Here is a 72,089-nt window from a genome sequence, read left to right on the forward strand (position 1 = left end):
GTACCAGATTAGTATATTTTATTGATTATTTGCGGATCCTCTCCTCAATGAGGGTTGAGGAGTATTTATAGGCTTTCACCTTTTTGTCACGTAGTGGCCAAGTGGCCAAGTGGCGGAGCGGTGGAAAGATCGTCTACCCTCGGCCGAGGGACCCATGGCAGGCCGGCGGGCCCTGTTGTCTCCATGCCGAGGGGTTTTGGATGTGAGTACGCGGATGTGTGTCCCTACCGTGGCTAGTTGCATGGCCGAGACCCAGTGACAGCCGACAGTTGCGTCGGCTAGGTCAGTCATCCAAGGTGTTGACTTGCTTTGGATATCTTTGACCTTGCTCAATATGTTGACTCGGTCAACGGGTGCAGAATATGCCCCATCATATATATATATATATATATATATATATATATATATATATATATATATATATATATAGAGAGAGAGAGAGAGAGAGAGAGAAATAATAGATCATGTAAGTCCACCTTTTTTGGTTGAGTCCATAAGTTCTAATTTAAGCCTTTGGATGGGAAAAATGAACAGCTGAGATTAGATTAAAATGAAAGAATGAAGGGTTGCGATTAGATTAAAATATGTGGCTGACAATGAATTGAATATAAACCCTTATTCCTCTCATTTCTCTCATTTCACTGCCTCTCACAACACACCAACCTCTCACTTCTCTCTCTCTTCCTCCTCTCTCTAAACAAACCCTAAATCAACAACCACCACCACCTCCTCTCCTTTTGCCTACCACGACCACCATTGCCTCACTGTCTCTTTTCTCATCTTTCCGGCCACCACCACAACATCATTGCCACCATTATCGCTCACACCGCATCACCACTGCCGCCACCGTCCTTTTTTTTCCAGATCTGAAAAAAATCGTCCTCCGCCGCCTCCCTCGTCCGCCGTTGCTGCTCACCAACCCCTCTCCTCCACCACGCAAACGCCGCCTCCCTCCCCTTCTCCTTTCTCTTTTTTTTTCAGATCTGAAAAAAAAAAAAGTGGTGGTTGTTGTTGGTTGTTGATGGGTGAGTTGGTGTTGTCTTTTTGTTTGTTCTTGATTTTTTTGGATGGTGGTGCCGTGGTGGGGAATGAGAATGGGGATGGGGATGGTGTTGGTGGTGTTTGTTGTGCGTGGTAGTGTTCTGCCGCCTCCCTCTCTTCCTTTTTTTTCAGATCTGAGATTAAATTGGTTGGTGTTGTTGTTGGTTGTTGGTTGTTGCGGTTTGGAGGTGGTGATGTGCTGATTGGGGTAGGAGGTGGTAGGATGGTGGTGGCGGTTGATGAAAGAAGAGTTATTAGTATAAAGTTACACTTCCAAGTATTAAAGTTACATATTCAAGGACTAGAATTACACTCGTAATACAATAAAATTACATCTCTATTGACTAAACTTACCACCTCCAGACTAAAGTTACACTCTTGAAGGACAAAAGTTACACTTAAAAGGACTAAAGTTACAATAGTAAAGTATATTAATTTAAATTTTTACATACAAACCACTATACAACTAAAGTTACGACTCCAACGACTAAAGTTACACTTGAAAAGGGTAAAGTTACACTCGTAAAAGTATATAAATTAAAATCTATACATATAAACCATCATACGACTAAAGTTATACCTAAAACGACTAAAGTTACACTTGTAGGGCAGTAAAGTTACACTCCTAAAATTACATAAATTCAAATTTATTTATTTAAAATTACATTTTTATAACATAAATTAAAAATTTTTGTGAATAAAATGGCTTGAAAAGGTTGAAGTTATAATCTAAAAGTTAAAGTTACACTTAAAAGTCATTAAATGAATAAAGTTACACTCATAATGCAGTAGAGTTAAACTCAAAAAATATGTGGTTGAGAATAGGACTTAGAGACTCAACCAAAATGAAGGACTTATCTGAACCTATATTAAGTTAAATTGAGCCTCTCAAGAGTCCTAGTGAATTAGTTGGAGTTGGAAAAGTTGGGTTATAACTTATAAGAGATCCTTGGGGTGGATGATTCAAGTTGCCTTTATAACCCTCCGTAACAAAGGTGAAATATGTGTTGATATGGAGAAATGAAACCCTTTCTGACGTGTGCAAGTGAACGTATGATTTATTTAATCTTAGAGACTACCCTTAACTTTGGATTCTTCAGTATGCACGAAGAAGAGTGAGTAGGCTGGGAAACCGCCTTAATCTCACTCTTTAACTATATACACTAGCTAGTGGAGCAATTTAGACAACTTCGGATAACCTTAGTGTATGTAAGTAAGAATAAAGGGACTAACATTTAGCGTTCTACATAATAATGAGGATAATGAGCAATATGTACCTGTGTGATGGACTGATATTAATGTCGAACCTTATGGATGCAATAAACATGTAATAAGAGAGTTTTATACTCCGTATATCTTAGTTTTGAATACGCAACTTGAGTGTGAGTTTAAGTTGAGCTTGGCGGAATATAGAACGAAATGAGTACTATGGAGTAGACCTGGCAAAATGGTTCAGACCCGTATGACCCGACCTGAAAAGCCTGACCCGAGATCCGAAAATGACCCGAACTTGCTTGACCCGAATATCACCCGAAACCCAAATTAACCCGACCCGACCCAGACCCCACCCGAACATTTGACCCGACCCGAGGTGACCCAATCCGAAAAGACTCGACTCATAACTGACCTGATCCCAAATGGCTTGAAGTGACCAAAAATTACCCGAAACGACTAGTACTAACTCATATTAATACTATATATATCAAAATAAAGTTTTATTGGTTACAATAATCTCTAATAATAGTTAAATTTGCAAAATAGTACTTTATTTCTTAATCAAAATAGTATTAACTTAAGTGCTTAGCCATTAACTCAAAAGCAACCCGACCCAAAATGACCTATACCCGAAAATGACCCGACAACAGATCACTCGAAAAGACCCGAAACTCGAAAGTGACCCAACCCGACTCGAAATATGTGACAGACCCGAAATGACCCGGCCCAAACTGACCCGACCCGTACCCGACCCGGGAGACTCGTTTTGCCAGGTCTACTATGGAGTATAGGTTAAGCGAGGTGGAGCATGAGTACAAGCAATACGAATGAGGGGCAACAATGAATTTTGGTTATTAAACTTAAAGATTTAGAGTACCATGATGTTGTTAGGTCTGTTCGGTCAGTTGAGCTATTCATTTTTCATTTTAGTTGGTGGGTTTATTAAGACACTATTTCAAGTGTTATTGATGAATCCTGGAAAAAAAAAATTCTTGGAATCATTCTTCTATTTTGTGGTTAAGAAATATGTCAAGTTGATTTCTTTTAATAAAATGACATTGGATTCAGATCGTAACTCTTATTTCGTTTTGTGAGACAGGAATAATTTGCTTTTTAGTTTACGCATGTATAGCGCACATTTGGAGAAACCTGCTAAAGTAAGGACTTCCAAATTACTCCTTCCATTCAACTCCACACTACCATTTTGCTTTTTCACATTTGGCAACGTATGTTCTACGCGCTAAATATCGTTAGCTGCGTATTTGCAAAAAATATAAAAGATATATATTTTTAATGTACTTTTAAAGACGAATCAAATAAGATCACACATGAATATATTTTCAATTATGTATTGAGAGAAAATTAAAATTGAATGTTAAATTGTGAATAGTGTGCAAAATAGATAACGGTAGTGTGAGTTGAATGGAGCGAGTATAGTTTTGCTCGTTGGATGACCTCATTCACATGAATGATAGTGAATATTTTTTTTTTTTTTAAATCATTAATGGATTATGCATTATTTCATGTATTAAGTATTGTGGTGAGACCGAATGTAATACCGTAGTGACTATATGAAAAGTTCTGTGGTGAGACCGAATGTAATACCGTAGTGACTATATGAAAAGTTCTATTGCTCGTGGTATGAATTAAAGACGAGATAAAAGAGGAAATTTGTTTTTTTTTTTTTTGGGAAATTAGACCTACTGGAACAAGTTTGTGGTTAAAATATCTTGTTTAAAAAATGGGAAAGGGTGGGAGGGGGTATTGCAATTTGGATCCTATCCATTACTTTCTCTCCATTTTCTCTCTAATACACTCTTATTTTAATATATGTTCTCTCTCCATTCATTAAAACATTACTTTTATGAAATAATTACAACTATTAGATCGTCCCAAGATTTAATCCGGATCGTTTAAAAGTAATAGAGATCAATTTCTTTTTAAGTAATGGAGAGAATCCGGACCGGGTGTATTGTTCTTGATTGATTATGGATAGTTATAAACATGATTGGGGACCTTGTCTCAACAAGACTAATGTCAGACGGAGAGTAACTGAGTTGGAGCAAGGTGAGAAGTAATGAAGTATGTGTTAGATTTTCATAATTAATTCAGAAAAAATTATTAACTATAATATTAATTTTACTTTTATGAAAATTCTATTTTATGGCCCATGTAATCTGGCAGTCAAAATCATGAACAAAACTGCCATATTTTGTCTCCCAACATCCACAGTTGACCACTTACCACTCACTCCTCCATGTTTGCAACTGATTTTTGATGGCAAAAACAGTATAAATACAACACATTATCTGATTAATAAGGTCACCAAACCTACTCTATCTTAAGTACAATACACCACCTAAATCAGTGAGAAGGAGGGTTTGGAACCGAAATCAAAGTAAAAACAAGAGTCAGACGTGCACACATTTAGACGAGTTATCGGAAAGACTAAACGGGTTTATTTCTTTACTCGGGATTTAAAAATTGTTCAGGAATTCCGAAAAGCAATGGCTGGAGGTTTAATTCTCGATCTTTATTTATCGCTTCCGCTATTTAGTTTATTGTATGTTTATTTCAGTAATTAAACATGTATATAGAAGATTAAATATCTTACATTTGGTATCAGAGCGAGTATATCGCCTCTGTCTTGCTTGTTGATTTCCGACTTCAGTTTTCCGTCTTTGATACAATTAATCTGCTAATTTCGTTTTTTCATCGGAATCTGGGATTTCTTTTGACATTCGGTTTAATGGCTTGATTAGAATATGGTTCCATCTTTGTCTTTAAAATCTGGATTTTTTTTTGTGTTCATATCTGTTATGGGTTTTTTGTTTTAATGGAGGATGATGAAGGTAGGGGATGAAGTTTTTGCCCTTTTATGTCGTCTGATTTGTTTTGAAAAAGAGATTGCAGAACAAAGTTGGCTTCTGTTTTGGTGTATGGAAAGTCGTTGGTTTTATTGTCCTTGTGACAAGTTGCCTTTTATAGTTTTCTTTGCTTTTTGTTTGCTGGCATTCATATGGATGTATGATGCTTTTATCATATAAAATGAATACACGTTTTCCTAGGCTACTTTATAAAACTTCTCGTTTTATGTGTACTGCATATGTTCATATAGTTACATACGGAGTATTGTTTTTTGCTAGTGTGGTTTTGCTAGTACGGCGACCCACTGATAATGTTGGTTTTGCTATATGGTTTCTCTTTTGAGTTGTGTAATTGACCATTTGTCTTTTATGTGGTACATGTTTATTTATGAAGAGTATTGTTTTTGTTTGAGACTGATAGGAGTACTTGTACTTTTACTTTTTGGAGTGTATTATGTATTCCGTATATGTTTCATATGCTTTGCCGGTGAACATTATATATACATTAAGTTAGTATATAAAATTAAGTAAATGTCAAGTGATTTTAAATTTATTAGTTAGGGAGTAGCCACAGCATCTCTAATTGATTAAATTTTATTCGAAATCACATGTGGAGACTAGACATTTTATTGTAATTAATTATACGTAATATGACGAGACTTACCCCACAGGAATCTTATTATATTTGTGTGATTAATTAGGATCTTATATTGAATTAAGTTTCTTAATATACCCACAGGAGTTGAGAAATGAATATAATTTGATACTTTCATCATAAAGTTTAATTTTTATGCATCTAATTTGAGTAGATTTTAGACCACAGGCAAGTTTATGTCACTAGATTCATATGAGCATAATTTACATTTGTAAGTTGTGATAAAGTTAAGTCTCAAATTTTTGTTACTAAACATGTATATTTAAAATTTGCAGCATGTTTACCTGGAAGTTCCTTTGATATCAAAATTAACGTTCCTGAGTTAACTAGTGATAATTTTAAGGTGTGGAAAGAGAGGGTTCTATTGCATTTAGGATCCACGCGTTTCGATTATGCTATACAAAACGATGAACCGACTGAGATAAAGGAAACTAGCACACCAGATGAAGTAGATCATCGTGAAAAGTGGGAGAAATTAAACTATATTTGCACGATGTTCATATAGATAAAATTGTGTGCTAGTATTCGAGGTTCCGTCGAGCAGCATACTAAAGTTCGAGACCTTCTTAAAGCAATAGATGAGCAGTTCGAAACTTCTCATAAGGCTTTGGCGAGCACCTTAATAATGAAATTTACTTCTTTGAAGCTCAATGCCATTAAAGGAGTGCGTGATTTCATCATGCGCATGAGGGATATTGCAGCCCAACTTAAGGTATTGGAAGATACTATGTCTGACTCTTTCCCGGTACATTTAATTTTGTGTTCTCTCCCAGCACAATATGCCCCCTTTAAGATCTCTTACAATACACATAAGAATAAATGGTCTCTTAATGAATTAATAACCATGTGTGTTCAAGAGGAGGGGAGGTTGTTGTTGGAGGAGGGCGAAAAGGTGAACCTAACTACTAGTACTAATAAAGAATCATCTAGTACTAAGAAGGGTCACCATAAGGATAAGGGAAATGGTAAGATATTTGTTGAGCCGACCATTAAGAAGGAGTCTTCATGTTTATTCTATAAAAAGAAGGGACATATGAAGAAAGACTGCACAAAGTTCAAGGCTTGGCTTAAAAAGAAAGGTAATTTTCATGCGTTTGTTTGTTATGAATCTAATATGGTTAATGTTATTCATAATACTTGGTGGATTGATGCTGGTACTACAATCCATGTTTCAAATACCTTGCAGGGTATGACAAACCTGCGAAAACCAGCGGCAAGTGAAAGCTCTATCTGTTCCAGAAACCAGATAGGCTTGAACGTGGAGGCCGTAGGGACATGCATTTTAGTTTTGAGTAGTGGTTTTGTTTTGGTTTTGGATAAGACATTTTATGTTCCGAATTTTGCTCGGAATTTAATTTTAATTTCAAGGCTTGTACCGTTTGGATTTACCTTTAATTTTTCGAATTCTGGTTTCAGTATTTGCAGAAATTCTAAAGTTATTGGTTATGGTATTTTGTCTGATAATTTATATCGTCTTTATTTACAAAATGATACCGCTCAAAATACTATGCATATTAATACTGGTTTAAAAAGATGTATTATAAATGAGGAGTCCTCTATGTTATGGCACCGGAGATTGGGACGCATCTTCATTAAGAGGGTTAAGATATTGGTAAAGGAAGGGGTACTTGGTACTTTAGACTTTACCAATTTTGATACTTGTGTTAGTTGCATTAAGGGAAAGCAAACTAACAAATCTAAGAAAGGTGCTAAGAGGAGTTCTGACCTATTAGAGATGATACACACGGACATTTGTTGGCCGGACATGAATGCTAATGATCCTAAATACTTTATAACCTTTATTGATGATTATTCACGATATATGTACATCTACTTACTTCATTCCAAAGACGAAGCTTTTGACGCATTTAAATTGTTTAAGGCCGAAGTAGAGAAACAATGTGGTAAGCACATTAAAATTGTGAGATCAGATAGAGGTGGTGAGTATTATGGTAGATATACTGAGGATGGACAAGCACCTGGTCCTTTTGCTAAATTTCTTCAAGAGCATGGGATTGTTGCCCAATACACTATGCCCAGTTCTCCGGATCAGAATGGTGTAGCAGAACGAAGGAATCGGACGTTAATTGAAATGGTGCGTAGTATGAGAAGTAATATTAAACTTCCTTCATTTTTGTGGGTTCATGCACTAAAGACGGCAACGTATATATTAAATCGGGTTCCTACCAAGGCCGTCTCAAAGACGCCTTTTGAGTTATTCAAAGGTTGGAAACCGAGTTTGCAACATATACGCGTTTGGGGATGTCCGTCTGAGGTGAAAATTTAAAATCCACAAGAAAAGAAACTAGACCCAAGGACTATTAGTGGGCATTTCATTGGATATGCCGAAAAGTCCAAAGGCTATATGTTATATTGTCTGTCTCATAGTACCGGGATTGTGGAATCTAGAAATGCGAAATTTCTAGAGAATGACTTAATCAGTGGGAGTACTATAGAAGTTGAACCTGAAAAGGATCAACATGAAGCTTCACCCTCTGTTTTAAGTGACAGGTTGGTTATTGTTCACGGTCCTGAAGTTCGACCGCAGGTTCAATAACCAAATACAGAAATTCCACAAAATGTCGATCAAAATAGGGTGGATCATAATGAGGAAGAAGTTCACCGTGAGGTTGAAGAAATTCCATTAAGAAGATCTATTCGAGAAAGGAGATCGGCTATTCCTGACGACTATGAAGTATATCTACAAGAATCGGATTGCAATGTTGGAGCTGATAATGATCCTATGTCATTTTCACAAGCCATAAGTTCTACAGATTCAAACTTATGGATGGATGCTATGAAAGATGAGATGAACTTTATGGCGTCTAATCGAGTTTGGGATCTCGTCGAGTTGGCTGATGGTGTAAAAATCATCGGATGTAAGTGGGTATTTAAGACTAAAAGAGACTCACTTGGCAACATCGAGAGACATAAAGGAAGACTCGTTGCTAAAGGGTTCACTCAAAGGGAAGGGATCGACTACACGGAGACATTCTCTCCTGTATTAAAGAAAGATTCTCTTCGAGTGGTCATGGCATTAGTAGCTCATTTTGACTTCGAACTACATCAAATGGATGTGAAAACGGCATTTCTCAATGGCAATTTAGAGGAAGAGGTTTACATGAAACAACCTGGAGGATTCTCCTCTAAAGATGGTGAGCATTTGGTTTGTAAGGTAAATAAATTCATATACGGTTTGAAACAAGCCACCCGTCAATGGTATAAGAAGTTCCATGAAGTTATTTCTTCATTCGGTTTTGAAGAAAATATCATGGACCAATGCATATACCTTAAGGTCGGTGGGAGTAAGATGTGTTTCCTTGTGTTATACGTGGATGACATTTTACTAGCAACCAACGATAAGGGGTTGCTATATGAAGTGAAACAATTTCTTTCAAATAACTTTGATATGAAAGATATGGGCGAGGCATCTTACGTCATTGGCATTAAGTTCCATAGAGATAGATCCCGAGGCATTTTAGGCTTGTCTCAGGAGGCCTATATCAACAAAGTGCTTGAAAGGTTTAGAATGAAAGATTATTGTTCACCAAGTGTAGCACCTATTGTGAAAGGTGACCGATTCAGTTTAGACCAGTGTCATAGGAATGATTTAGAAAGGGAACAAATGAAAAATGTTCCATATGCTTCAGCTCTTGGTATCATTATGTATGCTCAAGTCTGTACCAGACATGACATTGCATATGCTGTTGGAGTATTAGGCAAATATCAGAATAACCCAGGCTCTGATCACTGGAAGGCTGCAAAGAAAGTGTTGAGGTACCTTCAGAGTACCAAACATTACATGCTTAAGTATAGACGGACTGATAGTCTTGAAGTGGTGGGGTACTCCGATTCAGACTTTACTGGCTGCATTGATTCACGAAAATCCACATCAGGATATGTGTTTATGCTAGCTGACGGAGCTGTATCCTGGAGGAGTACTAAGCAGACTTTGACAGCCACTTCTACTATGGAGGTCGAGTTCGTTTCTTGTTTTGAGGCTACCTCACATTGTGTATGGCTGAAAGGTTTCATATCTGGGCTAAGAGTCGTTGACTCCATTAATCGGCCAATTAGAATGTATTGTGATAATTCAGCTGCGGTATTTATCGCTAAGAATAATAGAAGTGAAAGTCGAAGTAAGCACATCGACATTAAGTATTTGGCCATAAAAGAGCGTGTTCAGGAAAAGAAAGTTATCATAGAACACATTAGCACTGAATTAATGATGGCTGATCCCTTGACTAAAGGCATGCCACCTAAAGGTTTCAAGGGTCATGTAGTGAATATGGGACTTGGTTCCATAATGTGATACATTTATTTATTGTATTGAAATTTTTCATTTAGTTGGATATTTTCTCATTTTGGATTATGTACGTACATTCTTTGGTTATTTATTTTATTGAGAAATATCATTATGTTTTGACCTAGAGTAAACATATGGGTTTATTCATTAAGTTAAGTGTGAGTGGTGAAAGACTAAGTGTATCGTAATACATGGAAGATTAATTATCGCTCTAGAGAATTCGTCGCTATGATTCGTACATGAAGTTTCTCTTGCTTAAATGGGCCAAGTGGGAGAATGTTAGATTTTCATAATTAATTCAGTAAATATTATTAACCATAATATTAATTTCAGTTTTATGAAAATCCTATTTTATTGCCCATTTAATCTGGCAGTCAAAACCATGAACAAAATTGCCCTATTTTGTCTCCCCACTTCCACAGTTGACCACCCCCCACTCACTCCTCCATGTTTGCAAGTGATTTTTGATGGCAAAATCAGTATAAATACAACACATTATCTGATTAATAAGGTCACCAAACTTACTCTCTCTTAAGTACAATACACCACATTATCTGATTAATGAGGTCATCAAACTTTCTCTTAAGTACAATACACCATCTAAATCAGTTAGAAGGAGGGTTTGGAACCGAAATCAGAGTAAAAATAAGAGTCAGACGTGCATACACAGACGAGTTATCGGAAAGACGGAAACGGGTTTATTTCTTTATTCGGGATTTAAAAGCTGTTCAGGAATTCCGAAAAGCAATGGCTGGAGGTTTAATTCTCGATCTTTATTTATCGCTTCCGCTATTTTGTTTATTGTATGTTTATTTCAATAATTAAACATGTATATAGAAGATTAAATATCTTACAGTATGTTTTGGAGTTAGAACATTCTTCAGACTGCAAAATGCATGCATCTAACTACAAAAAATATGGGTTATTACCACGGTTCTCTTATAACCCAACCGCGTCTAACAGATTCCTCCGACTGTTCATCAACTTTTGGCACTAAGCTGGAATCTGAACTCTTCTTTGTCGATTATCCTAGTCTTATATATCTTCGTTTATCCTTATAGATAAGTTCTTGTTCCCTTTATGCCTTACTTAATTATCCTTTTGATTTCTCTCATTTCACACATTCTTAAGTCATCACTCTTACAAAATCAAGTGTACCCATACAGGGCCGTCTGGGAGTTATTCGTGGCCCTGTGCGAATTACCAAAACGGGGCCCTAAAATTTATACATCAAGAAAAAAAATTACAAAGAAGAAGTTTTTCCATTCACAGCTCAAAAAATTATTCTCAATTAAATGGAGTCAAGTTCACAATTACAAAACATCACTTCTTAAACATAGAAGCTCTTCTTGCGCTCTTTGAAGCAAAATCATCGATTAGTTCCTCATAACAAAATTTGTCTAAAACTTTATTCTCAATAGCTATCATAGCTAATCCATTTAAGCGGTCTTGTGACATTGTCGAACGCAAATATGACTTCAATAACTTCAACTTTGAAAAACTTCTTTCGGCCGATGCAACGGTGATCGGAGTCGTCAATAAGATCCTATACGCTGTGACTGCATTAGGAAAACACCCGCCAACTTTTTTCATATGATTCAAAATTGCCAGAGGACCCATACATGTATCAGGCATTAATTCTTTAAAAAATTTCAAATCTAAGTACAATGCATTTCCGTCAATATCAGAATTCGCATTGTTTTTTAGTACATTCTCAAGATTAACACAACAAGACTCTAACATTAAATCATCTATTGAATTCAACTTAGTAGTAGAGAACATAAAGCCAAATATACTTTCAAATTCTTCGTATTGTTCGAACCTTGTTTTAAGTGAAGATATTGCTTGATCAATAAGGTATAAAAAATAATTAACTCTAAATGATTCCTCTTCAGATACACGTGATGAATCATCAGGACCCTTATCAAATTGTTTTTTTCTTCGTCTTTCTCGTCTTTTAGGAAAAGAAGGATCAATGTCCATGTCTTTAGCTATATGTTTAGCGGTTTCCATAGCTTTAGAGAAACCGGTATCTCTATACTTTTCAAAAGTTGAAATTAAAGCATTGATTTGTAAAATAGCCACATCAATAAGCATATTTTTCGATTGTAGATTTTTACTAACTTCATTAACAAAGTACAATATTTCATACCAAATGACTATTGACACGACGAACTCAAAACTACCAAGTTCATTCAATGCTAAGGATTTAGCTTGGCTTCTAATAATACCATCATTATCGACATCGGCAATTTCAAGCAAAGCTTCTTGAAATTCCACAAGTTGAAATCTTATAGCTTTTACACTATCAATACGACTTTCCCAACGTGTAGCTGACAACGGTTTAGGAGTTAAACCTGATACATTATCTTTCAAAATATTCCACCTCTTTGTCGAATGGGCAAATATAGTGTATACACGTTGTATGATTGCAAAAAAATCTTTACCTTGACCACATGAATTAGTTATGTCGCATAATGTGAGGTTTAAACTATGACAACCACAAGGTGTATAAAAGGCTCTAGGATTTATGTCCAACAATCTTTTTTGCAATCCTTGATGTTTTCCTTTTATATTAGACCCATTATCATAGCCTTGGCCTCTTATATTATCTATATCAAGATCAAGACATTTTAACTCATTTTGCAAAGCATTAAAAAGTCCTAAACCACTAGTATCATTCACATTCAAAAATCCCAAAAATGACTCTTCTACTTGAAACTCATCTAATAAAGAAGTATCCACATAACGTAATATTATAGACATTTGCTCTTTGTGGCTAATATCAGGCGTACAATCAAGTATCAAAGAAAAGTACTTTGCTTCCTTAATTTTCTTGATGATATCAGATTTAATGTTATGACCGAGCAAGCTTATCAACTCATTTTGGATATTGTGACCAAGATAATGGCAATTAGCATCGCTATTTGTTATGCGACTAACATGTTTTTGAATCACTGGATCAAACTCGGCCACCATCTCAACCAACCCCAAAAAATTTCCATTACTTGCCTGATACAATTTTTCATTAGTGCCACGAAAGGCTAAATTATGTTTTCCGAGGTACTTGACAATTGCAATTATTCTTACCATTACATTTTTCCAGTGTTCCTTCTCTTTATATACATTTTTTTGATTCAACTCGTCAATTGCTTTATTCTTACCTAGTCGTAAACGCAATTCATACCAAATAGTCATGTTCCTAACATGTTCCACACTCGTTTCATGCTCTTTAAGTCTTACACCAAGATGAATCCAATCATTAAAGCCACTGGATACTAATTCGCCTCTACCTTGAGATTTTCGAAATAATTTACAGCAAAAGCAAAACACTTTATCTAGATCTTTTGAATAGACAAGCCATTCTCTATCCCATTTTTCTCCGTTTGGCATAAATCTAGTGTAAAATTTTGACGAAAAGTATCTATTGCCTGAGTTTTTAGGACCCCTATCAATACTTAAATCCCTCATTAGACCTTTAACAGCTAATTCGTCTATTTGTTTAGCATTTAGTTTATCCCAGTTTCTAGGATCATAAATACCTTCTTCAAAATTAGCATCATCAGTATCATTAACCCCTTCTTCAACATTTTCAGAAGATGAATTAACATTTTCCATAGGCACATCCTCAAAATCATTATTTATTCCAGCAAGAAGACCGTCAACACGTAAAGACTCATCATTATTTATTTCGTCAATTAAGGGCACACTAACAGTAACATTATCAATATTTTCATTCTGAGTTTCGTTCAAACAACCACAATTATCAACATCTTTAACAACAAATTTATCAAGAGCACCTTTTTGAGAACGAGTTAGCTCTTCAATTCTCTTTTTTTTCTTACGTTTTTCACAACCCGACTCATGTTTTCTTGTTTTAGGATTCATTCTACTATTATTGTTCAGCAATCAGCAAGGGACAGCAACAAATAATAAGGAATAATAAAATTTTAAAGGCAGTAGAATGACTAAGAAAACACCTAGTACTCCCAATTATGAGACAAAGGCCATGAAACTCATCTTCAACCTTCAATTTTTCATCATTTACTCCCCAGTCCGGCAGACGGCAGTCCCCTGTAAAAAAAAAATGAATAAAAATCATCCCTTTGCCCTTTATAAGTTGTAACCAATATACATGAGACAAAAAAGATATTGAAAACAAAAATAAAACTTTACCTTCATCTTCATGAGAGAAATCACAAAATTATGATTAATAATTGAGAGAAATATTGTGGTAGAAGTAGTGTAGAACACTAGAACTAATTAATTATGGAAATTGGGGGAGGAATTGAGGATTTTAGTCTTTAGATGAATGAAATTTGGGAAAGTTCAACGTCTTTTTTTTGTGATTGACTGATAGACAATAGAAAAATAAGGAAACTGTTGTTTTGGAATATGTGATGAATGATAGAGCAGTGAAGCGTCAAGCGGTGACTTCCTTTCTTTTTTTTTTTTTTTTTTATAAAAAGAAGTTTGGACCGAGATTGGGCTCCAATTTTTTGGGGGCCCTGTACAATTGAACAGGTTGTACCTGTTGATAGCCGGCCCTGTACCCATATTTTTTGTAGTTAGATGCATGCATTTTGCAGTCTGAAGAATGTTCTAACTCCAAAACATACTGTAAGATATTTAATCTTCTATATACATGTTTAATTATTGAAATAAACATACAATAAACAAAATAGCGGAAGCGATAAATAAAGATCGAGAATTAAACCTCCAGCCATTGCTTTTCGGAATTCCTGAACAGCTTTTAAATCCCGAATAAAGAAATAAACCCGTTTCCGTCTTTCCGATAACTCGTCTGTGTACGCACGTCTGACTCTTATTTTTACTCTGATTTCGGTTCCAAACCCTCCTTCTAACTGATTTAGATGGTGTATTGTACTTAAGAGAAAGTTTGATGACCTCATTAATAAGATAATGTGGTGTATTGTACTTAAGAGAGAGTAAGTTTGGTGACCTTATTAATCAGATAATGTGTTGTATTTATACTGATTTTGCCATCAAAAATCACTTGCAAACATGGAGGAGTGAGTGGGGGGTGGTCAATCGTGGAAGTGGGGAGACAAAATAGGGCAATTTTGTTCATGGTTTTGACTCGCGATTAAATGGGCAATAAAATAGGATTTTCATAAAATCTGAAATTAATATTATGGTTAATAATATTTACTGAATTAATTATGAAAATCTAACATTCTCCCACTTGGCCCATTTAAGCAAGAGAAACTTCATGTACGAATCATAGCGACGAATTCTCTAGAGCGATAATTAATCTTCCATGTATTACGATACACTTAGTCTTTCACCACTCACACTTAACTTAATGAATAAACCCATATGTTTACTCTAGGTCAAAACATAATGATGTTTCTCAATAAAATAAATAACCAAAGAATGTACGTACATAATCCAAAATGAGAAAATATCCAACTAAATGAAAAATTTCAATACAATAAATAAATGTATCACATTATGGAACCAAGTCCCATATTCACTACATGACCCTTGAAACCTTTAGGTGGCATGCCTTTAGTCAAGGGATCAGCAATCATTAATTCAGTGCTAATGTGTTCTATGATCACTTTCTTTTCCTGAACACGCTCTTTTATGGCCAAATACTTAATGTCGATGTGCTTACTTCGACTTTCACTTCTATTATTCTTAGCGATAAATACCGCAGCTGAATTATCACAATACATTCTAATTGGCCGATTAATGGAGTCAACGACTCTTAGCCCAGATATGAAACCTTTCAGCCATACACCATGTGAGGTAGCCTCAAAACAAGAAACGAACTCGACCTCCATAGTAGAAGTGGCTGTCAAAATCTGCTTAGTACTCCTCCAGGATACACTGACTCAGTCGCTAGCATAAACACATATCCCGATGTGGATTTTCGTGAATCAATGCAGCCAGTAAAGTCTGAATCGGAGTACCCCACCACTTCAAGACTATCAGTCCGTCTATACTTAAGCATGTAATGTTTGGTACTCTGAAGGTACCTCAACACTTTCTTTGCAGCCTTCCAGTGATCAGAGCCTGGGTTATTCTGATATCTGCCTAATACTCCAACAGCATATGCAATGTCATGTCTGGTACAGACTTGAGCATACATAATGATACCAAGAGCTGAAGCATATGGAACATTTTTCATTTGTTCCCTTTCTAAATCATTCCTATGACACTGGTCTAAACTGAATCGGTCACCTTTCACAATAGGTGCTACACTTGGTGAACAATAATCTTTCATTCTAAACCTTTCAAGCACTTTGTTGATATAGGCCTCCTGAGACAAGCCTAAAATGCCTCGGGATCTATCTCTATGGAACTTAATGCCAATGACGTAAGATGCCTCGCCCATATCTTTCATATCAAAGTTATTTGAAAGAAATTGTTTCACTTCATATAGCAACCCCTTATCGTTGGTTGCTAGTAAAATGTCATCCACGTATAACACAAGGAAACACATCTTACTCCCACCGACCTTAAGGTATATGCATTGGTCCATGATATTTTCTTCAAAACCGAATGAATAAATAACTTCATGGAACTTCTTATACCATTGACGGGTGGCTTGTTTCAAACCGTATATGGATTTATTTATCTTACAAACCAAATGCTCACCATATTTAGAGGAGAATCCTCCAGGTTGTTTCATGTAAACCTCTTCCTCTAAATTGCCATTGAGAAATGCCGTTTTCACATCCATTTGATGTAGCTCGAAGTCAAAATGAGCTACTAATGCCATGACCACTCGAAGAGAATCTTTCTTTAATACAGGAGAGAATGTCTCCGTGTAGTCGATCCCTTCCCTTTGAGTGAACCCTTTAGCAACGAGTCTTCCTTTATGTCTCTCGATGTTGCCAAGTGAGTCTCTTTTAGTCTTAAATACCCACTTACATCCGATGGTTTTTACACCATCAGCCAACTCGACGAGATCCCAAACTCGATTAGACGCCATAAAGTTCATCTCATCTTTCATAGCATCCATCCATAAGTTTGAATCTGTAGAACTTATGGCTTGTGAAAATGACATAGGATCATTATCAGCTCCGACATTGCAATCCGATTCTTGTAGATATACTTCATAGTCGTCAGAAATAGCCGATCTCCTTTCTCGAATAGATCTTCTTAATGGAATTTCTTCAACCTCACGGTGAACTTCTTCCTCATTATGATCCACCCTATTTTGATCGACATTTTGTGGAATTTCTGTATTTGGTTATTGAACCTGCGGTCGAACTTCAGGACCGTGAACAATAACCAACCTGTCACTTAAAACAGAGGGTGAAGCTTCATGTTGATCCTTTTCAGGTTCAACTTCTATAGTACTCCCACTGATTAAGTCATTCTCTAGAAATTTCGCATTTCTAGATTCCACAATCCCGGTACTATGAGACAGACAATATAACCTATAGCCTTTGGACTTTTCGGCATATCCAATGAAATGCCCACTAATAGTCCTTGGGTCTAGTTTCTTTTCTTGTGGATTTTAAATTTTCACCTCAGACGGACATCCCCAAACGCGTATATGTTGCAAACTCGGTTTCCAACCTTTGAATAACTCAAAAGGCGTCTTTGAGACGGCCTTGGTAGGAACCCGATTTAATATATACGTTGCTGTCTTTAGTGCATCAACCCACAAAAATGAAGGAAGTTTAATATTACTTCTCATACTACGCACCATTTCAATTAACGTCTGATTCCTTCGTTCTGCTACACCATTCTGATCCGGAGAACTGGGCATAGTGTATTGGGCAACAATCCCATGCTCTTGAAGAAATTTAGCAAAAGGACCAGGTGCTTGTCCATCCTCAGTATATCTACCATAATACTCACCACCTCTATCTGATCTCACAATTTTAATGTGCTTACCACATTGTTTCTCTACTTCGGCCTTAAACAATTTAAAGGCGTCAAAAGCTTCGTCTTTGGAATGAAGTAAGTAGATGTACATATATCGTGAATAATCATCAATAAAGGTAATAAAGTATTTAGGATCATTAGCATTCATGTCCGGACAACAAATGTCCGTGTGTATCATCTCTAATAGGTCAGAACTCCTCTTAGCACCTTTCTTAGATTTGTTAGTTTGCTTTCCCTTAATGCAACTAACACAAGTATCAAAATCGGTAAAGTCTAAAGTACCAAGTACCCCTTCCTTTACCAATATCTTAACCCTCTCAATGAAGATGCGTCCCAATCTCCGGTGCCATAACATAGAGGACTCCTCATTTATAATACATCTTTTTAAACCAGTATTAACATGCATAGTATTTTGAGCAGTATCATTTTGTAAATAAAGACGATATAAATTATCAGACAAAATATCATAACCAATAACTTTAGAATTTCTGCAAATACCGAAACCAGAATTCGAAAAATTAAAGGTAAATCCAAACGGTACAAGCCTTGAAATTAAAATTAAATTCCGAGCAAAATTCGGAACAAAAAATGTCTTATCCAAAACCAAAACAAAACCACTACTCAAAACTAAAATGCATGTCCCTACGGCCTCCACGTTCAAGCCTATCTGGTTTCTGGAACAGATAGAGCTTTCACTTGCCGCTGGTTTTCGCAGGTTTGTCATACCCTGCAAGGTATTTGAAACATGGATTGTAGTACCAGCATCAATCCACCAAGTATTATGAATAACATTAACCATATTAGATTCATAACAAACAAACGAATGAAATTACCTTTCTTTTTAAGCCAAGCCTTGAACTTTATGCAGTCTTTCTTCATATGTCCCTTCTTTTTATAGAAGAAACATGAAGACTCCTTCTTAATGGTCGGCTTAACAAATATCTTACCATTTCCCTTATCCTTATGGTGACCCTTCTTAGTACTAGATGATTCTTTATTAGTACTAGTAGTTAGGTTCACCTTTTCGCCCTCCTCCAACAATAACCTCCCCTCCTCTTGAACACACATGGTTATTAATTCATTAAGAGACCATTTATTCTTATGTGTATTGTAAGAGATCTTAAAGGGGGCATATTGTGCTGGGAGAGAACACAAAATGAAATGTACCGGGAAAGAGTCAGACATAGTATCTTCCAATACCTTAAGTTGGGCTGCAATATCCCTCATGCGCATGATGAAATCACGCACTCCTTTAATGGCATTGAGCTTCAAAGAAGTAAATTTCATTATTAAGGTGCTCGCCAAAGCCTTATGAGAAGTTTCGAACTGCTCATCTATTGCTTTAAGAAGGTCTCAAACTTTAGTATGCTGCTCGACGGAACCTCGAATACTAGCACACAATTTTATCTTTATGAACATCGTGCAAATATAGTTTAATTTCTCCCACTTTTCACGATGATCTACTTCATCTGGTGTGCTAGTTTCCTTTATCTCAGTCGGTTCATCGTTTTGTATAGCATAATCGAAACGCGTGGATCCTAAATGCAATAGAACCCTCTCTTTCCACACCTAAAATTATCACTAGTTAACTCAGGAACGTTAATTTTGATATCAAAGGAACTTCCAGGTAAACATGCTGCAAATTTTAAATATACATGTTTAGTAACAAAAATTTGAGACTTAACTTTATCACAACTTACAAATGTAAATTATGCTCATATGAATCTAGTGACATAAACTTGCCTGTGGTCTAAAATCTACTCAAATTAGATGCATAAAAATTAAACTTTATGATGAAAGTATCAAATTATATTCATTTCTCAACTCCTGTGGGTATATTAAGAAACTTAATTCAATATAAGATCCTAATTAATCACACAAATATAATAAGATTCCTGTGGGGTAAGTCTCGTCATATTACGTATAATTAATTACAATAAAATGTCTAGTCTCCACATGTGATTTCGAATAAAATTTAATCAATTAGAGATGCTGTGGCTACTCCCTAACTAATAAATTTAAAATCACTTGACATTTACTTAATTTTATATACTAACTTAATGTATATATAATGTTCATCGGCAAAGCATATGAAACATATACGGAATACATAATACACTCCAAAAAGTAAAAGTACAAGTACTCCTATCAGTCTCAAACAAAAACAATACTCTTCATAAATACATGTACCACATAAAAGACAAATGGTCAATTACACAACTCAAAAGAGAAACCATATAGCAAAACCAACATTATCAGTGGGTCACCGTACTAGCAAAACCACACTAGCAAAAAACAATACTCCGTATGTAACTATATGAACATATGCAGTACACATAAAACGAGATGTTTTATAAAGTAGCCTAGGAAAACGTGTATTCATTTTATATGATAAAAGCATCATACATCCATATGAATGCCAGCAAACAAAAAGCAAAAAAAACTATAAAAGACAACTTGTCACAAGGACAATAAAACCAACGACTTTCCATACACCAAAACAGAAGCCAACTTTGTTCTGCAATCTCTTTTTCAAAACAAATCAGACGACATAAAAGGGCAAAAACTTCATCCCCTACCTTCATCATCCTCCATTAAAACAAAAAACCCATAACAGATATGAACACAAAAAAAAAATCCAGATTTTAAAGACAAAGATGGAAACAGATTCTAATCAAGCCAATAAACCGAATGTCAAAAGAAATCCCAGATTCCGATGAAAAAACGAAATTAGCAGATTAATTGTATCAAAGACGGAAAACTGAAGTCGGAAATCAACAAGCAAGACAGAGGCGATATACTCGCTCTGATACCAAATGTAAGATATTTAATCTTCTATATACATGTTTAATTACTGAAATAAACATACAATAAACTAAATAGCGGAAGCGATAAATAAAGATCGAGAATTAAACCTCCAGCCATTGCTTTTCGGAATTCCTGAACAATTTTTAAATCCCGAGTAAAGAAATAAACCCGTTTCCGTCTTTCCGATAACTCGTCTGTGTATGCACGTCTGACTCTTGTTTTTACTTTGATTTCGGTTCCAAACCCTCCTTCTCACTGATTTAAGTGGTGTATTGTACTTAAGATAGAGTAGGTTTGGTGACCTTATTAATCAGATAATGCGTTGTATTTATACTGTTTTTGCCATCAAAAATCAGTTGCAAACATGGAGGAGTGAGTGGTAGGTGGTCAACTGTGGATGTTGGGAGACAAAATATGGCAGTTTTGTTCATGATTTTGACTGCCAGATTACATGGGCCATAAAATAGAATTTTCATAAAAGTAAAATTAATATTATAGTTAATAATATTTTCTGAATTAATTATGAAAATCTAACACATACTTCATTACTTCTCACCTTGCTCCAACTCAGTTACTCTCCGTCTGACATTAGTCTTGTTGAGACAAGGTCCCCAATCATGTTTATAACTATCCATAATCAATCAAGAACAATACACCCGGTCCGGATTCTCTCCATTACTTAAAAAGAAATTGATCTCTATTACTTTTAAACGATCCGGATTAAATCTTAGGACGATCTAATGGTTGTAATTATTTCATAAAAGTAATGTTTTAAAGAATGGAGAGAGAACATATATTAAAATAAGAGTGTATTAGAGAGAAAATGGAGAGAAAGTAATGGATAGGATCCAAATTGCAATACCCCTCCCACCCTTTCCCATTTTTTAAACAAGATATTTTAACCACAAACTTGTTCCAGTAGGTCTAATTTCCCAAAAAAAAAAAAAAAATTTCCTCCTTTTATCTCGTCTTTAATTCATACCACGAGCAATAGAACTTTTCATATAGTCACTACGGTATTACATTCGGTCTCACCACAGAACTTTTCATATAGTTATCAGGGGCGGCCCGTGGAATTTGAAGGCCCTGTTCCAAATATTATATGAAGGCCCCTTATCATAATTGTCTTATATTTTTTTTCCGTCATATAAATGCAAACATAATATTTAAGGCATTTAATACGGAGTATTATAAAATTATTCAAGGAGTATAGCATTACAATTCATTTAGTATATATAACCGAATCAAATTATTCCTCTATTTTTCCATTTAGCTCAATCACGACCTATTTTTGAGAGGTAAAATAATGAAAAATAAGACTAAATAAAAAGGGTGGTGCTCATTCATGGACAAGTTTTACTCTTTTATGGACGTAAATGACTATAATACCCCTTTTATTTTAATGATTTTCGTTTTAATACCATTCTTTCATTCTCTCTTTATCTTCTTCATCTACTCTTTTCTCGCTTTAACTACCACCATCCAACCACCACTAGCCCACTACCCATCAGCCACCATCCACCACCCTTACTGCCGCCTCTCTTGCGTCACCGGCCGGACAACCTCCTCAGCCAATAAAAAAAAATACAAAACATTTAATCAAACAAAAAAAAAAGGAAAAGGAAAAAGGAAAAAATCAAACAAGCAAAGCAACAATATCAAGGTTCATGTACTTTTGACGGATTCGTATTTACACAAAGCTTAATGATTTTTAAATGAATCACTTAGACTCTCGGATATTGAACAAGAACATTATTAAATATACTCGTATACTCTTTCATGATCGTTTCTACCCCAATACCGACAACGGTTTAAACAAACCCTAGTTTAATTAATGTACATTAATTCTTTAATTTGATACTTGTACAATATAATTGATAAAATTAAGAATTAGAATTATTACTCGATACGAGAATTAGCATATCATTGTGTAATTTGACGGATTTGACTATTTTGTGGATTTGATTAGTTTTGTGAGGGAATGAGAGTTTTTTTTTTGTTTCTATGCAAAGGGCATGCTATGGAAAAATAATGAAAAAATGTCCATGAAAGAGTAAAACTCGTACATGAATGAGCAACTACGAATAAAAAAGATGGAGTAATGTAACTGAATTATAGATAGTAAATATTCGTAACAAACCAAGTGCTTGCAGTCTAGTGGTAGACTTGGGTAACCTCAAAGCTTGCAAAGGCAAGAATTGCGAGGTCCCGTGTTCGAACCCACGGATGAGCAATGCATGCGGTTATCTCGGCGGCCCCAATTGGGGTGGTTTACATAGTCCAGGTGGTGACGCTGGATTTCCTGGGCCCGGGGGGATTAAACCCCTCGTCACAAAAAAAAAAAAAAAAAAAAAAAAAAAAAAAAAATTCGTAACAAGTGTCTTATTTTTTGGAAAAAAAAAATTCAGGGTAAATAAATCACTTGTATGAAAATGATAACAACAAATTAAAGTTAAGAAATGGTATTTATAGATAATATTTGCAATTAAGTTAAAATAATTATTACATTTATCATACTATTGTAGTAGAGCTGTTCATGGGTCGTCCCGTCCATTGAACCCGGCCCATCCCGCCCACTAAATAAGCGAGTACGGACAAGTCATTTTAAAAAAATACAAAGGCCCAACCCACTAACCCGTCCCAAACCCACTAATCCGCTTGTCCATGGGCCAAAAATTGAATGTGAGCCCGGCCCAAGTCCGCATTTGATCACCTCTATATTGTAGTAAAAAAATAATAGGAAAGATAATAATGATTAAAATTACCATATTAGTGCAGCGAAAAAAGAGGAAAAAAAAATTGTAAGTCATGGGAATCGAGCATGAGAGCTTCAAAATTCCACCTACACCTTGTATGATAAAGTTTGCTACCACTATTCCTTCATTAGTTTCAATGAAAATTGCTTACATCAAATAACTCTTATTCTTTTCTTTTCTTTAGATGAGGCCCTTCTCCAACTTGGGTCCCGGTTCCAAGGACCGAATTGCACGGCCTCCGGGCCGCCCCTGGTGGTAAAGAATGACCATGATACGTACAATAGAGGAACATTTGATGAGTTGGACCGAGCAACATATATAAGACGAAACACCCATAATATTCATTGAAGTGTTGAAGGAAGGCCAAAGTTGAAATGTTTAATAATGCTGATAATAAGTTAATAACGATGATAATAATAACAATAGTGTTGGTCAGGTCTATCATACATTTGAATTCCAGAATTTGTGTTGTGTGCGACATTAGATCGCACTAGAAGTGTTTTGGACGTGTTTTATAATTCACAAATTCTCATTATAGACGGACACTATCCGTCTATACTGTTAGATTATGAGAAGGGAGATAACTGAATGAGGTGATTTATTATTAATGAAATCGGTTACATATATAGCAGACCGTCTTGGATAACAATCCAAGAATATTCCTAAACTATTCTATAGGATATTATTATGATACTCATAATAATATCTTTCCTAATATCTCAATATATCTATATTCTCTAATACACCCCCTCAGTCAAAACGGTAGGTAACGGACGCTTTGACTGGACCAAAGATAGCTGATGAGACCGTTGTAGATGAGCCAAGTTGATCTTTGTCAACGTTTGAACCGGGTTAGGCCTTGCGCTTGTCTTGATTATGCCATGAGCCACACATAATTAACACTAAGGAAACTAATCGTGCACGAGGTCGAAACAACTCGTAAGACACAAACTAAATTAACGTCAAGGTGCACGAGGGCCGAAGCAAACTCGTGAAACACCGACAACATAAAAGAAAACAAATGGTGCACGAGGGCCGAAGCAAACTCGTGAAACACCGGTACGGTGAGGGCCGAAGCAAATTGATCAACCGTACAAAATAAAATAAAAACACAATGAAACTAAACCATAAACAAAAGCACATATCCAAGAGGCACTTCGATCCTGTCGCGGTAGTGGTTGGCTATGCGGGTCGAAACCGGCGGAGTCAGACCACCCGGCCCGTTAGGCAGGGGTGGTTGCTGGGGCAAACCTGAGACGGACAAGGAGAAGGCAATAACGGGACATGGCGGAGGTTTAGAACGGTGGCTAGCTGTTGTCGAAGCAACATGGCAGAGAAGGTCGCCGTAGCAACAATAGGCAACTGCGGCGGAGCTAACGGCGGCAGCGGCATGGACGGAGGCAACGGCATCATCGACGGAGGCACACAAACTTGAAGCACATAGGAGGATAGAGAAATTTATTATTATTCCTAATATTATAAACTAGGGATGGGGTTTTGGGCTGGGATCTGAGTCGGAAGCGACTAGTTATGGGTGGTGGTTGTGCGATGGCGGCCTGGTTGTGCGGAGGGTTGGCGGCGTTTGGTTTATTGGTATTTAGGTTATGGGGTGGCAGGTGGGTTTGGTCAGGATGGTGATAGGTTGGGCGGAGGTCAAGCGGTGGTTTAGTGGTTTGGCAGCGGCTGATTGGTGAATGTTGAGGGTTGCTTATTTAGTGGGGTCATGGGTGTGGTGAGGTTGACGAAAGGTTTAGGGTATAAAGGGGAATGGTTTGTGCCTTTATTGTTTTATTAAACTACTTTATTGTATTAATTAACTAATACGGAGACGCTTAATTGTTATGCCCGCCGGAGATGGTATAAGACCGCCATCTCCGGCCAGCGGGGTTAAACACGGGGTTATTGCAGGCGGAAGGTTTGGAACGATTTTAGGCTGATACCATGTTAGATTATGAGAAGGGAGATAACTGAATGAGGTGATTTATTATTAATGAAATCGGTTACATATATAGTAGACCGTCTTGGATAACAATCCAAGAATATTCCTAAACTATTCTATAGGATATTATTATGATACCCATAATAATATCTTTCCTAATATCTCAATATATCTATATTCTCTAATATATACGTATAGACGGATACCATTTCCTCTCACAAAATACCCATTTGCCATAAAGTGGGAAGCACATGGGGGGTGCCCCACCTTGTCCTCCCTACCCATTTTATTAGAGGTCTTTATCCGTTTGTTCGCCCCACCCGTCTATACCAAGACCTATTGTTTATAATTAGTGGGATATGATGTTACATAACTCAATTTAGGGACCTCTGTTGATTGGGGAATGGAAATTTTTAAGTAGTACAACTCTTGCTGGCACACATCCCAACTTTTAGAGAAGTGCGAAAAAAAAATCTTATATGTTTGGGTTTCAATACGATAAAGTGATGGGATTATTAAGTGATACTTCCTCTATTCAACTTCACTCTACCTATCTGACTTTTGTACACTATTCACAATTGTGTATTCAATTTCGATTTTCTCTCGATACGTAAGTGGAAATATATTTATGTGGGATTTTGTTTGATTCGTCTTTACGAGTACATTAAAAATATCTAACTTTTATAATTTTTGCAAATACGTAGCTAACGATATTTAGCGCGTAAAACACGCATTGACAAACGTGAAAAAACACGCATTACTGTTCAAGATCGTATGCGTAATTACATCACCTATGCCTCAAATCTTCAGGTATACTCATTTCTCATATCTTTTTAATAAATTTGTGATGTGAATGATCTTTGTTTTCATATGGGTGTTGGTGATTGATGATTATATGCTGTTTCGTGATGTGGGTATACTTTGCCTTTTCCCAAAACTGTTCAATTGATCATTAGCTGCGGTTTCTTGATATGGGTATACTTTGCCTTTTCCCAAAACATATGATCTGATTTCGCCACTCTTTTGAATCCAGATATGCAATTAATACAATCACCGATTTACAATGATTTCGCTGCTTGTATGGTAAGTTTCTGTTTTTGTTTCTTCTTTTTAGCGTGTTAATTTAATTTGGTCTTCCATTTGGTGGTACTGACTAACTGACGAGGTATTGGAGGTCGAAGTTCCAGATGATGGCGCCAATGGTGGTTGAAAGTGGTGGCGTTGTCTATTCTTTTGGTGTTCAAAGCTAATAGTAAATAAGCTAAGTAGTCATTTCACCAACCAGTGAAAACCGGTACCTGTGTGATGAGCTCTTAGTTTATCACCTTCTTCGCATTAAATGAGAGCATGCTTCTAATTCAACGCAATCCTGTTCTACAGAGCTTAAATGTGATTGTGGAGAAGTCACTAATCAGTTTTCACTTAGTTTTATCAAATGTGATTTAGTTATTTATTGCAGTTTGATACCTATACAAATGTGATTTTTCCAAGCGATCTCATAGAGGAGATCGTAGACATACATTTTTGTTTGGCTAACAGACCCACTTGGCACTTGCCATTGAATAACATTGAATCATTAGTAGTCGAGCAATTTACAAAGTTGGAAAGTATTCCCTCTGTCTCATTTGGTATTTCTGTCAAAGATAAACAAATAATTGGGACGGGGGGAGTATATTATTTGTTTTGGGCATGGTCACTCATGAGGAAAATTATGTTTTACGATAACTGGTAGTTGCCAAACCGAAATAGTGAATAATGAATCCTTGTTTCTAGGCAAGGTTCGCTTCTTGGTATATATTTATTTATGGCCAGGGTTCGCTTCTACTGTTATTTGTATGCATACTGTTATTATTTTTAATGTTCTTTCTGCAGCCTTTTACTATAAACATGGAGTCATTTGGAAGAGAGCCATGCCAATTTCCGCTAAATGGCATGGCCCCTATATATCAGGTGATCTGTGTTTTCTTACCCCCAAGTATCTCTTATGCTGTCTTTTATTACAACTTTGCTCAGTGTCTTCCATATTTTACATTGTTGTAGATTAAATTAGCAATATTAGCTTGTTTTAATATCCTAATTCTCAATCTTTTGTTTGTTGGTGACAACAGTCAGTGGACAATTTCTGCTACACCATTAGATTTGGATGGCGACAGCTGAAGGACAGTTTATTGGAAGCTGAATATAATGAGCATGCTGATACAAATGCCAACGGAGCAGCATTTTGTCGTTCGGCTGCCCTTATGGTAAGTTAGCTCTGTCATGTACTCTTAGTTTGATTCCTGCCGTTGTTCGTTCTTAAATGTTCAATACCTTTTTGGGTTTCAGTTTCTGGGTTTCTTTTGTTGATCTAATTGTTGTTTGTATCTTAAGAGCATGACACCTGTGAAAAAAAAAAACACTTAAGTGGAAAGTTTGGTACTCAAATTTCATATTAGCGTTTTAATGCAGTGTCGTCGACCCTTATTTAATACCATGGACCTACGTGTATATTAAGAAGTGAGAGATACTCATGATAATGGCCTAATGGGGGTGTCATTAAGGGCATGCTTTAAGAAATTAGAAGTGCATAATGGGGAGCAATGATTCCAACGTTGAATCCTTAAGAAACAGGGGATACGAAGGAGTATCATGACCAGGTTATATTTCTAGATGTCTTTCTAATTAGCAAATCCTATTAATTTTGCAATCAACGTCTGGGTAGTAGATGAGAATTATGCTTAATGAATAACGCCACTTCATCATAGATTGTTTGTTACTTTATTGATGTATTCGCTCAAGAAAATATGTTGATGGAAATTAATACTAGAAATAATGATAAAATCTGAAGAGGATACACCTTGTTACTCCTGTGATTTACACTTTTCGAGTACACATCTCTCACAGTTGCGTTATTAATTGGAATAGTTGCTATGCAACATCATGTTTTACTGCCTGCATTTTAAAAGTAATTTATGCTGATGTATCATAAGCATAACTAATGTTTTCATCAACCTTTACAAATGACCACAAGGCTGGAGGAAATGAATTAGCACCACGGCCTGCTATGCTGACTTCTCCGCCTCCTCGACTTGCAGATTTTGGATATTCAGCCAACATGTTTGAAAAAGTCAATGTATGTTTATGAATCGAATTGGTCATCGTTTCATATACACGTTTTAGTAATGTAAGCTATTCCTATGATGTTTGTGGTTCATTACATTAACTTTGGTGGCAGAGAGTGGATAACTAGCCCTTTTAGGCTCCAATATTAAATCAGATACTGTGAGAAATATGATGGATAAGGCCAATTTGGGTTCATTTGCGGCTGCTCTTAAAGATAAGGATGTGTGAGTGATGAATGTTGCTTCAGATGATGGACCAAACACACTTAAGGTGTATATGACCGAGGGATGCCTTATTGGAGTTGTCCACAACTGGTAACCATACTAAGTTCTTATCCTATTTTCTCCGGGATTCGGTTCAACTACTTTACTTGCATACACCATCTTTAAAATTATAATCTATTCTATGCATAGAGTTCAGATAATCATTTTGCTATTCCATCATACATCAATATCAAAGACTATTGAATTTTCGGTGCAATGGGATATCCGTTACCTTTTAAAAACTAGAAGTCGATAATTAGACTGTTCAAAACAACAGGGCCTCATCTGCCCCTCACGTGATTTTCAACTACGCTCTACTTTACCTTCTTTGATTCACCTCCACTCATTTTCTCCTTTACCCCTTTCTCTCTGCCCTTCATTTCACTCTTTTTACCACTCATTTTCCATTTTCCCAATTGTCATTTCCGCCTTACCATTTTCCTTTTCAATTGTGATGAAAGAGGGCAGGGTACCACAAGTAGGAGTGTAGTTGCTGCCATGAATTCATTGCTTAGATTTTCGATTTCCTTTCTTGCCCTTGCTCCTTTAGATTTTCGATTTTCATTTTGATTTCATCTGATTTTTTAGGTGCTCCAGTGATTAGGTGATGGTTTTTTTAAGTAAGTTATTTTAAGCTTATTTTTTCAGTTTGATCTTAATTTCTACATTTGTTTTGCACTTTGGTTTGATTGGTTTCGGCGATTCAATTATTAGGTGGTGGTACCATAGTACTCATATCAAATCAAGTAACTCAAGTTATTCTACCTTCATAGTTTGAGTTTGTCAGGTAACACTTCTTCTTATGAGGTACTTTAATTTACTTATTTGAGTAGTTATTGCACATTATTAACCTAATATATCTATACAGTTCACTCTTATAAGCCTTTATGTTGCCAGTTTACTCTTATAAGCCTTTTTGTTGTCAAGTTGTATTTTGGGATGAATTGTTGGGATATACAAAAGGATAAAAACTGGTTAGGGAGTAAATGTTTGAGAAAAAAGTTGAGACAATTATTAAGAGCTGTTTATTGGTCTGGTTTTCGAGTTTTGTTTTGGCCTTTGTTTCTTCAGATTTTCGATTTCTGATTTTCAGTTTGATTTGTTTCGATTCGGCGATCCAGTGATTAGGTGATTGTTTTTTCAAGCCAGTTATTTTTCATTTTCTCACTTATTTTTCAGTTTTAGTTTAGGTTATTCTATTATTAGGTATTAAATGTATACGTAAATGATGTTTGAAGGTTTTGTAGACAGCCTTCCAAGTATTGTGCCGGAGCTCAGGCCAATCAGTATGCAGATGAATGCGAATGTCGTAGAGAAAGCCGTGATAGATGGACCTCTTTCAAAAAGCTTAGGTATCAACTCAGTGAGAGTGACAAAGTAAGCTTTCTTTTTTAGTTTTTACTTTGACTGTTAGTATGTCTAGTACATTGAAAAGAACTTAAGGTTGTTATAGCTTAGGAGATGAGGCTATGCACAGGATTTCCCATTAGAGCATTTGTAATTTAAGGACGACAATTATGATGTGCATAATTTTATGGGCTCACATTTGAATTTATCTTGAACAAGGGATTGCAATTTAGTCCAACTAAGACCAAGTGAGGCATGGAAAAAACACAAATTTTTGTTTCAGACACACTTTTGGTCTTATTTGTCAGACGGATAAAATGTTGCCATTTTTTAGGAAAATGTAATCAATTAATTCACAAAATGTTATGACTAGAGGTGTCATTTTTTACCCTGAAAATGATGTGAACAATAATGGTAACATGTTATTAAAAAATAACAACATTATATTGTAAAATGATGACATGTTACCCGTCTTATTTCAGACCAAAAACAATGGTCTTAAGAAAAACGGACTGTGGAAAAAAAGGGACAAGTATAAGTTAGAATAGAAGAGTTAAATGAAACATGGTTGTTTTATCTAGTGGCGTACTAATGTATATATGTTGAATAGATTTGTACATATTGAAAGGAAAGTAAGTTGATTTCCCATAGAGCATATAAAATTATTACGAGAAATGAAGTTTTATTTAACAAATTGGAGTAGTATTAAGGTTTGCGGCTACTAATAAAAAAGCAATATTGGAGGGAGTACGCAAAGTGAGACCATAAGTGGAAAATGGAAATATGAGTTTAGGGTTGTACCAATCTCAATTTATGACAATCTTAATTATTTTTAATATATAAAAGCTATGGTAAAAAGGACACTCGTGAATTATTTTACTTGAGAGAACATTAGGTTTTCATGTGGTATATGGTTTTGGGTGTGAATTGTTCCTATTTCGAGGGATATTATATTAAGAATCAAGGATTCAATTGTTACTGTGAAGTATAAGAACATGATGCACTAGTTTGGATATCTTGGGTGTTAAATATTTAAAAGTTTGTGCTATTAAAGATCTGTGTGCTAAATTTAGGCTAATCCAAATCCTAATGAGAATTATGAAAGATAAACTCGAACTTGATGTCGTAATGACAACTTATGGTAGAGTACGGGGTCGTTTGGTTGCTACTTAGAAAACATAGGCATTGGAAAATCCCATGATTTTGAAAACGATGGGTTGTTTGGTTACCATAAATTTTACAAAATGTAGGAATTAGAACTTTCCAGGAACTTGCAATGCCTACATGATGTGGGAAGTTGCTTACCTACTCCCCCTTGGTCATTGGAAGTTCCTGTGGAATTTAATTCTTACATAAGCAACCAAACACTTTTCCGAAATTCACCTGAATTGAATGAGGGAACTTAATTCCCATGAATTGCATTGTTCTAGAAAAATTAAAGTTCCTTGATTAACCAAACAACCCTTAGTATGGGGAATTATCCGGGGATTTGGTGGTACAAGAAATATTGTATCCCAGGTGGTACAAGGAAAATTTAAATAATAGTTAATAATATGAGAATTTCAAAAGAGAAAGTAAGATGAGGACTGATGGTTACAACAAAGCTTAGATTAAAACACCAAGGTGTGAAAATTGGGACATGTTTCACAGCGGTAATTTGGGATTTGATCAGAGGTTGGTTACTAAGAGTTAGGGGGTGTTTGGTTCACGCGTGGGTATGGGTTTGGAATCAGGAATCATACCCGGGTGGTATGGGTTTGGAACTTGATTCCTCATACCATGTGTTTGTTTCAATTTTGGGTGGAATGAGATCGAACTTCATGAAAGTTAAAAAAATCTAAAATACAACATTAAAAATATTTATTTTTGATATTAAAAAATCATGAAAATGAAGAGTTGATCAAATAAATGTAAAAAAAATTTCATTTAAAATGTTCTATTTAAGTTTTTTTCATGTTTTTTTCGTTTTTTTACTTGATACTCATGGGTATCAATCTCATACCCATCTCTCCCCTTGGGTATGAGAAACCCATACCTCATGGGTTTGAGGTATGGGTATGAAACCTCTATTTTTGCCAAACAAACACTTGGTATGGGTTTGGCTCATTCCAAACCCATACCTCATATCTTTATGAGTTGAACCAAACACCCCCTTAAAGGAATAAGTTGAGGATTCAAACTATTCTTCCTTAAAAAGGATTTGGTGAAGGATTATATATTTATAAACAAGAATTTCCAAAGGAAATAATGATTGCGGATTAAGAGTGAGTAGATCAAAAGAGGGCTTATATAAAGACACTGTAAAGGTGTAAAGGCTATATCTCAACTCGATCATGGAGTTCAAATTCATGTTAATGTCGTGGAATTTAAACGCATCATGTGGTAAAATGTCTATATGAAAGTATTTAAAAGGGAGCGAGATACAAGGTTTGGATTTTTTTTTTTTTTTTTTGTTGGCAGCTGTAAAAATAATATACTACAATCCCAATTTAGCCCGAGCTAGGTTATGGGCAACCTTATTAAGACGTCGTGGTACAAAACTAAAGCAAATACAATGAAACAACAAGAGGTCCGACTCAATATCAAGCAGAATCCCCTTGACCAAGTGATGCAGCGACTCCACTCTAGCAAGCTGAAGAAGAAGTTGAAGACAATCAGAGGATAAGTCCAAGTGAAGCAAATTACTTCTAACAGCCCATCTCAAAACTTCCCTAATGCCGATCGCTTCAGCTTGTAATGCAGATTCAGCATCAAAACTTATGGCAAAAGTCCCATAACAATCCCCATTAGGAGCATAGACAATCCAACCTGCAGAAGCATGTAAAGAGCTTACCCAACTCGCATCAACTTTAACTCGATAAGGAGCACAAGTCCCCTTATCTCCCACCAAAAAGAACGGAAAATGATTACTAATCTCAGTCCGCAAAGTATCCAACGGATCGTAGCAGACAGCCCCCAAAGCCGAGACATTAGAAGCAATCCGTGACTCCGCTTCCAAAGCCACATTAGTCGTGTTCGAAAGAGATGCAAAAAAGTACTCAGACGAAAAGGACTTTCCTGAAAACACAATTTCATTCCTGTTGCGCCATAGACTCCACAGAACAGAAAGGAACCGAATGACGGTATTAGAAGAATCCTCCTTTGTGTAGAAATAATTTATCCAATTTTTAATCAAATCACGTAGCCGAACCGACGTAGAAAATTCAGTAGAAATACCAATCGAGGAACATGCCCAGAGACACTTAACCAAAAAACAATCCCTAAAAAGATGCTCTAAAGTCCCCACCATACCATCCTCACCACACCAAGGACACACCGACCCATTGATGAGATTCCGTTTAGCAAATTCAGCTCCCACCGAAAGTGAATCCGTCAAAATTCGCCAAACAAGAATCTTCCAAACCTGCGGCCCTGGTAAGCGCCATAATCGTTTTTTACAAAAAACCTTAGTAGAGGCATCAATTCTACTCTCATCCTTAGTCGAACTATGAATACGTAGATAAGAAGCAAGACAGACCGCATAACCGCTCTTGACCGAATAGATCCCCGAAGAAGTAAGCTTCCAGTAGACATAATCATCAACATCAGTATTACAAATAGGCATGGCACAAATCCGACGAGCCCACTCGGGTTCAAACAAATCAAAGATAAGCTCATGATTCCAGCACAATGAAGGAGTGAGGAGATCCTTAACCGTAAAACACAACATAGAGTCAGGCGGCGGAAATGCCAATCTCGTCGTTTGAGGCGGTACCTCACCACTAACCCATCCACAATTCCATATACGCAGCTTTGAATTGACACCAGGTTTCCAACCCACGTGTGCCAAAAGCAACTCCATTCCAAAAGATAAACTCTTGCAACCCCAAGATTGATACGAGCAAGACTTTAAAGACCCAGGCATCACGAGATCGTCATTGCAAATAAGCTTGTCGTAAAAAACTCGACTTACCAAAGAGTCTTTCATAGACAGGACTTTCCAAGCTAACTTACCAAACAGCGCCTGATTCATACACTGAATATTTCGAATTCCAAGGCCACCTTCCGACTTAGGAAGACTAATAAAGTTCTTACTACACCAATGGATCGTAGACCTTAACCTCGTTCCAGCCCACCAAAAATGTGACAATAAGGAGTTAATCTTATTAGCCACACTTACCGGTATTTTAAACACCGATAGGACATAATTCGATAAAGTAGACAAAACAGAAGAGATCAAAGTCAACCTTCCCGCAGGTGATAGAAAGATAGCATTCCAAGACGAAATACGACGTCGCACCTTTTCAATTAGCGCATTGAAAATCTCCTTTTTAGACGAACCAAACTCAGTACTGATACCCAAATATCGACCAATACCCTTATTTTCTGAAATATGTAAAACCCTCAGACCTTCCCGCACGGAGCGCATCGTGGTGCTTGGACTGAAAAGAATACCAGATTTAGACTCATTCATAATCTGACCCGAGGCAGAACAGAAATAAGCCAAGATCTGTTTAAGCTTACTGTAAGCCTCCTCTTTATCTTGAAGAAAGAAAATAGAATCATCCGCAAATAATAAATGTGAAAGAGAGGGCGCATTTCTTGATAACTTAATACCATAAATAGACCTATTGGCTTCAAATTTTAAGAACATTATGAGACAATATTTCCATACATAAGATAAATAGATACGGCGAAAGTGGATCCCCCTGACGTAAGCCGCAACTAGGCTGAAATTGCTTCAAAGGGGCACCATTAACCAAAACCTCATACGAAACCGTTGTGACGACACTCATAATAAGCTTAATTAAACCATTAGGAAACCCGAAACAAATAAGAGTACGATGTAAAAAATCCCATCGAATACGATCATAAGCCTTACTCATATCCGCTTTAAAAGCAAATCTCCCGCAGGCCCCAGAAGAGTGCTTATTAATATTCTGAATTGCTTCATGGGCAAGAAGTACGTTATCCCCAATATGCCGACCGGCAACAAAAGCATTTTGGTACTCACCAACCAGATAACTCATAACCCTAGACATCTTTGGATGAACCAAATAAAATAGAGATATATTTGAATGGTTTATAGTGGTTGTTTCGGTTAATTAAGAATACATGGATTTGATATATGAAGTTAATCAGTGATACTATCACAATCTTACAAATGATACATAGACCAATATACATGGACCAATATTAAGTACTTATCTGACTTAAATTCTCTACGCAATGTATGTATGATATCAATTAGCTATGAATGGTTTGTTAAGGATGTGAGTATTGAAGTGTTGTGGTATAAACAAATTATTAGATAGTAGTGATTGAGTGACATTTCTTGCTTGAGTGGGTTTGTGATTGTGAAGGTTCATCGGTTCGTGACGAACCTTGTTGTTTTGGTATTTTTCTACCGAATTAGGTTAAATAAGGTTATTGTGGTCTTATTCGTTGTATGTTGACTGAATCGTTTACGTTAATGCTAAGTATGGAAATTAAAGATGTAAATAAAGATTGACACAAGAGATTTGGTGACGCGGAAAACCCAATGTGGGAAACGACCGCGGGAAGGGACGATACCCTTCCAATGATTACACTAACTTTTAATATGAGAATGAGTACAAGGGAGATGACACGATAATCTAGCTAGCACAACGTGTTGTGTTTGTATGGTAGTTCTTGAATGATCTTTTCTTCTCCATCTCCTTGGCTATTTATAGAGTATAAACCCTAATCGAACCCTATTCCTTAGACGGCAAGGAATCTTGGTCCTACCGTGCTTCTTTCCATAAACAGTGCCTTGTGTTATATTCTCCCCGATCTCCCTAAAATCTCCTTGAGATCTCCCTGGCTTCCTCTGTTCACGGGCCCTTTATGATTACCAAGTTACTCGGCCCAATTTGCTAAATAAGTCTTGATGGACTTATTTTTCCATTAGGCCAATATGCAGAATTTGGCCCAAACAGTTTGTCCTTAATTCCTTGTGAGATACGTATCGATGCGTCGAATAAGGAATTACTAATTTCAAATCCCGCGCCGTCTTTTGCACAACTTCCCAAACACTCATCATTGCCCCTGACAGGGCAGTCGTATACCTATCAAAAATAACCAACTGGCTCTAACTAATATAGCTAGGGAAGTCGGGTCAATCTCCACAGGGAGATGGGAAGATGTCAGCTTTGCTTAAGTTCGTCACGGTAACCAAATTGGGGGGTTGTATTTGATTGTTTTAAACTAAAAAGACTAAGAAAGAGAGGAAAAGCAAGAGAATAAAGATTAAGCAAATATGGAGAGAACAACTAAGACAGTCGGTTCACCATGATCATTCAGTCAAGCAATCTAAGTCTCAGGTCAATGCGAGTATGGTATGAGGAGCAGTGAATATCTCCTTCCGGTCTCAATTCGCCCTAAAGCACAAATAGCTTAGCTTCCGCCCTCACTACGGTGCCCTAATGTTCGCTACAAGTCTCGCCCATTCCAACCTTCCGGTCTAGGTCAAAGTTTACTATGATAAAATGACTAATTGCGTCGACTCAATTAGACAGAAACAGTTAAATGCAACGATTAACAATAGAGACCACACAAGCACAAAATCTAATATGGCAGTTGCTATTCCTTCATAATCATGGATTCCCTAGTCTTAGCAAGAGGGAATTAGCTACACATTACTACCGAATCAACAACAATAACATATAGATAACGAGAATCGAACATAGTAATAAAAACAGACGGATCAAATAAAACAATAATGAAAACAATGAGAGAAAGGTAGAAACAAAATGATAATTGCGATTAAGAAATAAAAAGGAGAAATAATACCAATTACAAATTTGAATCCAAGTAGAAAAGAGTAGAAGTAAGGTAAAGTGAAGAAGCAGTAGAGAAAGATAAAGTAGAAGTGAATCCATGAGGAAGAGTTACGCAGTCTACTCTATCTAGTAGCATACGAAAATCTCCCCCTTAAACCTAATCCATAGCCTAATTACAAAAGCCCATACGAAATTAGGCGGAAAAACTCTATTACAGGCCAAACCACTCGATCGAGTGGAAATAAACCACTCGATCGAGCAACTAAGCGACAAACCCTTCGATCGAGTGGAAATAAAGCGCTCGATCGAGTAACTCCTTGTATTGCCTTCTCGATCGAGTACTATAACTACTCGATCGTGTAATCTTCTTTATATAAAGCATTCGATTGACTGGAAAAGTAGTCGATCGAGCTATTTCAGCACGATTAGGCACTAGACACCTTCCGAAACCAGCTTACGCGTCTTCAAGTGACAGATTCCAAGCTCCGGTTCCTTGTTCTCCATATATGCATGCAAATGGGACGAGTTTAGGCTTGATTATCTTCTTTTCGATCCATACCTGCAATTTACACAAAACGAACCAAAGTAGACTAATCGGGGGTATTTATAGCTGGATGCCACGTAAATAGTACAGAAATGCGTGTAAAAATGAGGTAAAAACCTTATATAAAATACACGCATCAAATCTCCCCAAACCAAACCTTTGCTTGTCCCCAAGCAAACTATGAATGCAACTAAGAATAAACAGTGGAACGGGACCAACGTATCAACTACAAATCACCCACCAAAACCAGTTTAATGCAACAACTAACAAAGTGGCAAATGATAAGTGTAAACGAATTAAATCAATGTTTCAAACTTACTGAACCGTCGACCTTGCAAGACTCAGTAGTATCGGACTCTCACGGGTCGCTCATCACTCAAATTTAGGTACGAGGTGAGTATATATGTGAAAGATAGAAAGAAGTAAAGACACTCACCTAACTCGACCTATAAGAACATGCATACAGTTAACATGAATAAAGTCTCTACAACCGTACATACGCATTCCAACCATACTAATGACCAAGATACACACCGATGACTTACATTTGGGTAAGTGAGGTAATGGGTAAGAAGGGGCTAAGATGAATTTACATATGTGGAGTTAATAGCCAGGCTAGCAACAACGAATCCAAATATTGAACTGCATCCCAACTTCGTACTCGATATAACAAAATAAAACGGTGCAAATTCAATGCACTCAACTCACAATACGCCATAAACTTGTCAACTCCCCATAAAATATAAGTAAAACATGGGAGTTAATATCATCCATACAATTTCTCATTTCTCTGCACATGATTTTTTTTTTTTTTCATATTTCCAATCTTTTTCTTTTCATTTTTTTCATTTTTTTTCTTTTCATTCCCTTCTATTCTTCCACCAACTTCTGAAATCAGATAAAAATAACCAAACTACAGTAAAGCATTCCAGACAACTACTCATCACTAGCTCGGCTAGGGTAGGAAAAATTATAGATTGTAACTAATAGGACAAAAAGGCAATTTGGCTATGTGGGGTTCATGGGTAGAATGAAATAAAAGGGAACTGCCTCTCCTAACATGTGTCACCATCCACAGACTGAATGCATACAGGTATTAAGAAGACTAGACTCATGCTTATGCAAATTGATGTTACATGCCTTACAGAGAGTACTAGTCACATCCTAAATGAAACCGGTCATGAATGTCACCAGTTTATAAAGCTCTAACCTCAGAATGTAATGTAGGTTGCCGATATGTGAGTCAAATCTATTCGTTCAGATAAGAGGGAAACAAAAACTCATAGATCATGCACAATATCATGCCAACTAAATGTCAAGAAAATGCAGGGCTAAGGTAGAGATTCAATGTAGCATCAAAGTTCAAACGTTCCGACTCAAATTAAACGTGAATTTTTTTGAAATTTATGTGATTTTGAATTTATGTGATTTTTAAATTAAAACGACAATGCATGCGAAAATAAATAAACGTGCAAACGAAAATGCAAGAAAACATGCAGACACAAATATGGATGCATACCTCCCCAAACCAAACCGTACAATGCCCTCATTGTACCAAAAATAGGGAAAAAAATGCAAACTGAGGAGAAAAGGATGACTGGAGTCGGAAAACTTACAAAACGTCGTGAAGAGGGGATCTCCCCAAACCGACCATGAACATGGGCGGTCAAAGGAAGTCAAATAGTAGCTCAACAGACGAAAAGTAATGGTTGGAAGACGAAACTACTCGATCGAGTGACCTAGAACAGGTCGATCGAGTGATTTGGTATCAGAAGAACTAGATCGAATGAAATAATCACTCGATCGAGTGATCGTGGAATTACAGCTTGTCGATCGAGTAAATAAACTACTCGATCGAGGGAATATCATCTCAAATGTGCTCGATCGAGTAGAAAAACAACTCGATCGAGTGATTGTACCTGCAAAATACGTATAAGAAGCATAGGGAAAGTAGAGAAAGCATAGTTTTGTGTCTAAAGTTCAACAAAAAGCTAAAGGCAAAGAAATAGTTCAACAAAAATACAACAAAACAGTCCGGGTTGCCTCGCGGAGAGCGCAGGTTTAAGAGGTCCCGCACGACTTTTCTGGCATCAATTAATTGGCGCGTCAAGCTCGTCGAAGTACAGGACTTCAACACGATTGTCTGCTTCATTTGCCTCGTGATAGTGCTTCACATACTGCCCATTCACCTTGAACCGATTTTGCTCGGGGCTTTCTAGCTCAACGGATCCAAATTTTGTAACAGCTGTCACCGTATAAGGACCGCTCCACCTGGACTTCAGCTTGCCAGGAAATAATCGCAGTCGGGCATTAAACAGCAGCACCTTTTGCCCAACATGAAATTCCCGAGGTAAAATTCTTTTGTCATGCCATCTCTTCGTCTTTTCCTTATAAATGCGCGAGCTATCATAGGCATTAAGCCTAAATTCTTCCAACTCATCTAGCTGCAAAAGACAATTCTGACCACACAACTTAGGATCAAAGTTATGCTCACGAATTGCCCACCAAGCCTTACATTCCAACTCAACTGGTAAATGACATGATTTCCCATAAACTAACCTATAAGGTGATGCACCAATTGGTGTCTTAAAGGCAGTTCTGTAGGCCTATAATGTGTCTTCTAATTTAAGACTACAATCCTTCCGTGATTTAGAAACTATCTTAGACAAGATCTCTTTCAGCTTGCGATTAGAGACCTCAACCTGACCACTAGTTTGGGGATGATACCCCAAACCACGCCGGTGTTGAACACCAACCTTAGAAAGAATGGAAGTTAGTTTCTTTTCTTTAAAGTGCATTCCCCCATCACTAATGACGACCCTAGGGATACCAAATCAGGGAAATATGACCTTTTTAAACATTTTTATCACGGTCTTGGCATCATAATGAGGTGAGGCAATTGCCTCAACCCACTTCGACACATAATCTACAGCTACTAAAATGTACCTGTTACCTTTACTAGACGGGAACGGTCCTTGGAAATCAATGCCCCAGACATCGAAAACCTCAACCTCTAAGATACCATTTTGTGGAATCTCATGTCTCTTTGAAATGTTCCCTGATCGTTGGCAGGCATCACAAGCTGAAACAAAAGACTTAGCATCGAAAAACAAAGAAGGCCAAGAAAAACCAGATCAAGTACCTTAAACACGGTGCGCGATGGACCGTGGTGACCACCATAGGAAGAGGAGTGACAGCCTTCCAGGACTACTTTGGTCTCCCACTGCGGAATACACCGTCTGTAGAGACCGTCTGCACATTCCTTAAATAAATAAGGATCGTCCCAAAAATACTGCTTATCGTTATACAGAAAACGCTTCCTCTGCTGATGAGAAAGGTCAGGCGGCAGCTTGCCACTGACAACGTATTTAGCTATATCTGCATACCAAGGCTCTTGGTTAACAATAGACGATAATACAGCAAATAAAGAATCATCAGGAAAAGACTCATCAATAGGTAAAGATACTTCCCCTTCTTGTCGCGACAGTCGCGACAGATGATCATCTACAACGTTCTCAGCTCCTTTCTTATCTTTAATCTACAAATCAAACTCTTGAAGAAGGAGTATCCATCTCAATAGCCGTGGTTTAGCCTCCTTCTTAGCAAGGAGATGCCTCAAAGCTGCATGGTCAGTAAAAACAGTAACTTCTAACCCAATCAAATAAGAACGAAATTTCTCTAAGGCATAAACTACATCTAGCAGCTCTTTTTCAGTGGTGGTGTACTTCACTTGAGCCTCATCCAGAGTTCGGCTCGCATAGTAGATTGCATTTAAAGCTTTGTCTTTCCGTTGGCCTAGCACCGTTCCTAGTACATAGTCACTGGCATCACACATTATCTCAAACGGCAAGTCCCAGTCGGGAGGCTGTATGATCGGCGCAGAGACTAAAGCCTGCTTTAACCTGTTAAAAGTAGAAAGACACTCATCAGTAAACACAAAAGGGGCATCCTTAAGTAGCAGCTGTGTAAGTGGTTTAGCAATTTTTGAGAAATCCTTGATAAACCGGCGATAGAAGCTGGCGTGGCCAAGGAAACTCCTCACCCCCTTAACATTAACAGGAGGTGGTAATTGCTGAATCACTTCCACTTTTTCTTTATCAACTTCTATTCCCCTATCAGAAACTAAGTGCCCTTAGAAAACTCCCTCGTTGACCATGAAATGGCACTTCTCCTAATTAAGCACGAGATTAACCTCAATGCAGCGCTGCAACACTTTATCAAGGTTAGACAGACAGTTAGAAAAATCACTTTCATAAACACTGAAATTGTCCATGAAAACTTCCATAATAGACTCAATATACTCTGAAAATATCCCCATCATGCACCTTTGGAAGGTGGCAGGGGCATTACATAAACCAAAAGGCATCCTGCGATAAGCAAACACGCTTTGAGGATAAGTAAAAGTAGTCTTAGCTTGATCGTCTGGGTGAATAGGGATCTGAAAGAACCCTGAATACCCGTCTAAATAGCAGAAAAACTTATGAGAAGCTAACCTTTCTACCATTTGATCAATAAAAGGAAGGGGAAAGTGATCTTTCTTGGTGGCGGCATTCAGTTGTCTGTAATCTATACACATCCGCCAATCAGTCACTACTCGAGTGGGTATTAACTCATTTTTGTCATTCCTAACCACGGTAGTCCCTCCTTTCTTCGGGACCACCTGCACTGGACTCATCCACTTAGAATGACCAACAGAATAGATAATACCTGCGTCGAGCAGCTTCATTACCTCAGCCATCACAACATCTTGCATCTTCTGGTTCAGCCGGCGCTGGCCTTGTCTGCAAGGTTTGTGATCTTCCTCCAGCTATATCCTGTGCATACAAATATCGGGACTAATCCCCTTGATATCGTCCAAAGAATAACCCAATCTTTTCCTGTTTTTTCTTAAGTACAGCTAATAAAGAAGTTAGCTGATCATTATCAAGCTTAGCACTAACAATGACTGGATATTGCTCAGTATCGTCTAATATTACATATTTTAGATGAGAGGGAAGAGGCTTACGCTCAGGCACCTTTACCTCAATGGAGAAAAGGGTACTGATCATCTGTTCCACTTGCTCTCTGATACCCGTCGTTGTGAGTACCAAAAATAAGATTTATAATTTCCTTTTAAAACTAACCTGGATAGTGGTAACAGGGTCGAACCACAAGGAGGCGAATGTAATTTCTAATTGTCTAATTTAGTCTAAGGTAACGAAAGTGGGGGTTTAATTGATTTGGTCTTTACTAACAGCAATAAAAGACAATAAACTAAATAAACGGATAAAACAGATAAAAGAGGGGGTACTAGGATGGTCGGTTCACTATAGTTTCGGCGGCAGCAAACTAAGTCGGTCTAAATCAAACACATGAGGCTGGAAATAAGAGGTCCTCTCGGTCCACTCTTAACAGATAGCATCTTTCGATCTCGCTATAAGTCCCTAATATCACTAATACTGACTCTCGTCCTGAAAAGTGATTTATAATCTAAACTTTACCCATCTTTCGATCTCAGCATTGTTTAGTTATTTTAATTGGTGATCTAACAACTGTCCCTATCTCTCGATCTAATGGGTCAGTCATATCCTAAACATTCAACTAGTCGTGTGGACTCGATTCGTCAAATAAAGAATTAAAACAATTAAAACGATAGTAAAACCCCACGAGGTCAGTCGATCGATCAAGTATGTCAGTCGATCGACTGACACGCGATTCAGTCCGCACAATTCTACGCCGCCTACACTATAATTCCCCTACATCCTAGCACAAGCAATTTAGCTACTCATAACTATGATGAAAATAATAATAATATTGATGATATAGATTACTAAATTCATGCTTAAAACAGTTGAACAAACAATTAACATAAAGCGGTAATTACGGTTTCGGGAAACTAACTAGCAACTTCTATACTATCAATGCGATAAAGATAAACTGAAATAGAACAGAAGGAATACCGAAATTGCAGAGGAATGATTAAAAGCTCGAACGAAAATCCTTTGCAAAACAATATTTCCGAACCCTAATTATTGATAAACTAAACTGAATGTAAAACTAGGTAAATTTCTGAATGATAACTTTGATGATTGTATCTCTCAACTAGGTTACGTTATATAACAAATATACGTAACACTTATTATTAAAACCTAAACACAATGGGCTTCAAGTTCCTCAATCTTTTAATTCTCGTCTGAGTAGCGGTGTAGTCGATCGACTAAGCAGGGCGGTCGATCGACTGACTAGCAGTGTACAGTAGCTTCTGAGCCCGTGAGTTGGTCGATCGACTAAAGGTAGTGGTCGATCGACTGCTCTAGCTGGTACTTGACTTCTATGATCTCGTGGATTTGTCTTTTGGGCCTTGAAATGCGCACTAAGCTCGTTCCTTAGGTAAATACTTCACGTCAAAATGCAATGCAGGATACTCGGGGACGGATTTAGCTCAATTTCCGTTGAATTCTTCACATTTCTGCAATAATGTACAAAAACACGAAAATAGGGTAAATGGCAGCTTAAACTACACAAATGAGCTCATCTGAAATGCGTGTAAAATGGGATGTAAAACATCATATAAAAGACACGCATCACTCTCCCTCAGCGTCGGTGAGTTCACGCTCATCTAAATCTTCTATAAGAAAATCCAATATAGCATCATCGTCGTCTGGGTTATCTGGACACTCATCCAAAAGCATAAGAGCTTCTAGTGGGTCCTTCATAAAAGAACCCGACCAGAAGTCATAAATAGACTCGTCAATAATTTCAACTGAATAACATGTATCCTCTATCATTGGCCGAGCTAAGGTGCTAGGCTGACTGAAGGTAATCGCGTCATCCCCTACTGCAAGAGTCAAACGCCCTTGTTTGATATCAATAATGGCCCCAGCTGTACAAAGGAACGGTCTTCCTAATATAATTGGGGTCCGGGTGTCCTCACCTATATCTAAAACAATGAAGTCTACTGGTATAAAGAACTTGCCTATTTTCACAGGCACGTCCTCTAAGACACCCAGAGGTCTCCTAACATATCTATCAGCCATCTGTTGGGTAATATTTGTCAATTTAAGATGACCCATATTCAATTTCTTGTAGATAGATAGGGGCATGACACTAACGCTGGCTCCTAAATCACAAAGAGCCTTATCAATAACCACATTGCCTATAACACAGGTAATAGAAAAGCTACCAGGGTCTTTCATTTTAGGTCGAGCCTTATTTAAAAGTAAATTACTAGACTCTTCCATAAATGAAACGGTCTCAAATTCACTTAGCTCTCTCTTACGCGTCATAATATCTTTCATGAATTTGGCGTAAGTAGGTACCTGGGTAACAAGTTCGGTAAAAGGGACAGTTACCTGGAGGTTCTTCACAACGTCCACAAACTTACCGTACTGTCGCTCGACCTTCGGGTCATTCAGACGACTTGGAAAGGGTACTCTGGTAGCAATGAGTGGACCCGCGACTTTCTCTTTACCTTTATCAGTGCGTGACGTCTTCACAACAGGGGAAGATGACACGGTAGAATAATTAGATATCAAAATAGGGTCTCTGCTGGTTCTGGCACTTGATCGAGTACTTTCCTCACTCGATCGAGTCGTTTTCTCTTGATTTTCACTCGATCGAGCTGTTTGAGCTACTCGATCGAGCTCTCCTAATTCAGCCTTACTCGATCGACCATTTATTTCACTCGATCGAGGAAAATTTTCACTCGATCGACCATCTATAATTTGGACATCTCTCGATCGAGTAAGGTTATCACTCGATCGCGTACCTGAATGGACAATTTCACTCGATCGAGTAGAAATTTCACTCGATCGAGTGCCTGGACAACACGCAGTAAGGATTTCGGCCAGAAACTCGTCCAAATCATCTTCCGGGGTATTATCAGCTGTCACAACGCCGTATTCTGTTATTTTTGGCCCCTCATGAGCAAGGCCACTTCGGAGATTCGTTGCATTAACTGGGTCGCATGTCGGTGGATGGTTAGCTTGGTCTTTCGCGAGTGTCAATTGCGCTACTTGTTCTCTTAACTCCACGATAACAGTTTCATTCTTGCTACATTTCTCCCCAAACTGTTGTGTTAAGTTTAACATCAAAGATTTCAGTTCGGCAATTTCCTCGTTCGTTGAAAGAGAGACCGGCTGCGGCGCTGGCGTAGAAGGAGTAGAAACATTTTTCATTTCTTCATATAATTGAGAAAAGGGAACTCCTTGCTTTTATTTATGATAAGCAAGGACGCGCTCTATGCTCGCTAGACAATCAATAGGGTCATGCCCTTCCATGCCACATCTACCGCATAACTCCACATGCTCAGTAATTGAACAAACCTGTGCACTCTCACCCATAGCGTCCGTAATCTCCACATTACCTAGACTTTTGCTAGGACTTTCCACTACAGCTTCTACCAACTCGTTAACTTGCCCACTACCTCGGGGATTTCCATATTCGGCGACATGAATGGCCATCTCCTCAATAAGATGCCACCCTTGATCATCTTCCACGTTTTTAGTGAATCTCCCCTTAGCTACACTATCAAGAATAGCTCTCTGGTTTCGATATAACCCGTCGTAAAATTGGGTGCAAAGGAACCTGATACCCGTCGTTGTGAGTACCAAAGATAAAATTTATAATCTCCTATTAAGACTAACCTAGGCTAGTGGTAACAGGGTCGAACCACAAGGAGGCACTTGTAAACTTTAGTTGATCTATGTTCAGTCTGAGGTAACTATTATGGGGGTTGATTTGAATTGGTCTATAGCTAATAACAATAGAAAGAAAATAAACTAAAAATACGATTTAAACAGATAAAAGAAGGGTACTAGGATGGTCGGGTCATTATAGCTTCGGCAAAAAACTAAGTCGGTCTGAATCAATCACAGGGTAAGGCGGAAATAAGAGGTCCTCTCGGTCCACTCCTAACATATAGCATCTCTCGATCTCGCTATAGGTCCCTCATCATCACTAATACTCGACTTCCGTCCTGAAAAGTGACTAATGGTCTAAACTATACCTATCTTTCGATCTTAGCACACTTTAGTCGATTTAATTGACGGTCAAATAACCTTCCCTATCTTTCGATCTAATGGGTCGGTCACAAAATAGGTATTTAACTGGTCGCGTGCATTCGATTTGCTAAATACAAGATTAAGAACAATTAAAACGAAGGATAACCTTACAAGGTCAGTCGATCGACCACCAAGATCAGTCGATCGACTGACACGCGGGTTCAGTCCGTGTTCAATCTAATGCCGCCTATGCTACAATTCCCCTACATCCTAGCACTACAGATTTAGCTACTCATGATAAAGGTAAAAACAATAATACAACTAAGATAATAGGGTACTGAATTCATGATTTGAAATAGATAGCAAATAACAATAACAATGATTGGCTTTGGGCACTAATCTAGCAATCCTAATACTAATGACGAAAAGCGAAACAATAAATGGAATTAGGGCAGAATGAATACCGAGAATTTCAGAGGAAGGATCAAGAACAAGGGCAGAATTCCAATGCTACAATCGATTATCCCAAACCCTAGCTACTCGAAATAAAACTAAAACTCAAAGCACTGTATTGTGATGTAAAACTTAGATAAAAACTTGATGATCTCTGTTACGTTATATAGCAATCAACGCAACAACTTATTTCCTAAACCTAGACTTCACGGGCTTCAAGATTCACGGTCATCTAATTCTCGTCTGAAATAGAAATCCAATCGATCGATGAAAAGGCTGGTCGATCGATCGCTCCTCAAAAACAAGAGCTTCGGAACCGAGCATTGGTCGATCGATCGACAAGGCTGGTCGATCGATCGGCGAGCTGCTACTTGACTTCTTTTAACTTGTGGACTTGTCTTTTTGGGCCTTGGATCGCGCACCAAGCTCGTTCCTTAAGTAATTCCTTTACGTCATATGCAATGCAGGTCACTCGGGGACGGATTTGGCTTGATTTCCCGTTGAATTCTTCACATTTCTGCAATAAAGTACAAAAACACGAAAGTAGAAGAAAATAGGGAAATATAGGCATATATTGCACATCTGAGCTCTGAAATGCGTGTAGAATAGAGTGCGAAACGTCATATTTTAGACACGCATCAGAACCAACGCTTGAAACCGTGATGAGGCACAGAACGGACAAGCCTCTTGAACCTAGTCCAAGCCCCATCCAAGTCTTCGGTAGGGAATTGCTCAAAAGAAGTAATCTGAGCTCTCAAAGCATTAGTGCGCTGCGGTGGGAAATATCGCCTGTAAAAGGCCAAAGCAAGAGAACTCCAGTCGGTTACACCGGCTGCTTACCTATCTAAATCCCTCAACCATTCCCGGGCGTCATCAGCTAAAGAAAAGGGAAAGAGAACTCCCTTCACCTTGTCATGTGTCACCCCAGCAACAAGAGGAATGGTAGAGCAATACTCCGTAAATAGCTCTATATGCCTGCACGGATCTTCTTCAGGTGTCCCCCTGAAGAGATTTCTCTCGACCAGCTGTATATAGGATGGGTGGATTCCAAAGGTTCCTGACTCAGTAGTGGGTAGTAAGAAACCTTTTGGAAGGGAATCCACATTAGGCTCTGAATGGCTGGCTATATTCGGCATCCTGACAAATAGAGTTTACAAAGCAAGCAGGTGTGTTCTCTTATAGAATAGGTAACCTGCAAAACTAATGAAAAACTTCGCAAAAATGAGATCAGTCTCAAGGAATAAATTCCTTGAGACGAGAGACAAACTTAAATAAAGCAACCAAATTGCGCCACCTCCCCGGCAACGGCGCCAAAATTTGACAGGGCAGTCATATACCTATCAAAAATAACCAACTGGCTCTAACTAATATAGCTGGGGAAGTCGGGTCGATCTCCACAGGGAGATGGGAAGATGTCAGCTTTGCTTAAGTTCGTCACGGTAACCAAATTGGGGGGTTGTATTTGATTGTTTTAAACTAAAAAGACTAAGAAAGAGAGAAAAAGTAAGAGAATAAAGATTAAGAAAATATGGAGAGAACAGCTAAGACAGTCGGTTCACCATGATCATTCAGTCAAGCAATCTAAGTCTCAGGTCAATGCAAGTATGGTATGAGGAGGAGTGAATATCTCCTTCTGGTCTCAATTCGCCCTAAAGCACAAATAGCTTAGCTTCCGCCCTCACTATGGTGCCCTAATGTTCGCTATAAGTCTCGCCCATTCAAACCTTCCGGACTAGGTCAAGGTTTACTATGATAAAATGACAAATTGCGTCGACTCAATTAGACAGAAACAGTTAAATGCAACGATTAACAACAGAGACCACACAAGCACAAAACCTAATATGGCAGTTGCTATTCCTTCATAATCATGGATTCCCTAGTCTTAGCAAGAGGGAATTAGCTACACATTACTATCGAATCAACAACAATAACATATAGATAACGAGAATCGAACATAGTAATAAAAATAGACGGATCAAATAAAACAATAATGAAAACAATGAGAGAAAGGTAGAAACAAAATGATAATTGCGAATAAGAAATAAAAAGGAGAAATAATACCAATTACAAATTTGAATCCGAGTAGAAAAGAGTAGAAGTAAGGTAAAGTGAAGAAGCAGTAGAGAAAGATAAAGTAGAAGTGAATCCATGAGGAAGAGTTACGTAGTCTACTCTATTTAGTAGCATACGAAAATCTCCCCCTTAAACCTAATCCATAGTCTAATTACAAAAGCCCATACGAAATTAGGCGGAAAAACTCTATTACAGGCCAAACCACTCGATCGAGTGGAAATAAACCACTCGATCGAGCAACTAAGCGACAAACCCTTCGATCGAGTGGAAATAAAGCGCTCGATCGAGTAACTCCTTGTATTGCCTTCTCGATCGAGTACCATAACTACTCGATCGTGTAATCTTATTTATATGAAGCATCCGATCGACTGGAAAAGTAGTCGATCGAGCTATTTCAGCACGATTAGGCACTAGACACCTTCCGAAACCAGCTTACGCGTCTTCAAGTGACAGATTCCAAGCTCTGGTTCCTTGTTTTCCATATATGCATGCAAATGGGACGAGTTTAGGCTTGATTATCTTCTTTTCGATCCATACCTGCAATTTACACAAAACGAACCAAAGTAGACTAATCGGGGGTATTTGTAGCTGGATGCCACGTAAATAGTACAGAAATGTGTGTAAAAATGAGGTAAAAACCCTATATAAAATATACGCATCAGCCCCTATTCTTTCTCCTCGTTTCCCGGACTCCACCTTCCCTTCTTCCTTTATAATCCTAACCACTTCACCTACCTCTCTCATTTACTTCAAAATTTAAAACCCTTATTCTCTCTCTTAAACCCTTCTTCTTCTCCTTACTCTTTCGCCGGATTTCCGCCATTTCCACCGTAGTTGTGCTTCATCAGGTACTTCCTCATTTTTTTAATCTTTCTTCCCTCCTTTCTTTAATTATGGGCAAGACTCGCCACACCGCCTCAACCTCCATTCCGGCCGACCTAAACCTGGACCCTACCTTTCCATCCCGTAATCTCTTTGTTCACCCCTACGACTGCAACTCTTCCCAGACCATCGTTGACATCCCCGTAATCAAAGAAATGCTGGGGCTCGGCGACGGGGTTGGTATCATGGTCCGGTATAAAACTCGTCGTCAAAAGCTACCAACCAAAAAAATATTTATAACTTCACAAACTACTCTTAGCAAAGAGGCAAGTAAAGGTCGGATCCCAAGGGACGAGTATTGATGTAGGATTTTCAATTGTAAATGGTCATGTCTTAGGGTGTCACAAATTGGGGTTGAGGTACGAGATCAACTAAAACTAATCAACAATAAAAACAAAGCAAGGTAAATAGAATGCAGATGTAAACAATTGATTAAAAGCACTAGGGTGTCATGGGTTCATAGGGGATTCATGGGAGTTGATCATACAAACATGTTCTCAATTATATAGCAAGCAATTATTGTTGTGATGGGATCGAGTTGGTGTATAACCTTACAATCCCTAAGAAGGTTTGGGTCCCTGAGCCAAATCGATTAGATTGTACAACACCTACAAATCGACTTAATCCTTCCTATTCAACTATATGCATGGTCTAATGAGGTTCGAGTTGGTGTATAAGCTTACAAGCCTCATTGAAAAGATAGGTGATGGGTAAAAAATGCAAAGATTCATAGGCTCGCATTTCATCAAACATAACATGCGCATAAGTTGAAATCACAACAAGCAAGCAAATTAATTATGAAAACATATTAGATTAAGAATGAATCAATCCCCATGTTGGTTTCCCTTAATTCCCCATTAACCCTAGTTAAGGAAACTACTCACTCATTATCAAGTTCAACATGCTAACAAGGTTGTCAATCATACTAGCAAGGCAAAACATGATGAATAAATGAGTGATTAACAATAATTAAATAAGATTAAGAGAGAATTATACCTATGAAAATGATTCCAAATAATAAAGCAAAGAATAATAGAAGTACTTGATGATTGATGGAAGGTTGTCAATCCTCCAAATAAACCCAAATAATCTTCTAATTACCCAAAATAAATGAAGAACAATAGAAAAATTAAGGAAAGATTAATATTGAGAATTGTATTAAAACTTGATTAAGAGTTGATTACAAGATTACTACTAGATTAAAGGATGATTACAACTTGTTTAAGAGAGCATAAAAAGATCATCCTAATCTAGGTAGTACAAAGGGGTATTTATACTAAAGATTAGGTACAAAGATTAGGGTTACTAAGGGCTTAAATGACTATTAAGTCCCTAAGAAAAGTTGAGGAAATGCTCCTCTCGAAGGAAATGAGCATATCCCTTTTGCTGGTCCCGTGTCAATATGCTCGTCCCGTGCTGAGGCACGGTGTTGAGGCACGGGTTGTACTGCCTTGTGATCCGAGCGGATCACAGATGAGACGCTCGGCTTGAGCTGCTGTGGAACGCTCGTCCTGGGCACAAGATGCTCGAATGTTGCTTCTCAGAGATGCCCAGATTGTGGACAATCTGCTCGGATCCTGGGACAGACAGCTTCTCTTCTTTTTGCTCCTTAGCAATCCGCAAGGATCATGTTGAGGATGCAAGGATCTTTTCATCATTGCCCATTTCACTTTATTATCTACATAGGCCTTCTAGTATTGTCTTCTCCTTTATGCTTGGTCATTGGATGCCATCACTTTATTATCCTTTCCTACCAAGGAGACAAAACCTCAAAGAATATGCAAAACGGGAAACTAAAGATAGTAAATGACCCAATTCTGCACTATAAAGCATAGGAACAAGGTTACTTCGGGGGCTAAATGTGCTCAAATATGAGTCACATCATATCGCCACTCCTGAGCGCGGCCAAAAGGCGGATGCCATCCGTGCAGGATGGGTCTGCTTTTATCTTTACCCCTTCAGATACGGTTTTCGATTCCCCTTCCCTAAACTTATGCAAGATTTCCTTCGAACCAACAACTTCGCCATGGCCCAAATTGCTGCCAATATTTGGAGAGTTCTCCTCTACTCTCTGTCAGCTAGCCATAATACGAGCAACACCATTAGTCTTGGTGAGCTGGCTCACATGTATGAGATTCGATCGCTAGGTAAGGGCCAGTTTTCCTTCCGCGGCCGTGGTGAGACCCCCTTCAGAAATGTGTCGAAGTCAAGGGATAAAAAATGGTTTGAGGAATTCTTCTATCTGAGGAAGGCCTCCATTCAGCCTCTTGTCGACTATATTTTCGAAGACTGGGTCATAACCTCGAGTAAGTAGCTCTTCTGGCGCCTTCTTTGTTTCTCCAATGCTTACCGGCTTACTTTTTACTTCTGTGCAGGCCCCCGCAACCTGATCCGTCTGGGTGATTCAGCGTCTGCCCGCAACAAATTGTTCTGCATCACTCTCTCTCAGAGGAAGTTTCCTGATCTGCTACCTGGTTTTTCGCCTGCCTCCTCCTCCAACCCCCAACAATTAGCTCACAGCATGTCTTCTGATAGGTCCCCTGTACTAGTACGCTTATTGTTTTATTTGACATTCCTGACACCTGACGTCTAGCGAATTACAGGTGCCAAGGTTGACCCTCTGGAGGCTATCCTTCAGAGTGCTATGAGAAATAGGGCCGCTGGGAGCCCTAACGTGCCTTCTGCATTCAAGAGGAGTGGCCCTGCTGCTTCGTTTCAGTCTCCTCCTACCCATTCTAGCACTGTTCGCCCTGAGCCTCTGGAGGTCAGTCCTCTATCCTGTCATCCTCCTATCTCTCCTGCGAGTCCGGCTGCCACTGCTAGCGACGGTATCATTGCCCACTTTCCCGATGGTTTTGGGAATATAGACAAGGTGCTATACTGGCCTGAGATCGACCAGATCCTTTTCCCTTCGCTGGTGGAAACTTTCATGGAATTCTCCCCTGAAGAGATGGCGGAGAATGATGTGCACAATGCTTTTATGGTGAGTACTTCTCTTCTGCTGCCTGTTCCGAATCTTTCCATGCCAAATATGCTAACTCTTTCTTTTTTGCCAACAGGCTTTCTAATTAGGCCTTTATAATAGGAGGATGATCAATGTGGGGCAAACCACTAACCGGGCTACCAACGCTAAGAATCAGGAGCTGTTGGGGACCATTACTGACTTGGAGCAGCAGCGCTCTGACCCGAGGGAGCGTGTGGTGGAGCTAAAGGCTGAGCTGAGTGGAGGCAAGCAGAAGTTGAAGGAGGAGGTTGACTAGTTGGCACGCACTCAAGAGGTATGCAGCACCTTTTATGATGCCCTTAAGCGCTCTGACGAAAAGATCAGTGAGCTGATTTCCCTTGCCACCAACATTGTTGCTTATGCTACCTGTCGGGGCAAGATCAGCGGGATGCATGTTGCGCTTGCTGAGCCTCCAACCCTGCAGTGCATAGGGGAGGAAGAGAGGCAGATGCAGACCCTCTACCTTGTTCAGCCTGATTTGAGCGTGGTGATGCCTGAGGTTGGCGAGGTGAACTCCCGTGCGCTAATGGAACAGACGGCTGCTGAGGAAGCTGGTTCCTTTCATGAGGCTGTTGTTGCTGCGGAGGTTCAAGAGGCTGCTGGCACGGAGGGCGTGCAACCTGGTCCTGTACCTGAAATGGAGGGTCAGCAAGAGAAGGCAGGAGAGGTGCCTGAGAGGGAGGTCATTGACCTGACCTCTAGTTAAAAGTTCTTTCTTTTAAGTCTTTATATTTTTTGACAGGTGGCCTGGCCGTATGTGGCGCAGATTTATAAGAATTTTTAGACAGTTTACCTTGTGTTTCCCGCCATGGTAGCGGTTGTCTGAACACAGGGACATACCTGCCTTAGTGGCGTGTTTGGCGGTTTTTTTTTTTGAAATGACCCTTGCCTAGTTTTGGCAAGTTTTATTCATATCGTAACTTGTAGCTTTTATGTACTTAGCTTAGGGAGCTGTTGTGTCAGCCTACTGGTTGGCTTCAGTTGGTAGCGGCCGTGTCAACCAAGGAGGTTGATTTAGACCAGTCGTGTCAGCCTGAGAAGGCTGATTTAGACTCAGCTAGCTGCAATGTCAGTCCAATGACTGATTTAGGCATATGCCGCAATCTGGGTGGAAGTGGCCGTGTCAACCTATTATGTTGATTTAGACCAGTCGTGTCAGCCTGAGAAGGCTGATTTAGACTCAGCTAGCTGCCGTGTCAGTCCAATGACTGATTTAGGCATATGCCGCAATTTGACTACTTAACCTTGTTCATGACGCAAGGTGTGTTCATTACGTTTAAAGCCAACAGGGGCGTACCTTAGGCAAGTTTATCGTCATTCTAGGACCAATGGAGCGTTGCAGGATTTTGGTAGCTCAGAGAACCCTGCGTTCCGTATGTTTTGTGCATGCATGCTGGGGCCCTGATTGCGCGAGCACTCGGTTTTTGAGAGCTACATTTGTGGGTGGTATCCAGGGTAGCTGAGAGAGCTTTAAGCTGTCAGCCAGGCTCCCTTTTGTATGTTCCACAAGCCGCCTGGTGAGAGTGCTCCTATTGGAGAATTAGGTTAGGCATGTTGGAGTGCCATGTGCCTTGTCACCCCGCGTTTTACAGTTGACAGTCCTGCTAGCAACACTTTCAATGTACCATAGATGTTAGAATGCAGAGTGATGCGTTCAAAGAAGCCTGGAAATTAGAAAAATCCATCAGAGTGATGTGAAGTACCTGATGCTATCTCATGGGGTGCTAGAGCAATTGTGGTCCTAAGAAGCTACAGACCACACAACTCCAGTAGCAGTTTTAAAGTTCAAAGGAATGTAAATAAAAGAAGTGAAACAAAATTGGTAGTATGCCTACTACCGTTTTTTTTTGCGTTTCTGGATACAAAAATCTGTACACTAACCTCTACTTGTTATCAAAAGTGATACCTCTTCAGGTGAAGTGTGTTCCATGGTTTGTGTATGATTTGACCGTCCGTGGTCATCAATCTGTACGCCCCATGGCCAACAACGCCATCAACCTGGTATGGTCCTTCCCATTTATAGGCGAATTTGCCTGCTAATGCCCGTCGTTGTGCACCAAAGATAAATTTATAATTCCTAACTACAACTATAGATAGCGGTAGCAGGGTCGAACCACAGAGAGGCAGATATAATTATTAGTTGTCTAATTTCAGTCTAAGGTAACGATTATGTACTGTGGGGGTTGTTTGAATTGGTCTATAACTAATGAGCAATAAACTAAAGAAATGTATAAAATCAAATTTAAAAGGAGTACTAAGATGATCGGTTCACTGTAGTTTCAGCAGCAGCATACTAAGTAGGTCTGAAATAAACACATGAGGCGGGAAAACAAGATGTCCTGTCGGTCCACTCTCAACAAGTAACGTCTTTCGATCTCCCTACGGGTCCCTAATATCACTAGTACTGATTCTCATCCTGAAAAGTGACTAAAAATCTAAACTTTACCTATCTTTCGATCTTACCATAGTTTAGACATTTTAATTGGTAGTCTAACAAGTTTCCCTATCTTTCGATCTAATAGGTCGGTCATTTCTTGAGCATTCAACAAGTCGCGTGCACTCGATTCGTCAAATATAGAATTTAAATCAATTAAAACGAAGCAAAACCTCACGTGGCCAGTCGATCGACCAGGGTGTGCGGTCGATCAACCGTGGCTTGACTCAGGTCGTACTATTCTACTGCCGCCTAATCTACAGATTCCCTACATCCTAGCACGAGGTATTTAGCTACTCATGATATTGGTAAAAACAACAACAAGATTAACGAAATAAACTACTGAATTCATGCTTAAATTAACGGAACAAAAGATTAGCATAAAACGATAATTATGGATTCGGGAGACTAATCTATCAATTCTAGCTACGAACGAAATAAAGCAATAAAACTGAAATAATGAACAAAGGAATACCAGTAGAAGAATTGCAGGAAGAAAAGCACGAACGAAAGGAATTGTATTGAATGATTCAACTCGAAAACCAAACCCTAATTAATGATAAATTAAAACTGGATGCAAGCTCAATGAAAACTGAATACCTAAAGCTTAATGTCAGGTTACGTTATATAGGAATCTAACGTAACAACTTATTCCTAAACCTACAATACATTGGGCTTTCTTATTCTCGATCTTTTAATTCACGTCTGAAATAGCGGCATGGTCGATCGACCACACAAGGCGCAACATCGATCGAGGTATGCTGAACAAGAGTTCCTGTAAGTCGGGCTCTGGTCGATCGACTATAGGGTCCAGTCGATCGACTAGAGTAGCTGATAATCCGCTTTTAATTCTTCATAAAGTTAGTCTTTCAAGCTTCAAAACGCACACCATGTTCATCTCTCGAGTCTCTACTTCATGTTAAATGCAATGCAAGGTACTCAGGGACGGATTTAGCTCAATATCTACTCATTTCCGCATAAATCTGCAATATTACATAAAAATACGAAAGTAGACGAAATGGGGCAAATAGTAGCATAAACTACACAAATGAGCTCTGAAATGCGTGTAAAATGGGGTGTAAAACATCATATTTAAGACACGCATAAAACTTCCCCAAACCAAACCCTTGCTTTTCCCCAAGCAAGAACTAGACTCAATCATAAAACCTAATGGAACGAGTTCAATCTCAGAGCGAAATGCAAACTGTAAGGCCTAAACCAATTTAATGCAACAACCAACAATAATTAGAAATGTGAATCATGCAAATGAGTTATGAAGTCGTCAAAAACTGCTGAACCGTCAACGATAGAGACTTATCAATATGGACTCTCACGGGTCGCTCAAATCACTCAATAAATACAGGTGAGTATATGTAAAAGATAGAAAGAATTTACTTTGTAGTGACTCTCACCTAACTACGACCTATAAGAACATGCCTGAAATATAATATGAAAATGATCTCTACAACCGTACATACGCATTCCAACCAGACAAATGACCATGACACATGCCGAGGTAGATAAGGGATATGTGAGGTAATGGGCAGGAAGAGGCAAAACATTTATGGGAACGTGGAGGTACAGGTGATCAAGCTAGTACCCTAACAAAACCATATGACAATATCCAACTTCTTTCTCAAAATCTTCGATGAAACCAGTGCTATTAGCAAGCATAAAATTCACAATCCCCGTAGTAATCAATCAACTAACTCCCCATAAGATACAAATGCAACATGGGAGTAAAAATCGCCATATAATAAAGACTTTGAATTATGCAAATTGATTTTTCGTTTCCTTCTCGGGCATCAGTCGATCGACCAGGATGGTCAGTCGATCGACCACGTCTACAGTACATTACTCTCTTTTTTCTTTCTTTTTCGAATCATTTTTCTTTTCTCTTCTTTTTTTCTTTCCAATTTTTTGTTTCTTTCCTTTTTCCAACTTCCCAACTTCATCTCAAAATGAGCATATGCCACCAAAAACGAAGTAACAACCCCAAGAACGTAAACTACTAGCTTGACAAGGGCATGCTAAATGTAGGATGTAGTAATGGGACAAAAAGGCTGTTTTTGGCAGTGTGAAGCTTATGGGCAAAATGAATAAAGGAAAACCTCTACCACTTGTGTCAACTAACCACAAACCGAATGCATACAGGTATTAAGCAGATCAAATTCATATTTATGCATATTTAGGTAACATGTCTCATAAGGAGAACTACTCACAGTCCTAGATAAACTGGTCATGAATGTCACCAGTTACAGGCTCTAAATCTCAGAAAATGATGTAGTTTGCCAAAAATCAAACTCAAGTTTCAAGTCTAGCAAATAATTTAACAAAAACTCGTAGACTATGCATATTTGATTCTACTAATAACATGTCGATTAGCAAGGCTTAGGCATAAACAGATGCAAATGCAATGTCATAATTGAAATACTACCGTTCCGACTCGACCTATATGCTAAAATAAACGTGCATTTTTTTGAAATTTTTTGAAATTTTTTCAATTTTTTTTTTGAATTTTCTGTATATATAAGGGAAAATAAACAACAATGCAAGACAAAAAATGTAAACGTGAATGCAAGCAAATGAAATGCAACGCAAAACCCTTCCCCAAACCAAATCGCACAATGTCCCCATTGTGCAAAATCATATAATGAAATAACAGGAAAACGGGAATTTGCGTAAATTAACTACATAAGGCATGAAGTAAGAACTCGGAAACTCAGCAAAATCATATAATGAAATAACAGGAAAACGGGAATTTACGTAAATTAACTACATAAGGCATGAAGTAAGAACTCGGAAACTCACAAGACTTTAAGCGCAGCAAAAAGAAACCTCCCAAACCAGCGTGAGCTAGGAGGTTTCGATGAGCTAGCAAAGCTACCAATAAGTACCTGAAAAGACAACAAATACCACGCATAAAACCAAGAAAGCAAAGTGGACGTGGTAATTATGTGCAAAAATTAAAAACGGAAGAAAATAGAAATATGGCGGAAAATAAAGAGGAGAGAAGACTTCCTCAAGTCCGCAAAATGACCAAACACAGCAGGGGAAAGGTCGAAGACAGGTACAGCAGCGGGCAACGGTCGATCGACCACCTCACCCAGTCGATCGAATAGAATATCGAGAACAAAGCTCCTGATCAGGCGACGATCGATCGACCATACGGACTCCGATCGATCGATCGGAATAATCGCCGCAACCTTCTGATTTCTTCGAATTAGCTCACTAACTTGAGCTAATATGGTCTATATACCTGTAAAAGCACATAATAACGCGCCCAAAATTGCGCAAAACCCAAAGTAACTGACTAAAGTGTTTAAAATCCTAAGCAAACGTATTAAAATGCGAAGTCTCGCGCACACGAAAACAATAAAAAGTCTTAAAAAGCAATAAAATGAAAGTTTGAAAAAGCATGTGATCAACTAATAGTTGATCAAGAACGGCCACGGAATGGCCCACTTGGTCGGCTTCTGGCTACAAGAGGTAGCCTCAACAGTGCTCATCTCCTCAGCTGCACTCTTCTCAACTCCAACATCTGCAGGACTCAACGGATCAACAGGTCGGACATCTTCCCACTCAATGACCTCCTCTAGCTCATCAAAGTCCAAGTCGGACTCCCTCACGTTGACTGGCTCATCTTCAAGCTCCTAATCAGTGCCATAGCTAAGACATCCTAAGCCGCCTCTTGAGACGATTGGCTCCTGCACAACTGGAGCAACATGCGGCTCTTCCTTCCCCAAACCAGCTCCTGCAATGTCAAAAATAGATGAATCTTCCTCCAATTTGCTCCCAATCTGGGGCGGAGGTGTTATGGCAGAACAGGCTTAGAGACAGGCATATCAGGAAGCACAAAATATGATTTCTTTTCAGAAACCGTGTTACAAGTTATTGGCCACATGGGGTCTTTCTTCTTGGTAGTCTGGGCAAAGTCAATAGAGTGTTTTCCTACTTTAAAGGTCAAAGTCCCTGAACCAACATCTATAACTGCAGCAGCAGTGTGCAGAAATGGTCTACCCAATATAATAGGAATGTGGGCATCCTCGGGCATATCTTGTACAACGAAGTCAACAGAGAAGAAAAACTTTCCTGTTTGCACAGGAATGTCCTCTAAGACTCCTATAGGCTGGACCGCAGATCGGTCAGCCAAATGTACTGTTATGTTGGTAACTGCAAACCTAGTCAATTTCAGCTTTCTAGCAAGACTCAAGGGCATTACACTAATACTGGCTCCTAGGTCACACAAGGCCTTCTCAATAGAAAAGGTGCCAATACTACATGGAACTGAAAAACTACCCGGGTCTTCTAGCTTATGGGGTGCAGTATGGGTCAAATAAGAGCATGATTCCTCAGTGAGTGCGACAATGTGCACAGTTTCAAGTGACTTCTGTTTAGATAGCAGTTGCTTTATGAATTTCATATAAGCAGGCACTTGATTGACTAACTCAAGAAAAGGAACTTGTACGTTTAAGCTACGAATAACATTTTCAAACTTATTAAACGATACCCGTTCCTTCGTCTGCACCAATCTATCTGGATAAGGAGCTGTAAGAAGTAACTTAGCCCTCTCCTCTAAATCTCTCATGCCGGCATCGGTGGACTTACGCTGAAAGTCCACAACCTTCTCCTTGTTGTAGCTTCACCCTTCTTCAGACCGTCTCAAATGTGAACCATTAATCGACAAAGGGTCGTATTTCGGAACTGGAATGGACCCATCAGCATTCGGGTCTTGCCTCAATATTTTCGGGCGATCGTTCCCAAACAAGTGATCCCTCAAGTTATTAGGCATTGGAGGACGAAAAGAATCACTTTCAAGAAGTCATTGCCGTCGATCGATCGACCGGGTTGGTCGATCGATCGACCGACTTCTCAGACCGAAGACTGTCTCTCTTTGCGCGGACTGGTCGATCGATCGGGTATGTCGACGATCGACGACATAGTCTACGATCGTCTTTTTCATGTTATTAATCGTTACAGCTTTCTTTTGACTCGGTTCCGCCTCATCTTTTTCAGCGACATCCTCAACCATAGCGGGCCCATCAAGGGTATACCCCCTCCTCAAGGTAATTGCATTTAAGGTCTCCTTTTGATCAGTTTGAGTCGGTAAATGTCCCGGAGCTCGAGTTGTATTCTTGCTAGCCAATTGGGCAATTTGGCTCTCTAACATCTTCATCCCGGCCTCTCTAGCTTGGGACTCCTTCAGCAACAAGTTCTTCAATTCGGCAAACTCAGAATTTTGGGATTCTTTGTTCTTGTCGCGAGGGACATATGGAGGCTTTTGGAACTGTTGTTGCTTATAAGGGGGCATATAATTCTGCTGTTGCTGCTGCTGTGGAGGTTGAGTCGGATTCAAGACATTTTGGCTGCTCCACCTCATATTCGGATGGACATTCGGCTCATAGTAAGTGTTTGTCTGCCTATAATGTTGAAAGGCAGCACAGGACTCAAAGGGATTAGGACAAGTGTCTGAAACATGTCCCTCAGCTCCACATCTTTTACAGATGAAAGGACCGTCTAAAACAGCATTTACATGGTAAATCCCTCCTTTTGAAGCTCCCCTCAACTCGTACTTATCAAATCTCGCCGTGAGAGCCTCTAATGCAGCTACAGAAGGAGATTCAGCAGCTCTCCTTTGATTTCCCTTGGAATTTCCATACTCAGCTTTATGGGTGGTCAAGTCATCAATGATGTTCCACCCCTTAGTTTCCCCCATATTCTCCTGGAATCTGCCACTAGCTGCCGCATCCAGGATAGCTCTCTGATCGTCATAGAGCCCATTATAAAAGTGATTGCATATGCTCCATTTCTCAAACCCATGATGCGGAATGGTTCGCACCAGCTTCTTGAAACGGACCCACGCTTCATGAAAGTTCTCGTCAGGACCCTGTTTAAAGCTTGTGATCTGAGCTCTAATAGCATTCGTCTTCGAGGGAGAGAAATATTTCTTGTAGAATGCCAAGGCCAAAGAGTTCTAGTCGGTGATCCCATTAGCAGCTCGATCCAGGTCTCTATACCACTCCCTTGCAGCATCACAGAGTGAGAATATAAACATAGTCTCCTTTACCTGGTCTTGGGTCACACCGGTCGGCGGGGGTATAGAACAGCAATAATCAATAAATATCTCCATATGCTTGGCTGCATCTTCATTTGCAGCTCCCCCGAATTGGTTTCTCTCAACCAAGTTGATATAAGAAGGCTTCGGTTCGAATTTTCTATCAGCTCCCGGTAATTCGAACCCCTTATATAGATTTGCAGCTGTCGGCTCAGACTGACTTGCTATAGTCGCTTCTTCAGCCATTTCTAGAAAATCTGGAGATGTGACGGTCTTAGCTGATGAAGTGGAAATGGGAGATGAAGGTGGATCTTCCTCGAACAGCTCGTTCTCGTAGTAACTAGACAGACTACTCAGGTCTTCCTCTGTCGGCAATATCCTAGATAATCGACTCAACTCGCGCAAAGTCTTCTCAATCTCAGGATTGAACGGTAGTAATTCACCACCCTGTGACCTGCGCATAAGAAGAAACTACAAAAAGAATATGAGAATAGTTGGAGGAACGAATGTTCCTTAAACTACGAAACAGACTAAAATAAAACAACTAAAAATTAGAACAATTGCCTGCCCGGCAACGGCGCCAAAATTTGATGCCCGTCGTTGTGCACCAAAGATAAATTTATAATTCTCAACTACAACTATAGATAGCGGTAGCAGGGTCGAACCACAGAGAGGCAGATGTAATTATTAGTTGTCTAATTTCAGTCTAAGGTAACGATTATGTGGGGGTTGTTTGAATTGGTTTATAACTAATGAGCAATAAACTAAAGAAATGTATAAAATCAAATTTAAAAGGAGTACTAAGATGATCGGTTAACTGTAGTTTCAGCAGCAGCATACTAAGTAGGTCTGAAATAAACACATGAGGCGGGAAAACAAGAGGTCCTCTCGGTCCACTCCTAACATATAGCATCTCTCGATCTTGCTACGGGTCCCTAATATCACTAGTACTGACTCTCATCCTGAAAAGTGACTAAAAATATAAAATTTACCTATCTTTCGAGCTTAGCATAGTTTAGTCATTTTAATTGGTAATCTAACAACTTTCCCTATCTGTCGATCTAATGGGTTGGTCATTTCTTGAGCATTCAACTAGTCGCGTGCACTCGATTCGTCAAATATAGAATTTAAATCAATTAAAACGAAGCAAAAGCTCACGTGGCCAGTCGATCGACCAGGGTGTACGGTCGATCGACCGTGGCACGACTCAGGTCATACTATTCTACTGCCGCCTAATTACAGATTCCCTACACCCTAGCACGAGGTATTTAGCTACTCATGATATTGGTAAAAACAACAACAAGATTAACGAAATAAACTACTGAATTCGTGCTTAAATTAACGGAACAAAAGATTAGCATAAAACGATAATTATGGCTTCGGGAGACTAATCTATCAATTCTAGCTACGAACGAAATAAAGCAATAAAACTGAAATAATGAACAAAGGAATACCAGTAGAAGAATTGCAGGAAGAAAAGCACGAACGAAAGGAATTGTATTGAATGATTCAACTCGGAAACCAAACCCTAATTAATGATAAATTAAAACTGGATGCAAGCTCAATGAAAACTGAATACCTAAAGCTTAATGTCAGGTTACGTTATATAGGAATCTAACGTAACAACTTATTCCTAAACCTATAATACATTGGGCTTTCTTATTCTCGATCTTTTAATTCACGTCTGAAATAGCGGCATGGTCGATCGACCACACAAGGCAGTCGATCGACTGAGGTATGCTGAACAGGAGTTATTGTAAGTCAGGCTCTGGTCGATCGACTATAGGGACCAGTCGATCGACTAGAGTAGCTGATAATCCGCTTTTAATTATTCATAAAGTTGTCTTTCAAGCTTCGAAACGCGTACCATGTTCATCTCTCGAGTCTCTACTTCATGTCAAATGCAATGCAAGGTACTCAGGGACGAATTTAGCTCAATATCTACTCATTTCCGCATAAATCTGCAATATTACATAAAAATACGAAAGTAGACGAAATGGGGCAAATAGTAGCATAAACTACACAAATGAGCTTTGAAATGCGTGTAAAATGAGGTTTAAAACATCATATTTAAGACACGCATCACCTGCCTTGCGATCCTTGGTGTTTTGGAACACTTCGCGAAGAACCAGGTCTCCTACCTCCAGGAGCCTGATTCTTACGTTCTTGTTGTAACTTTTGGCGACTGACTGCTTGTAGGCAGCAAGACGTATGTTTACACTTGGTCGCAGCTCGTCTATCGTGTCCGGGAACCTGACCATCTCTGTACAGTTCAGTTCCCCTGTCATACATCCATACCTGTGAGTTGGAACTAGAACTTATGATGGAATTACTGCTTCCGCGCCAAACACCAGGCTGAAGGGTGTCTGGCCTGTCGCCGTCTTTGGTGTCGTTCTGTCTGACCAAAGCACTAGTCGCAACTCATCTGCCCACTTTCGTCATAACTCCTGCAATATCCTTCTTAAGTTATCCATGATGATTTTATTGCTAGATTCAGCTTGCCCGTTGGACTTTGGAGTCTTGGGTGCTGATTTTTCTGAGAGATCTTCTATCTGACATAGTATCCTTTCACGTCATTTGAGATGAATTGTGATCTATTGTCACATATGATATTACGTTTGATAAAATAAATAACCTGTTTGTCTTTTACCTCCACGAATGCTTCTGCCTCTATCGATTTAGAAAAATAGTCTGTCATTGCTAGCATCCATAGTCTGTTTCCTAGGATTCTACGCAGAGGTCCCACGATGTCCATTCCCCATGTCATGAATGGCCAAGGGAAAATGATAGGATGCAGAGGTTCTGCGGCTGGTGGATCATTGGCGCTGACCGCTGACAGACGTCACATTTCCGAGCGTATTCTGCCGAGTCTGCCCTAATTGTGGGCCAGAAATAGCCTTGTCTGAGAGCTTTGTTTGACAAACTCCTGCCCCCTGCATGGTTTCTATATTCACCACTGTGGAGGGCATGCAATACGGTCTGTGCTTCTTGTTTATCCAGGCATCGCAAGTAGGGTCCTGCCAGTAACTTTCTAAAAAGATTATTGTTAATTAGTGTGAATCTGGAGGCTTTCATTTTGAAACCCCTTACCTCCTTCTTGTCCTCTGGCAGCTTGCTGTCTCTTAACCATTCTAGGTATGGCGTTCGCCAATCCCAGTCATCTGCCTGGCCAGCTGACTGGTCATCTGACTGGCCAGTTAACTGGTCATATGAGTGGTCAACTGTCCGACCATCTGTGTTTGATAGAACTGCCGCCCCATCCTGCTGATCTTCCGGTTCTCCTTTATCTGCTTCTTCTAATTTTTGGATTGACGGTTCCAAGACATGTGCGATGGGGATGTTTGCCAGCTCTGTTGGTTTGAAGGTTGACCCCCAGGGTTGCTAGGGCATCAGCCTCCACATTCTGGTCTCTGGGGACCTGCTTGAGCTTGCAATCTCTGAATTTTTGTTTAAGCTCCTTTGCCACTTTTAGGTAGGCTATCATTTTTGAATCCCTGGCTACATATTCATCATTCACGTGGTTAACTATCAGTAAGGAGTCGCTGAATACCTGCAGGTTTCTGACTCCTAACTCCAGAGCTAGCTGCATTCCTAGTATTAAGGCCTCGTACTCTGTTTCATTGTTAGTCGCCTTAAATTCACATCGCACTACCTGTGCTATCAGGTCTCCATGTGGAGATCGCAGGATCAGTCCTACACTTGCCCCCATTTGGCTGGAGGCTCCATCAATGTGCATCTGCCAGACTTCTACCTCCTTGTTCCCTTTGAGGGTTATGATTTCCTCGTCTGCTAGGTTTTGGATAGCTGGGCTGAAGTCTGACACGAAATCTGCCAGTGCCTGCGACTTTATCGCCATTCTTAGATCATACATGATGTCGTACCCACTAAGGTGCACGGACCATTTTGACATTCTGCCTTACAGCTCAGGCTTTCTCATTATGGATTTTAGTGGGTAATTGGTCATAACATGTATGGCGTGGGACTCAAAGTAAGGGCGGCACAGTTTGTAAGATGCAATTACAAGTGCTAGTATCAATTTTTCAAGAAATGTGTACCTGGTCTTTGCTGGAAGTAGATACTTGCTTACATACTAGATTGACTTTTGCTCCTTGTCCTGCTCTCTGACTAGGACTGTGCTTACTGCTACCTCTGTGATAGCTAGATAGAGAAACAGTGGTTCTCCCTGTTCTGGCTTCGATAGTAACGGCGGGGTGTTGAGGTAGTGTTTCAGCTCCCTGAATGCTTGCTCATGATCTGTGGTCCACTCGAATTTCTGGCTCTTTCTCAGTATATCGTAGAATAGTCTACATTTGTCTGAGGATCTCGAGATGAACCTGCTCAAAGCTGCCACCTTGCGTGCTAACCTTTGCACATCTTTTGGCTTCTCTGGTGACTCTAACTGCAATACTGCTTTAATCTGCTCTGTGCTAGCCTCTATTCCTCTTTGGGTTACGATGTAACCTAAGAATTTTTCGGATGAGACTCCAAAGGTGCATTTGGAAAGGTTCAACTTCATTTTGTATTCTCTGAGGGTGTTAAATGTTTCTGCAAGATGTTGCATGTGATCCTTGGTCCTCTTACCACAAAGAGAACATTCCATAGCGACGGCGGAATCTGTCACAAATACCGATATACCGTCGCAAATATAGTATTTTCGACGGACCTGCGACGGAATTAGACCGTCGCAGATAATCGTCCCAAAATGAAATTTTGCGACGGAAATTCCGTAGCAAATGAAATGCTGCGACGGACAGAGGGGTCGCAGAAATTCGTCACAAAAGCATAACCTGCGACGGAATTTCCGTCGCAAGACACTGTGCATGGGGTCCACACTGCTGTCAGGGTCAAACCTATAGTCAAAATTTACGACGGAATTTCTGTCGCAATATACTGTTCATACAGGCCACGTGACTGCCAAAGTCAAAGCTATAGTCAACATTTGCGACGGAATTTCCGTCGCAATATACTGTTCAAACAGGCCACGTGGCTGCTAAAGTCAAAGCTATAGTCAACAGTTGCGACGGATTTTCCGTTGCAAATTCCGTCGCAAAAAAAAGTTTCAGGGGGTTTACAGCCTTCCCAGCTCCCCCAAATTGTTTAGAAATCAATTACATACGGTTTCCTGCAAACACACAGAAAATTCCAGCATTCGACAAATTCACAACTCGTTCTAAGCAACGTTTTCGCATGACCTTAAAATAAAAGTTTTACATAAGTTTAGTACACAACAAACTTGATCTAAATACGTGTTCAACAAACTTAAACTAAATACGTGTTCAACAAACAAAGCTAAATAAGTCCATAAACCAACTAATAGCTACTAATCAATGCACGGGAGTGAATGAGGTGAAAGAGTAGAATTAGGCCTAGCATTGTCGCCACCATCATCATCAAAGTCATTTCGACCTTGAAATACACCTCCCGGGTTACAAGTTTGAGTAGTAAAACCTTTTTGGCTCAAGAACTCCTCTATTGCCGCAATCCTTTGAGATTGTTCGGCCCCTTTTTGCTTAAGTCGGGCATTCTCTTTTGCGACTCTACCAACAAAACCCGGAGTATAAGGAGTAGAAGTGATGTTACCAGTCGAGTGGCGGTGGTGCTGCCAAATGTGTGGTGCTGCTGGTCCCGTGCCATATACTCTACCTTTCTTATCAAATCCTCCATGTTCTTCAAGATAAATCTCATTATCATCGATGTTCTCGACCCCTTGACTCTGAAGCTGAGCTTTCTTTGAGATGATCTTACCCTACATCATTAAAAAGCGAAAGATTAGATACCGTCTACTAAATAATCATGATTGAAAAAATGAGTTAAATTAAATAATTATAGTAACTTACAAAGAGTTGACTGCCTTTTTTGGTTAACCATCCTTTTGTGCTATGCTTCTTTGTCTTCTCCAACAAGTGCAAAGCGGACGGAATTTCTCCAACCCCATCTTTATCAACCTACAATTTTGATACTTGTTAAATATAATTACTAACTTTAAATAAAGTTTAAAAAAAGGTAATAAATTAAAAAAGAAAGTGAAGAAATTACCATTTTGTCCATATATTGCAATGTGTTTTTTCGACCCATTAGGTGAGTACCCAACGCCTTCCCCTTCTCGTCACATCCCGACTTTTACGGTGCAAATCAAGACTAATCCAATCCAACTTTTCATGCTCTTCCTTATGATAAGTTCGATAAATCATTTGCCGTAAACGGGTCTTCATGGCATCTTCCCAAGCCTTCTTAACCCTTGGCTTGTCGCGGGGATGGTAACTAACATGCCACTGTTCAATAAACGATAAAGTTAGAAAATAAACTTCATTGTAAATAAATATAAAATAAATGAATAAAGTACCTAATATTAAAATAATGACAATTGCTAATACCTGAAACCAATTCCACCAATGCTTCTTTATAGTAGATGACGCCATTCCAATTAGGAGCATGTTCTGTGTAGTTGCATCCAATATTGTCCGATATCAAGTTCACAACGGATGCATCACCGAACCTGAAAAAAAATGGCAATATAATAAATATATATATAAAAATCGTTATAAAAATAATTAATTACGAAAAAAATGACATACTTACCAGACGCCATCTTGCTCAAGAGGATCGAGATGAACTTTCTCAATTGGCGGATTTTGTTGTTGCTCTTGATGACCTGCTGGTATTTCTTCATTCTCGTTTTCATTTCCTCGGTTTCCTACATTACTATTACTACCTCTTCTTCGTCCCTCATCGCCATACAAAGCAACTAAATTTTTCAACATTGTTAGAAATCAAATAGTAGCAACAAAATAAAAAAATCAAATAATAGCAACAAGTAAGAAATTAAATAGTAACAACTATGTACGAAATCAACAAAATAAGAAATCGAATAATAAAATAATAGCAACAAATTAAGAAATTAAAATTGTAAGAAATCAAGTAATCAAATAATAGCAACAAAGTAAGAAATTAAATAGTACTACCTCCCTCTCAGTCAAGTAATCAAATAATAGCAACAAAGTAATAAATTAAATAGTACTCCCTCCATCTCAGTCAAGTAATCAAATAATAGCAACAAAGTAACAAAATAAGATTGAATGAAAAGTAAGATTGAATGAAAATAAACTAGATTTCATTAAAATTAAGCCATACGACATCTACAACTAATAGTACCAACAAAGTAATAAGATTGAATGAAAAGGTATAAAACATCTACAACTAATATAAATCCTAGTCATCATCATCATCATCACTTAAATTAGTGTATTCGTTACCTTTAAAAAGCGAATCTAAAAAATCCTCATCATCTTCTTCTTCTTCTAAATACTTCTTCAAAGCCTCCTCCCCCAACTCTTCCTCATCTTCCTCCTCTTGCATATCATCTGTCTGTACTTGCATTTCATCTCCTTGCATTTCTTCTTGTTCCTCCACATTTTCATTCTCATCTTCTATTTCAATTATTGCCAATGTTTTATCACCATTATTAACATCTTCTTGAAAGATAGATTTATCAGTAGGAGCATCAACTTGTGATCTGGCCTTTGTTTTAAATACTGCTGACCACTGATCTTTATCTCTTTTGATATTTGGATAAGGAGCATAGTAAACTTGTTCCACTTGATATGCTAACACAAATGGGTCATATTTTGGAAATTTTTTTCTCCGATTAACATCCACAAGTTTATATTCCTTATGTACTTGCATTCCTCTTTCTACGTTATCTATCCAATTACATTTGAATAAAATAATGTTGGAAGTATTTTTCTCGCTAGTATAAGACAACTCAACAACTTCATTTAGGGTTCCATAGTAGTCAGCTCCTTCAGTCGAAATCACACATACTCCATTGTTAATCGTCGACTTTTCCAAATCTTTCCCATCTGTGAAAGCTCAAAATTTGTAACCATAGATGTAATAACGCTTCCATGTTCTTACCTTTCTTGAAGGTCCATTTGCTAAGGCAATTAACACTGGATCTTTTAAATTATTTACCTAGTATTAATGATAATAAACCAATTATTGACCAACTAATAATATAATTTAATGAAGCATTATAGAATATATATTATTTACTTACTTGACCTCTAAACCAGTCAGGGAATTTTGTTTCAAATTTGTTCCAAATGTCCTCGGCCATAGAAAACTCAGGATATTCTCTTTTGATATAATCCTCAAACAACCTATTCAAAAATGGCGAATTAAGTTTTGAATTAATTTTTGCATGTTTTACTTTTGAAACAACATTTAAAATTAATTTTTTTTTCACTTACCTTTCCTTACGTTTCAATTCATCAGAATCACAATTAGATAAAACATAGAGGTGTGCACGTTCATATTCGTTATCCTCCAAAAATCTTTCACGACATTTTCCAGAAGTAGTGCCCTCGTGATCTTGAAATAGCTCAGGCAAGGTAGAATGCTCCGGCTTTTTCTGACCTATGTCAAGGTCTTTTGCCTTCGTGCCTATATATTCTTCAAAGTAAAAAGAACAAAAATTTGATATTTCTTCAAGCAAATATGTGTTGCATAATGACCCTTGGACACGAGCTTTATTTCCAATTTTTTATTTCAAATGATTCAAGAACCTACAAAAAAATTGGTTAAGAATGAATGACATTCAAGTAATAACCTTAAAAGGTTCCGTAAAAGATATTGATATTACCTCTCAAAAGGATACATCCACCTATATTGCACAGGACCACCCACTTTCACTTCGTATGGCAAATGAATTGGCAGATGTTCCATTGAGTTAAAAAAGGAAGGTGGAAGTATTTTTTCCAATTTGCAGATTATCTCGACAATATTTTTCTCGAGACTTGTTATTTTTTCAATTTGTATTGATGAAGTGCACAAATATCTGAATAATTGACTAATTCCAGTTATGGCATTCCACTCATTTTTTTGGGAGAAGGTGCCTTAAAGCAACCGGCAGTAAACGCTCCATAAACACATGACAGTCATGACTTTTCAAGCCATGTAGCTTCAACCCATTCATATCGACACATCTTCTCAATTCTAAAGCATAGCCGTCTGGAAACTTTAAATTACATATCCAATCACACAACACTTTCTTCTGCTCCTTTTTCAAAATGACTGAATCCACCTTTCGCTTACATGAACAAAGTTGTAACATGTCTTTTTTGTGCATTTGGGTGCAAGGTTGTCTTATCTTTTCTATCCATCACCGTGTGAATTAGTTGTTCGAAAAAAAATTTCTCAATATGCATGACATCAAGGTTATGTCGAATTAGTAGTGTGCTCCAATATGAAAGCTCCCAAAAAAATGCTTTGTTTCCACCACCCAATTCGTTTCGCTTTAACCGTTCTCAATTCATGGTCAGATGCATCCACAATTTTTGGTAAATGTTTCACACATTCCCACACTTGTTCGCCCGATAACCTCGTTCCAGCAACATCATTATCTATTCTTCCTTTTCGAAAGTGGACCTTATCCTTGCGAAAAATATGATCAGTGTCTAAATATTGTCTATGACAATCAAACCAACTCTATTTTATGCTATGCTGAAGCCAAATCGATTTAGTCTCTTTTTTCGTACAACATGGACATGCATTCTCACTAGCAGTTGACCAACCAGATAACATGCCATAAGCAGGAAAGTCGTTGATCGTCCATAGGATTGCGGCTCTTAAGTCGAAGTTTTGTTTCCTAGACATGTCATATGTAAACAATCCCGTGTCCCACAATTGCTTCAACTCGTGAATTAGAGGCTGTAAATAGACGTCAAGGTTTTGTTTGGGACTCTTTGGTCCGGGAATAATTAATGTTAAGAACATAAATTGCCTTTTCATGCATAGTCAGGGTGGTAAATTGTAAGGAGTAAGTATCATCGGCCAGCATGAATACAACTTCCCGAATGGACCAAAAGCTGAGAAACCATCGGTGCAAAGTCCAAGTCTAACATTCTGAGGCTCAGATGCAAAAGAAGGATGAAGGTGATCAAAATATTTCCAAGCCTCAATGTCACTTGGATGAGACATTGTCCCACTAACACGGGGGTTTTCATAATGTCAACGCATTTGTTCCGCGAGGTGTTTTGTGGCATAAATTCGTTGCAAAAGTGGCCCTATTGGGAAATAATCACTACTACAAATTAGCACTTGGGCCACGGCTAAATTCGTGGCGCAAGTGCTAAATTTCCGTGGCTATATCATTTTGCCACGGGAATACCTTCCGTGGCGCAAGTGGCCGTGGCAAAGACATAGCCACGGGAAAAACAAGAACGTGGCTATTATTGAATTTTTGGCCACGGATTCTCTCGTGGCTAATAACTCCCGTGGCCAAAGAAATTTCCCGTGGCGAAAAAATAATTCCCGTGGCAAACAATATATATGAAAATTAAATAAATAAAACGTAAAATAATTTATTTATTTTTCACAATTGGTATTTTTTCATATACGGAACCATGACAATCAAGGTAATTGTTTTGCTAGTTAACTTGATTTATTTGAACGTTATTTGGTTTTTCGCCATGCATTTGTGAGCATCGGAGAGGCTTCCCAGGAGGTCACCCATCCCAACACTAATCTCACCTGAGCACGCTTAACTGTGGAGTTCTTTTGATGTGCCACCGAAATTAAATGTTAACTTTGTTGATATAATTAGCACTTTGAATCCTTTTAACTTTATTTTTTTTTTCAAATCTTACCTTTAGTACTATTTAATTACATAAATGTTACATGATTTACAAATTTTTTGCGGGAAAAACATTATTT

General features: G+C 38.5%; 3 protein-coding genes across 8 annotated transcripts; 1 reads left to right on the forward strand and 2 right to left on the reverse strand.

The window, feature by feature from the left end:
* Positions 1–11,407: 11,407 nt before the first annotated feature.
* LOC141627559 (uncharacterized) lies at positions 11,408–13,972 on the reverse strand. The gene has a single exon (XM_074440798.1). The coding sequence runs from the start codon at positions 13,970–13,972 to the stop codon at positions 11,408–11,410; it is 2,565 nt and encodes an 854-aa protein (XP_074296899.1).
* Positions 13,973–25,837: 11,865 nt separating this feature from the next.
* Positions 25,838–30,336, forward strand: LOC141627347 (uncharacterized). Of its 6 annotated transcripts, none has more exons than XM_074440662.1 (9): positions 25,898–26,115; positions 26,175–26,266; positions 26,490–27,406; positions 27,565–27,699; positions 28,467–28,568; positions 28,671–28,872; positions 29,410–29,441; positions 29,536–29,608; positions 30,073–30,336. In XM_074440662.1, the coding sequence occupies exons 3-6, from the start codon at positions 27,314–27,316 to the stop codon at positions 28,683–28,685; spliced, it is 345 nt and encodes a 114-aa protein (XP_074296763.1). In that variant the 5' UTR covers positions 25,898–26,115; positions 26,175–26,266; positions 26,490–27,313; the 3' UTR covers positions 28,686–28,872; positions 29,410–29,441; positions 29,536–29,608; positions 30,073–30,336. The 6 variants fall into 6 exon arrangements, with proteins under 6 accessions (XP_074296760.1, XP_074296762.1, XP_074296763.1 ...); XM_074440656.1 differs by lacking the exon at positions 25,898–26,115 and having other exon boundaries at positions 26,178–26,266; positions 26,490–26,539; positions 27,329–27,406; positions 30,069–30,336; XM_074440658.1 differs by lacking the exon at positions 25,898–26,115 and having other exon boundaries at positions 26,178–26,266; positions 26,490–26,539; positions 27,329–27,406; positions 30,073–30,278.
* Positions 30,337–32,644: 2,308 nt separating this feature from the next.
* On the reverse strand, positions 32,645–35,189 carry LOC141627561 (uncharacterized). The gene is made up of 2 exons (XM_074440799.1): positions 34,901–35,189; positions 32,645–34,782 (listed from the first exon to the last, which is right to left on the reverse strand). Exons 1-2 carry the CDS (start codon positions 35,187–35,189, stop codon positions 32,645–32,647), a joined length of 2,427 nt encoding a protein of 808 aa, XP_074296900.1.
* Between the last annotated feature and the right edge of the window lie 36,900 nt (positions 35,190–72,089).

Source organism: Silene latifolia, chromosome Y, assembly GCF_048544455.1.
Source record: "Silene latifolia isolate original U9 population chromosome Y, ASM4854445v1, whole genome shotgun sequence".
Taxonomy (NCBI): domain Eukaryota; kingdom Viridiplantae; phylum Streptophyta; class Magnoliopsida; order Caryophyllales; family Caryophyllaceae; genus Silene; species Silene latifolia.

Excerpts from the sequence above, each read along its gene's own strand:
- LOC141627559 (XM_074440798.1), bottom strand. The coding sequence starts at position 13,972 with ATGAATCCTAAAACAAGAAAACATGAGTCGGGTTGTGAAAAACGTAAG.
- LOC141627347 (XM_074440656.1), top strand. The coding sequence starts at position 26,492 with ATGCAATTAATACAATCACCGATTTACAATGATTTCGCTGCTTGTATG. Across the intron at positions 27,407-27,564 it reads GCATGGCCCCTATATATCAG|TCAGTGGACAATTTCTGCTA; the intron begins GTGATCTGTGTT and ends TGGTGACAACAG. Across the intron at positions 27,700-28,466 it reads GTCGTTCGGCTGCCCTTATG|GCTGGAGGAAATGAATTAGC; the intron begins GTAAGTTAGCTC and ends AATGACCACAAG.
- LOC141627561 (XM_074440799.1), bottom strand. The coding sequence starts at position 35,189 with ATGTCTAGGGTTATGAGTTATCTGGTTGGTGAGTACCAAAATGCTTTT. Across the intron at positions 34,783-34,900 it reads GTATGAGGTTTTGGTTAATG|CCAATAGGTCTATTTATGGT; the intron begins GTGCCCCTTTGA and ends TAAAATTTGAAG.